Here is a 72,089-nt window from a genome sequence, read left to right as displayed (position 1 = left end):
TGTAGGCACTATGGTGTTGAACATTTACATTACATTTACGTCATTTAGCAGACGCTCTTATCCGCTGAGCTGTAGTCAATGAACAGCATTCTCACATAGGTGTTCCTTTTGTCCAGGTGGGAAAGGGCAGTGTGGAGTGCGATTGAGATTGCGTTATCTGTGGATCTGTTGGGGCGGTATGTGAATTGGAGTGGGTCTAGGGTTTCCGGGATGATGGTGTTGATGTGAGCCATGACCAGCCTTTCAATGCACTTCATGGCTACCGACGTGTTACGGGGCGGTAGTCATTAGGCAGGTTACCTTCGCTTTATTGGGCACAGGGACTATGGTGGTCTGCTTGAAACATGTACAGTAACAGTCAAAAGTTTGGACACACCTACTCATTCAAGGGTTTTTCTTTATTTTGACTATTTTCTACATTGTAGAATAATAGTGAAGACATCAAAACTATGAAATAACACATATGGAATCATGTCGTAACCAAATAAGTGTTAAACAAATCAAAATATATACCAACCAGATGGGATGGCGTATCGCTGCAGAATGCTGGTTAAGTGTGCCTTGAATTCTAAATAAATCACTGACAGTGTCACCAGAAAAGCACTCCCACACCATCACACCTCCGCCTCCATGCTTCATGGTGGGAACCACACATGCAGAGATCATCCATTCACCTACTCTGCGTCTCACAAAGACACGGCGGTTGGAACCAAAAATCTAACATTTAAACTCATCAGACCAAAGGACAGATTTCCACCGGTGTAATGTCCATTTGTCACGGTTTACTAAGCCAGAACCCAGAAGCAGACCAGGACAAGGTAAGTGGTGTCAAAGGTGAGTGTTTATTTAACTGATCCACGGGTGATGTTGAATAATCCAGGGAACAGAGCGGGCGGCGTGGATGAGTTGTAGAGGGTGCAGTGGTTGGTCCAATGATGGCTCGGCAGCCGCCGACCATCAGGCAGAGGTTGGGTGAAGGTTCCGGACGAGTGACTGTAGGGAGAACAAAACGGAGGTAAGCATACAACAAGCAAACAAGGTGCAAAACCACAAAACTAATGCTCTAAGCTCTAGGACTGATCCGCTGATAAACATACTGTTCATGGCTAACGATCCGGCAGGGAATGGATGTCAGGTCAGAGCTTATGAAGGTGATGATCAGGGCCAGGTGTGCAGATTGCTGATGGAATGCAGGTGTGGAAATCAGGAGAGCTCCCGCCTAGCAACGTAGCCCGGCAACCAGGCAGGAGCGTTCCAGAACCCTCGGGAAACTGGAGATCCCGAGCAGAAAAACTAATACACAGACAGGAACCGACTCAGACTGCCGGAATCGTTACAGTACCCCCCTCCGACCGAACGCCACCGGGCGGACTCCCCGGAGCGCCAGGATGGAGGCGGTAGAAGTCACGAATGAGGTCAGCATCTAGGATCTGTCGCCGCGGAATCCAACTCCTCTCTTCAGGACCATACCCCTCCCAGTCCACGAGATACTGGAAACCCCGGCCCCGCCGTCTGGAATCCATGATGCGTCGCACCGTGTAGGCAGGACCACCTCCGATCATCCGAGGAGGAGGAGGAGGAGGCGGAGGAGGCAACAGAGGACTGAGGAAAACAGGCTTGAGGCAGGAGACATGAAAGGTGGGATGGACTCTGAGCGTCCTCGGTAGTTTGAGTCGAACTGCCACCGGATTGATCACCTTCTCCACCACAAACGGACCAATGAACTTCGGTAACAACTTCCTAGACTCAGTCCGTAAAGGAAGATCCCGTGTGGCCAACCAGACCCTATCTCCGATGGTATAGGTGGGAGCGGGGATCCGGCGACGATTCGCCTGGAGCTGATACCGGTCCGAAACTCTAAGGAGTGCCTTTCTGGCCCGATGCCAGGTCCGGTGGCAACGACGAATATGGGCCTGAACAGAGGGCACTGAGAGCTCCTTCTCCTGAGAAGGGAACAAGGGAGGTTGGTAGCCATACAGGCACTGGAAGGGAGACATCCCAGTGGCAGATGTAGGGAGAGTATTGTGGGCATACTCAACCCAAGGCAACTGAGAGACCCAGGAGGTGGGGTTGGAAGAGACAAGGCAGCGTAGCGTGGATTCCATCTTCTGGTTGGCTCTCTCCGCCTGACCATTAGATTGGGGGGTGAAAACCAGATGTGAGACTGACTGTAGCTCCAATGGCCAAACAGAAGGACTTCCAGACAGCAGAGGTAAACTGAGGGCCACGGTCGGAAACGATATCACTGGGCAAACCGTGGACCCTGAAAACCTCCCTAACCAGGATCTCGGACGTCTCCGAGGCAGAGGGAAGCTTGGCAATTGGCACAAAGTGGGCGAACTTGCTGAATCTGTCCACGATAGTCAGAACGACCGTGTTCCCCTCAGAAGCGGGCAACCCAGTGACAAAGTCCAGGGCCAGATGCGACCATGGTCGCCGGGGAATAGGAAGGGGGTGAAGTAGTCCAGAGCTGGGCCGATTGGTACTCTTATTCTGCGCACACACTGGACAGGCAGCAACAAAACCCCGAGTATCCTCGGCCATGGCAGGCCACCAAAAACGTCTGCGAAGAAACGCCATCGTCCGAGCCACGCCAGGGTGACAAGCCATCTTGCTGGCGTGGGACCATTTGAGGACAGCAGGACGAACCGACTCAGGCACAAACAACCGACCGGGTGGACCGTTACCGGGACCGGGCTGCGTCCGAAGGGCCGCCATCACCTCCTCCTCAATCTTCCACATAACTGCTCCCACGACGCAGTTCCGGGGGAGAATTGTCTCGGTCTTGGACCCACTCTCTTCCGTCTTGGAGAACATCCGGGACAAGGCGTCCGCCTTGCCGTTCTTAGATCCAGGTCGGAACGTCAGGGAAAAAATTGAATCGTCCGAAAAACAACGCCCACCTGGCCTGACGGGAGTTGAGACGTCTAGCCGATTGCACGTAAGCAAGATTCTTGTGGTCAGTCCAGACAATAAACGGTTGCTCCGCCCCCTCCAACCAGTGGCGCCACTCCTCCAAGGCAAGTTTCACCGCGAGAAGCTCCCGGTTACCCACATCGTAATTCCTCTCCGCAGGCGAAAGGCGACGAGAGTAGTAGGCGCAGGGATGGAGTTTACTGTCCGTGGAGCATCGCTGCGACAGGATGGCGCCAACTCCCACATCAGACGCGTCCACTTCAACGACAACTGACGGGCCGTGTCCGGTTGAGAGAGAATCGGTGCGTTGGTGAATCGCCTCTTCAAATCCAGAAACGCTCGATCCGCCTCCGGATTCCACTTGAAGGTCCTGATACTGGAAGTCAAGGCAGTTAACGGAGCGGCCACACGGCTGTAATCCCGGATGAATCTGCGGTAGAAATTCGCAAACCCCAAAAATCTCTGGAGCTGCAATCTCGTACCGGGCTGGGCCCATTCCAGAACCGCTCTCACCTTCTCCTGGTCCATCCTAATCTCTCCCCTGGAGATGATGTACCCGAGAAAGGATGTCGTGTGGGCGTGAAACTCGCACTTCTCGGCCTTCACGAACAGGCGATTCTCCAACAATCGCTGCAGAACCTGCCGGACATGCTGGACGTGGTCGGAAGGTTCCTTCGAGAAGATCAGAATGTCATCCAGGTAAACAAACACAAAGAGACCGATCATATCTCTCAGGACGTCGTTCACCATACTCTGGAATACCGCTGGAGCATTGGTCAGTCCAAACGGCATCACCTGATACTCAAGTGACCCATCGGTGTATTGAAACCCGTCAACCACTCGTCCCCCTCTCTGATCCGGACCATGTGATACGCATTGCGTAGGTCTAGCTTGGTGAACACCGTAGCACCCTGTAAGGAGTCGAAGGCAGAACTCATCAAGGGCAGGGGATACTTGTTCTTGACCGTGATGTCATTCAACCCCCGATAATCAATACACGGTCGAAGAGAGCCATCCTTCTTACCCACAAAGAAGAATCCTGCCCCCAGGGGGGTGATGACGAGGGACGAACGAGACCAGCAGCTAGGGACTCCTTGATGTAGGTCTCCAAAGCCTCACGTTCAGGTCGGGAGATACTGTATAACCTTCCCTTGGGGTAGACAGCTCCAGGGAACAGGTTGATGGCACAATCATATGGTCGGTGGGGAGGGAGTGACAGAGCCTTCTGCTTACTGAACACTTCCCCCAAATCGTGATATGTCTCGGGAACCAGGGACAAATCTGGGGGTTTAGCCTCAATCACCTGACTGGGAACCGAATGGGGACAGGCAGTCTTGAGACAGTTAGCATGACAATCAAGGCTCCAACTCGTTACCTTGCCCGTCACCCAATCGAACGTGGGATTGTGTTCCTTCAGCCAGGGGTATCCAAGGACCAGAGGAACATGGGAAGACGGCAGAATGAAGAATGAAATCATCTCCGAATGATTCCCCGACAACAGCATCTTAACCGGTTCAGTCCTCATCGTGATACGTGCCAGACTACTGCCGTTCAGAGTGGTCGCTTCAATGGCTTCCGGCAATTGCTCCTTGGAAAGCCCCAGCTGTTCCACCAACTCGGCATCAAGAAAGCTTCCATCGGCACCTGAATCGATAAAAGCGTTAATCGCTAAGCTCTGATTCCTGTTCATAAGGGTAGCCGGGAAACGGGGTCTGACAGAGGTATTGAGAGGTCGAAACTGGCTCGCTAAAAGTCCTCCCAACTTTAGCGAGCCGAGCAGTTTGACGACCGCCGGGAACAAGTGGCGATGTAATGTCCCGAACTACCACAGTAGAGGCAACAGTTGGTCTTACGTCTATGTAGGCGCTCCTCCTTGGTTAACCCGTGCCGCCCCACTTGCATGGGTTCAGAATCGGGAGACAGGACCTCTCCACTCATCCTGTGTGGTGGACAATCATCGACGTATTCTGGTCCACTTCCCGACCCGACTGGGACCTGAGAAGCTGATCGATTGGACGACCCCCCATTGCTTCTCCCTCCTTCGCTCTCGAACTCGGTTATCCACCCGAATAGACAAGGCTACCAAGCTGTCCAGGTCACTAGGCTCTGGATAGGAGATCAACTCATCCTTGAGCTGCTCCGACAGGCCCTGGTAAAAAGCCGCTTGCAGAGACTCCTCATTCCACCCACTCTCCACAGCCAACGTCCTGAACTCGATCACGAAGTCGGCAACGCTGCGAGTTCCTTGGCGAAGCGAAAACAGGCGCCTAGCTGCGTCCATCCCTCGGACGGAATGGTCGAATAGCTTCCTCATCTCGGCCGTGAACCCCCTGGTATGAAGCCATGCAGGTGTCCTGTCGTTCCCAAACGGCTGAAGCCCACTCCAGCGCTCGACCATGCAGCAACTCAATAACAAAGGCTATCCTAGCCTTGTCTGTGGCATAAGAGTAGGGCTGTAGATCGAACACTAAACCACACTGCATAAGGAAAGAACGGCATCTTCCCAGCTCCCCTCATATTTATCCGGCGTCGGAACCTTCGGTCTCACGGAATGACACAGCTCCAGAAGCGGCAGGCGAGATGGGTGAAACCGGTAGTGGATTCTCCACCGGAAACTTGCGCTGGGTCTGGACCTCCGTCAGACTGGTAGAAAGGTTCCGAACTGACAACGCTATCTCCTGTAGTACCATGCTATGATGTCCCAACATCTTCTCCTGATGGGTAATGGCATGGCGAACAGAGTCCAGGTCCGCTGGGTTCATACTGGCCGGATCGTTCTGTCACGGTTTACTAAGCCAGAACCCAGAAGCAGACCAGGACAAGGTAAGTGGTGTCAAAGGTGAGTGTTTATTTAACTGATCCACGGGTGATGTTGAATAATCCAGGGAACAGAGCGGGCGGCGTGGATGAGTTGTAGAGGGTGCAGTGGTTGGTCCAATGATGGCTCGGCAGCCGCCGACCATCAGGCAGAGGTTGGGTGAAGGTTCCGGACGAGTGACTGTAGGGAGAACAAAACGGAGGTAAGCATACAACAAGCAAACAAGGTGCAAAACCACAAAACTATAAGCTCTAGGACTGATCCGCTGATAAACATACTGTTCATGGCTAACGATCCGGCAGGGAATGGATGTCAGGTCAGAGCTTATGAAGGTGATGATCAGGGCCAGGTGTGCAGATTGCTGATGGAATGCAGGTGTGGAAATCAGGAGAGCTCCCGCCTAGCAACGTAGCCCGGCAACCAGGCAGGGAGCGTTCCAGAACCCTCGGGAAACTGGAGATCCCGAGCAGAAAAACTAATACACAGACAGGAACCGACTCAGACTGCCGGAATCGTTACACCATTGCTCGTGTTTCTTGGCCCAAGCAAGTCTTTTCTTATTATTGGTGTCCTTTAGTAGTGGTTTCTTTGCAGCAATTCGACCATAAAGGCTTGATTCACGCGGTCTCCTCTGAACAGTTGATGTTGAGATGTGTCTGTTACTTGAACTCTGTGAAACATTTATTTGGGTTGCAATTTCTGAGGTGCAGTTATATCTAATGAACTTATCCTGTGCAGCAGAGGTAACTCTGGGTCTTCCTATCCTGTGGCGGTCCTCACGAGAGCCAGTTTCATCATAGCGCTTGATGCATTAAGAAGGAAATACATTCTATAAATTAACTATTAACAAGGCATACCTGTTAATTGAAATTCATTCCAGGAGACTACCTCATGAAGCTGGTTGAGAGAATACCAAAAGTGTGCAAAGCTGTCATCAAGGCAAAGGGTGGCTACTTTGAAGAATCTCAAATATTAAATATATTTAGATTTGTTTAACACTTTTATGGTTACTACATGATTCCATATGTGTTATTTAATAGTTTGGATGTCTGGAATTAGTAGGTGTGTCCAAACTTACTGTAGGTATTGTAGGTATTACAGACTCGGTCGGGGAGAGGTTGAAAATTACAGTGAAGACACTTGCTAGTTGGTCCGTGCATGCTCTGAGTACACGTCCTGGTAATCTGTCTGGCCACACAGCCTTGTGAATGTTGACCTGTTGAAAGGTCTTGCTCACATCGGCTACGGAGAACGTGATCACACAGTCGTCCGGAACAGCTGGTGCTCCCATGCATGCTTCAGTGTTGCTCGCCTCGAAGCGAGCATAAAAGGCATTTAGCTCATCTGGTAGGCTCGCGACACTGGGCAGCTCGCGGCTGGGTTTCCCTTTGTAGTCCGGAATAGTTTGCAAGCCCTGCCACATCCGACGAGCTTCAGAGCCGGTGTAGTAGGATTCAATCTTAGTCCTGTATTGACGCTTTGCCTGTTTGATGGTTCGTCTGAGGGCATAGCGGGATTTCTTATAAGCGTCCGGATTTGTGTCCCGCTCCTTGAAAGCGGCAGCTCTAGCCTTTAGCTCGTGGCGGATGTTGCCTGTAATCTATGGCTTCTGGTTGGGATATGTACGTATGATCACTTTGGGGACGACGTCGTCGATGCACTTATTGATGAAGCCGGTGACTGAGGTGGTATACTCCTCAATGCCATTGGATGAACCCCGGAACACATTCCAGTCTGTGCTAGCAAAACAGTCCTGTAGAGTAGCATCCGTGTCATCTGACCACTTCCGTATTGAGCGTGTCACTGGTACTTTCTGCTTTAGTTTTTGCTTGTAAGCAGGAATCAGGAGGATAGAATTATGGTCAGATTTTTGTATGCGTCTCTGTGTGTGGAGTAAAGGTGGTCTATCGTTTTTTTTTAAGAAAACATCTTCTTCCAGTTCGAGGTGAGTAATTGCTGTTCTGATATCCAAAAGCTATTTTTGGTCATAAGAGGCTGTAGCAGCAACATTATGTACAAAATCAGTTACAAACAATGAGAAAAAACACACAAACTAGCACAGTTGGTTAAGAGCCTGTAAAATGGCAGCCATCCCCTCCGGCGCCATTATCTAATCAGTAAGTTATATTCATAAAGGGGATATGTTGTGATTGTTAGCAAAAAATCTTAATGTACATTTCTACATAATGTAAATGGTGAACTTCACTTTCATATTCTTTTATTATTGTGTAATAATAATCAGGATAAACCAAGATTAATTATTGTGTCTGACAGTCATCTTCAAGTTCAGTGGGCGGATAGTCTCTCTATACAGAGTGAATTAGTAAGATTTCCAATGTATTAATTACACTTGGATCGGTAGAATGACTGACTCTTCCTGCCACTGTGTTGCTGCTGATGACAGGCCTCTGAGGGATCGGTGCATGTCAGGCCAGGGTATAAAGTGAGAATGGCCTTCTGAGACACCATAGAGTAGGTCACAGATGAGACAAAATGTCATCACAGGTCACAGCCCACCCAGGCTGGTACACACACACACACACACACACACACACACACACACACACACACACACACACACACACACACACACACACACACACACACACACACACACACACACACACACACACACACACACACACACACACACACACACACACACACACACACACACACACACACACACACACACACACACACACACACACACACGCACGCTCACACGCACACACACACACACACATGCACACTGTGACGCATACACATACACGCACAGACACATACACATACACACACACAGACACACACATGCACATGCACATGCACACTGTGATGCATACACACACGCTCACACGCATGCGCACACACATGCACACTGTGACGCATACGCACTCACACACACACACACCCTCTTAGTGGAGGGTCTTTAGCACAGTTTGGTTGAGTAGGCAGCAGAAGACAACATATTCAACCATGCAGAGCAGCTGACCTCCTTTTGATGTCCAATATGAAACATCACAACACTGCTATATCATTTAGGAAAGTAAACCTTGTACATAGTATTATGATAAGCTATAGTAGCAGCCACAGGGTCCATGGCTGTCAGGTGTGAAGATGTGTGCTTTAGCATGGTGATGTACATACTAGATAGCCTGTGTCTACATACGACATCAAACACTGAATTCAGTTGTAACAGGTTGATACGATGGAATTAATCAAGAGAATTTACAGTATTTACATATTAGATTATGACATCATAACAGGTTGATACGATGGAATTAATCAAGAGAATTTACAGTATTTACATATTAGATGATGACATCATAACAGGTTGGTACGATAGAATTAATCAAGAGAATTTACAGTATTTACATATTAGATGATGACATCATAACAGGTTGATACGATATAATTAATCAAGAGAATTTACATTATTTACATATTAGATGATGACATCATAACAGGTTGATACAATAGAATTAATCAAGAGAATTTACAGTAGTTACATATTAGATGATGACATCATAACAGGTTGGTACGATAGAATTAATCAAGAGAATTTACAGACAGACAGTGCTGCAGGACAGAGGTTTATAACATGTTTAGGACAGACAGTGCTGCAGGACAGGGGTTTCCCTTGACACCATGTATAACTCATACCCCATAGAGTCCCTGTTCACTTTTGGTCCTTCTGAAAAGATTCCACACTGAAAAGGTTCACCAGGCTTGGCTGACATTACACGGGTCATTCTGTGCTTTGTTCTAGTGTCCATCACGTTTATGTATCCTGTGGATTCTTCTCAACAACTTTGTAATGGTTGGTCAGTCACATTGTGTTGTTTGAATCCAACCCAGTTAACCATGGTATCCTCAGCAATTAATCCAACCCAGTTAACCATGGTATCCTCAGGAATGAATCCAACCCAGTTAACCATGGTATCCTCAGGAATAAATCCAACCCAGTTAACCATGGTTTCCTCAGGAATGTTGGATTGTAATGATGCACTCTAGGAACCAACGAAGAAGTCATCATTTATTATTATTATCATTTATTATCATCTGCATTTTCTTAATTTTTCTTTCCCTCTCTCTCTCTCTCTCTCTCTCTGTCTCTCTCTCTCTCTCTCTGTCTCTCTCTCTCTCTCTCTCTCTCTCTTCTTTTTTTCTCTTTTCACATTATCCTGTCTTTGTGTCTATGTTTTTATGCTGTTTAAATATATAAATGTAAAAAAAAATATGTTGAATAGAAATGTTTTTAGAGCAACATCAATTTGACCTTTTACTTATGTATGCTCAGAGGAATTGAGTGTGTCTGTGTACAGTCAGATGAAAGAAGGACAATCACAGGCTAAACAATCTAATATCGCTGGCATTAATCCAGAGACCATTCAAGTAAGGACACTGAAATCTCCTTGCTTGTCTTACATAATGTTGAAATGTTGAGCACACCGACACAGACAGAAATGGCAAACAACGCAAGTTAAAGGGTGTATTTTCAACACCAGCTAACAGCTGCAGCAGTTTGTGACAGTGAACCTCTGCACAGTCAGGGCAAGAGTAGGTCACTCTCTCAACACACTGTCTTGATGGGTTGATAAATCCTTCAGGTTTCACAGCAAATAACACAGTAATCATGTCTAACTGCTCTTCTTTATCTGTGTTCTGTGTCCAGAAACGGCACATAACTCTTACAACCCCTGCCAATCTATTTTTATGTAAACCTAGTTTATGTTCAGACTTTATGTAGGCATTCATCTCTGGGGCTGTTCTCGAAGGATTTATTTATTTGGTAAATGAATGCGTGTCACTGGGAGTTTTTCCACTGGGGAAAGGGAATATTTTGTCACACACAATCATCAATTAAAGTTCATAAAGCTATTCAACTTGTGGTGATAAATCTTGCTAGTGGAAAGAGATGTAGAGAAACCATGTGAGGTCTGTAGGGCCCTAGTGGAATCTGAACCCATTATAACAGACTTCAAAGAGCCAGACAATAGAATATTTATTGTTGCTCCTAAATAGTTATCCCACAAGAGGACAGTGATTATGTGGAACTGATTTAGGTTTGTTTAAAACAGTATAATAAATTACAAATATGTGTCACGTTCGATGAAGGACGGGTCAGACCAAGGCGCAGCGTGAAATGCGTACATGTTTATTACACTGATAAACACACGACAAAACAAACCAAACCAAACGTGAAGTCCTAAGGCTGAAACACAAAACAAGCCTATACACGGAACAAGATCCCACAACTAACGAGTGCCAATAGGCTGCCTAAGTATGATCCCCAATCAGAGACAACGAGCGACAGCTGTCTCTGATTGGGAATCACACCCGGCCAAACACAGAACTACAACCCCTAGAATGCAACATAGAAATACTAACATAGAATATTCACATCCTGACTCAACATATAAGAGTCCCCTGAGTCAGGGCGTGACAGTACCGTCCCCCCCCAAAGACTCCGACCGCACAACCTTTACCTAACAGGGGCGGATCCGGCTCCGGGCGTGACGACCACATACTCTCCGCCTCCCTGTTGCGCCCCTGGTCTGGTCTGGACCTCAGCGCGCTGCTTCCCCTCTCCTTCCTCCCACGATACTCCAAGCCCTGTCTGGACCCTGGTGTGGGAGACCCCGAACCTGGAGAGGGGCTGACGTCTGGGTCTGGACTGGAGCCGCTGACCGGAGCTGGACTGGGCACCGGTGGAGCGGACTGCTCTGGCTCCGGAGTGGAGCCGCTGACCGGAGCTGGACTGGGCACCGGTGGAGCGGACTGCTCTGGCTCTGGAGTGGAGCAGCTGACCGGAGCTGGACTTAACCCCGGTGGAGCGGACTGCTCTGGCTCCGGAGTGGAGCCGCTGACCGGAGCTGGACTAGGCACCGGTGGAGCGGACTGCTCTGGCTCCGGAGTGGAGCCGCTGACCGGAGCTGGACTGGACCAGGGTGGAGCGGACTGCTCTGGCTCCGGAGTGGAGCAGCTGACCGGAGCTGGATCAGGCACCGGTGGAGCGGACTGCTCTGGCTCCGGAGTGGAGCAGCTGACCGGTGCCGGACCAGGCACCTGTGGAACGGGCACGGGCCGTGCCGGACTGGACACACGCACCACTGGCTTGGTGTGAGGAGCAGGAACAGGCCGGGCTGGACTGGGAACATGCTCCACTGGCTTGGTGCGAGGAGCAGGAACGGGCCGGGCCGGACTGGCGACACGCACCACTGGCTTGGTGCGAGGAGCAGGAACGGGCCGGGCCGGACTGGCGACACGCACCACTGGCTTGGTGCGAGGAGCAGGAACGGGCTGGGCCAGACTGGCGACACGAACCACTGTCTTGGTGCGAGGAGCAGGAACGGGCCGGGCTGGACTGTGGAGGCGGACTGGAGGTTTGGAGCGGAGAGCTGGCACAACCCGTCCTGGCTGGATGCCTACTTCCGCACAGTATGTGTGTGGCATTAGCACAGGACGCACTGGGCTGTGCACGCGCACTGGCGATACAGTACGTAGAGCCGGCGCAGGATATGCAGGACCGAGGAGGCGTACTGGAGACCAGGAGCGTTGAGCCGGCACACCCCGTCCTGGCTGGATGCCCATTTTCGCATGGCACATGCGTGGTGCTAGCACAGGACGTACAGGACTGTGCCAGCGCACTGGCGACACAGTACGTAGTTCCGCATAACACAGAGCCTGCCCAGTCACACGCTTCCTGGCGTGAGTACGGGGAGTTGGCTCTGCTCTGAAACTAGGCTCCGCCAACCACCCCGTGTGCCCCCCAAAAATTTTTTATCTTGGGGCTGCTTCTCGGGCTTCCTCCTCGACCGGCGTCCTCTGTGTTGCCGTTGCTCCTCTCCTGACTGGGCATCTACCTTCGCCCATGGTCCTTTCCCCGCAAATATCTCCTCCCACGACCACATCTTCCCCACCTGTGTCCAGGGTATTCGGTCCTCCTGGGCACGCTGCTTGGTCCGTGTTTGGTGGGATCTTCTGTCACGTTCGTTGAAGGACGGGTCAGACCAAGGCGCAGCGTGAAATGCGTACATGTTTATTACACTGATAAACACACGACAAAACAAACCAAACCAAACGTGAAGTCCTAAGGCTGAAACACGGAACAAGATCTCACAACTAACGAGTGCCAATAGGCTGCCTAAGTATGATCCCCAATCAGAGACAACGAGCGACAGCTGTCTCTGATTGGGAATCACACCCGGCCAAACACAGAACTACAACCCCTAGAATGCAACATAGAAATACTAACATAGAATATTCACACCCTGACTCAACATATAAGAGTCCCCTGAGTCAGGGCGTGACAATATGTTTCCATTCTAGCCTCTTAATTTTATTGGAGTGATTTTATAATATGTGTAACAGTTAAATAATAACAAATAGCATAATAAAAAAATTCAATAACCATTTTAGATCTTAAAAGTCAAAATATTGATGTATAAAAAATATTTTCATTTGTCATGTCTTGACAATATTCCATGTACCATATGTGTAGATTAATACAATGGATATGGGATGAATAATGTGAAGACCCCCATCTCCACAATATCCCCTGCATCTCTCTTTCAGGGATGTTCCAATGGTTACGCATAATACACGCCTACAAAAACTCCCGAAACTGCAAGAGGACGACAAGAGAGGCATTCATTCTCGGTGGTATGTCGATTCTATCCGGCTACACATCAATTGCTGATCCCGAATGTAGTGGTTATCTAGAATAAGAAGTGGAATATACTTCAGTTGATTTATGCACGAAATTCGGGAGGAGTTTTATTTGGGTAAGTGTTGTTTTCAGAGATCGCGGTGCAGTTTTTTGTAACGTTTTTTTAGGTTTCAACACTGTGCATAATGAGATGAGATATGAGACATGAAAACAACTGTGATCCACAAAAACAACTATTCTTATCTGCATACTTCTTACCCATGTATATTTCCAATAGACAAATCAGTGCGCGTTTTAGTTGACGACTAGTCAAATGTGAGTTGTTTGTTTTCCCTTGTGTATGGAAACTTTGTACGTTTTACTTGCAGTGGTCCCTGTACTATATAAAATACAATCAGCTTTCTATCTCGTTTTAAACAATTTGAAATAGAGTTTACTCAAGTTCAGCAGATTACGAATTGTGAGCATTCCATTATTTTAAGTGATCCCCATTCAAAGGGGATGAGATTGCAAAGCTGTCAGACTGATTTAGGGAATACTTAAAGTAGTAGCAGGTGCATGGCACAGGTTTAGGAACTGCAATGCCAGTGCAGTGCTGCCATATGTGCCTTGCCCATAAATAATCCACAGAGTGTAAACCTACTTATAGCTGCCTCAGCACAATGAAAGACAATCCCCGACACACTGAGAGAGCAGGAAAAATGATTTCAGATGTAACAGTTGGACATATTGTTGTATTTTATTGTATTGTGGCTGAATCAGTTGTGCTAGTGCTAACATCGGTCAGATATGTGGAAGTGCTGGACCGGGATGGGAAACACTCTTCTACAGCTATGTCATAGGCCTACAGTACACAAGACTCATGAGGTACACTACAGTGTTAAGTGGTGTTATTGTGGCTATAGGAATGACAGGGCTTCAGACACAGCAGGCTGCCCTGAGGCTTCTACCATCAGCTGGTTCACTACAACCATACTGTAGAATTACTACTGTCCAGGTGTGCAGAGAGAGGCCTTCTTATTCTAACATCACTGTACACATATGTTCATGCAGCCTACTGTCTGATGTATTTGACATTTTCTCTGGAAGTCTGGCTGGCCTCTTCTAGAAATACATCTGCATTTGTTCTCAATTTAGCTTCAATTCCAGTCAGTAACTACTTAAAAAGATGCATCATGCGTCATGCTATAACTTTTAAAATAATTAGGTATTGGGAAGCATTCTAAACAAGTTGTTTGCCGGAATTCCTTTTCAACTCACTCAAGTAAAAACATGTCTATTTGTGGTCTGGCCTGGCCATCACAGAGGCAGTCTGTCTGTGTGTGAGAGTGTGCAACGGGGTGGGAGTGTGGCTGTTGTGAGTCTTGTCATTTACAGATTTAGCCTCCTTTCCTTAATATGCAGAAGTCAGTGGTCTCTTCTCTCCCTCTCTCTCCCTCTCTCTCCCTCTCTCTCGCTCTCCCTTTTCACGTAAAAACCATGCAACAGAAATGCCAGTTGTATAGCACCCTAACTAGGGAGGGACAGCCTCTGGCCCCTGGAGTCCAAAATGGGCCTCTCTCTTACAAATCACCTAATTAGAGATGGAAGTAGTGGAGTCACAGGGGCAGGAAGGAGAGATGGGGAGAAGTAGATAATCAGAGTCTGTGACTCCAGGCAGACAGAGGTCCAGAGGTCCAGAGGTCTAGAGGTCCAGAGCCTGCTGTGTGTCAATCCGTCCGCTGGTCCATTCATTACTCCATATCCTCACACCACCTGTCTGCCTGTCTACACCAATCTCAGCACCCAGAATTAAGGCCTAGGTTATCATAAAGGACTGTTCTAGGTCATCATAAAGGAATGTTCTAGGTCATCATAAAGGACTGTTCTATGTAATCATAAAGGAATGTTCTATGTCATCATAAAGGAATGTTCTAGGTCATTAAAAAGGACTGTTCTATGTCATCATAAAGGACTGCTCTAGGTCATCATAAAGGACTGTTCTATGTCATCATAAAGGACTGCTCTAGGTCATCATAAAGGACTGTTCTATGTCATCATAAAGGACTGCTCTAGGTCATCATAAAGGAATGTTCTACGTCATCATAAAGGACTGCTCTAGGTCATCATAAAGGACTGCTCTAGGTCATCATAAAGGAATGTTCTACGTCATCATAAAGGACTGTTCTATGTCATCATAAAGGACTGCTCTAGGTCATCGTAAAGGAATGTTCTAGGTCATCATAAAGGAATGTTCTATGTCATCATAAAGGAATGTTCTAGGTCATCATAAAGGAATGTTCTAGGTCATCATAAAGGAATGTTCTAGGTCATCATAAAGGGCTGGATGGTACAGTAATAGAACCAACAGGATGTCCGGAGCTCTTGGAGAGTAGACCATATCTCAACAACTACCTCCATATCACCAGCAGCCTCCCAGACAGCCGCTTGACGTTCCACAGTGACACTGAAGGGCACAACGCCTCCGCCATACCTTTCTCTGTGCCAGTACTACTTCTTCTCTAGCGGTCAGTCCCAGAGACCAGGCATGTAGAGGTAGAGTATGGGCTTCAGTCCATTGAAACATAGAGTACACTCTTAGAAAAAAGGGTTCCAAAGGGGTTATTCTGCTGTCCCCATAGGATAACCCTTTTTGGTTCCAGGTAGACCCTGTTCTACCTGGAACTAAAAGGGTTCTACCTGCAACCAAAAAGGGTTTATTCAAAGGGTTCTCCTATGGGACAGCCGAAAGAACCCTTTAAGGTTCTAGATAGCTCCTTTTTTTCTAAGAGTGTACTGTACAGTGAGTGACGGATTTACTCAGGACTTCCTGTACAATTGACAGCAGGAGGTTCTTAACCCAGCCTGCCCTCTGTATAACCACTAACTAACTATACATTAATCTACTCCCACAATATGGCCATGTATATGGAGTTACCCGAGGATTAAGATACCTTGCAGTTGACTTACAGCACCTCAAAGTGGTCCAACAATCTGTGCTCTACGCACGAGTTGATCTTGAATTTCAATGGAATGGATATTGATTTAAAGCTTTATTGCGACCAGTCTTTCTTTGGAATCCAAAACCGAGGATTTTGTTACATGAGACATATGCTATGTGACTTGAGGAAAATGATTTTTTACCAGGTTTTTATCATCTTCTGATCGAACTACACGTAGACTGAGTTGCTGTCTCTTCAGGGCCAATAGTTTAGCTGTTGTCATTTACGATTAAATTATAACGTTTTAATTAACCCTAGCCTCTTTTAGTAATGAAGATACATAGAGGCCCATACACTGTAGAAACCTCTGTTAGCTGACTACAGTGGTTCAGAAGTCTCTTAGCTTCTTACTCAGTGCTGTAGTATCCCACAGCGATAAATCATGTCATAGAGAGTATCTTAATGGTTGCTTTCCAGACTACTACACCAACATTTGGTCTGACTAGTTCTTATGGATCTCTGAAGACAACAGAAGGTTTTAGCGTCTCTCTCTCTGCCTCTGTACTGTAGTGAAGGGAGGAACCCCAGTCATTCACATAGGATTGTTGTTCCCTGTTTGACCTGGAATATCACGTTGCCTTTATCAGGATCACCTTTCCCACCTGGCCGTAATACAGGAGGACGGGAGTCCTGATTCAGGGAACTTTGTTGAGGAAGTCAGAAAAAATTCATTTTGCCACTCTACTTTTGAAAGAAAATAAAACCTTCACACTGCACTGTGCTTGCCAGTAAGATGAATACATGTTTGTTCATCTGCCTCTCGGCCTTCATCAGTTTCAGTTCTGTCTGTCTTGTTCAGGTTTGTCTTTCCAGTGCAGTGTGTGTGTGTGTGTGTGTGTGTGTGTATGGGAGCGGTGAGACACCTGTTCCAAGATGGCGAAGTAGTGCAGTTGTGTTTTTATCGTCTGTCTGTAAATAGCCTGTAAATACCCTATTTTCGTACATTTTTCGTACATATTTCCCTATCAGACTTTTCATCCTTCTACAAGATATACTTTCCTGCAACCCGCCTCACTCAATGTGGAACGGATTCTATTATTGACTTACCTTTATCTAGAATCTAGAATCTCCAGTTGAAACTAGCTAGCCAGCTAACTAGCTACTTGCTATTTGCTATTAGCCACAGCTAGCGGTGTTTTCACCCAGAACATTGGATTTTTTTCCGCGGGATTAATTTTAATCATTGGACATTGATCACCGGATATTCGGCCAGTCTGCACAGCGCGTTATCGACCCAGAACATATCAGTTTTTCCGCGGAATCACTGATTCACTGGACCTTTAACTCCGGATTAATCGCTACCAGCTGGCTACAACAAATCGGACGCTGTGGTCTGGCTAATCAACCTGAGCTAGGCCCATCTCCCGGCTATCTACCTCTCTATCAACCGGACGGGACCACATAGTATTGACACGGAGCCCCGCCGATCCTACACGACTGGTCTGCCGACGAAATCGTCTGATGTGGTTACGACGTAACCACGAAGATTCCATCCATCTGCTAGCCCTGGCCCGTTAGCACACGCTTACTCACTAAACTGAACTAGCTACTGGACTAGCTACTTGCTATTAGCCACAGCTAGCAGTGTTTCACCCAGAACATTTGATTTTTTTCCGCGGGATTAATTTTAATCACTGGTCTTTGATCACCGGATATTCGCCAGTCAGCACTGCGGTTATCGACCCAGAACATATCAGTTTTTCCGCCGGAATCACTGGACCTTTAACTCCGGATTCTTCGCTACCAGCTGGCTACAACAAAACGGACGTAGCACACGCTAGCCGTGGCCTCTTACTCACTAGCACTTCACCACCGGACCTTATGATAACTCAGCTATACAGCTGATATCTGCTGGACTGTTCCTTTTTTACGGTACTACATCCTGTTTATGTTTAGCCTCAGCCCAAACATGGTTAGTTTATTGTTGTTTCGGTTATTTCTAATTGTACTATATCACTGTAGACCCCCAGCCTAGCTAAACCTGCCTTAGTTAGCTCTTTGTCCCTCCACCCATACACTCAGAGACCGACTCAATTGATGCCTCTAGAGATACTATCTCTTTCAGTGTTACCCAACGCTTAGGTTTACCTCCACTTTACTCATATCCTTCCATATCCTTGTCTGTACATAATGCCCTGAATCTTTTCTATAACACCCGGAAATCTGCCCCCTTTATTCTATGTACCCAACGCACTAGAAGACCAGTTCTTAAAGCCTTTAGCCGTATCCTTATTCTAGTCCTCCTCTGTTCCTCTGGTGATGTAGAGGCTAACCCAGGCCCTGTAGCCCCCAGTATCACTCCTACTCCCCAGGAGCTATCATTTGTTGACTTCTGTAATCGCAAAAGTCTTGGTTTCTTGCACATAAATATCAGAAGTCTACTTCCTAAGTTTGAGTTATTCACTGCGTTAGCACACTCTGCCAACCCTGATGTTCTAGCAGTGTCTGAATCCTGGCTCAGGAAGGCCACCAAAAATTCTGAAATTTCCATCCCCAACTATAACATTTTCCGTCTAGATAGAACTGCCAAAGGGGGTGGAGTTGCAATCTACTGTAGAGATAGCCTGCAGAGCTCTATCATACTATCCAGGTCTGTGCCCAAACAGTTTGAGCTTCTACTTCTAAAAATCCACCTTTCCAGAAATAAGTCTCTCACTGTTGCCGCTTGCTACAGACCCCCCTCAGCCCCCAGCTGTGCCCTGGACACCATATGTGAATTGATTGCCCCCCATTTATCCTCTGAGTTTGTACTGCTTGGTGACCTAAATTGGGATATGCTTAATACCCCAGCCATCCTACAATCCAAGCTAGATGCCCTCAACCTCACGCAAATTATCAACGAACCTACCAGGTACAACCCTAAATCCTTAAACATGGGTACCCTCATAGATATCATCCTGACTAACATACCCTCTAAATACACCTCAGCTGTCTTTAACCAGGATCTCAGCGATCACTGCCTTATTGCCTGCGTCCGTAACGGGTCCGCGGTCAAACAACCACCCCTCATCACTGTCAAACGCTCCCTAAAACACTTTAGCGAGGAGGCCTTCCTAATTGACCTGGCCCAGGTATCCTGGATGGATATAGATCTCATTCCGTCAGTAGAGGATGCCTGGTTGTTCCTTAAAAGTAATTTCCTCTCAATCTTAAATAAACATGCCCCATTCAAAAAATACAGAACTAAGAACCGATATAGCCCCTGGTTCTCCTCAGACTTGACTGCCCTTGACCAGCACAAAAACATCCTGTGGCGTACAGCATTAGCATCAAAAAGCCCCCGCGATATGCAACTTTTCAGGGAAGTTAGGAACCAATATACACAAGCAGTCAGGAAAGCAAAGGCTAACTTTTTCAAACAGAAATTTGCATCCTGTAGCACTAACTCCAAAAAGTTTTGGGACACTGTAAAGTCCATGGAGAATAAGAGCACTTCCTCCCAGCTGCCCACTGCACTGAGGCTAGGAAACACTATCTCCACCGATAAATCTACAATAATCGAGAATTTCAACAAGCATTTTGCTACAGCTGGCCATGCTTTCCATCTGGCTACCACTAACCCGGCCACCAACTCTGCACCCTCTGCTGCAACTTGCCCATGCCCCCCGCTTCTCCTTCACACAAATTCAGACAGCTGATGTTTTGAAAGCGCTGCAAAATCTGGACCCCTACAAATCAGCTGGGCTAGACAATCTGGACCCTTTCTTCCTAAAACTAGCCGCCGAAATTGTCGCAACCCCTATTACTAGTCTGTTCAACCTCTCTTTCATAACGTCTGAGATCCCCAGAGATTGAAAGCTGCCGCGGTCATCCCCCTCTTCAAAGGGGGTGACACTCTAGATCCAAACTGCTACAGACCTATATCCATCCTGCCCTGCCTTTCGAAAGTATTCGAAAGCCAAGTTAATAAACAGATCATCGACCATTTCGAATACCACCGTACCTTCTCCGCTATGCAATCCGGTTTCCGAGCTGGTCACGGGTGCACTTCAGCCACGCTCAAGGTCCTAAACGATATTATAACCGCGATTGATAATAGACAGTACTGTGCAGCCGTCTTCATCGACCTGGCCAAGGCTTTCGACTCTGTCAACCACCGCATTCTTATTGGCAGACTAAATAGCCTTGGTTTCTCAAATGACTGCCTCGCCTGGTTCACCAACTACTTCTCAGATAGAGTTCAGTGTGTCAAATCGGAGGGCCTGTTGTCTGGACCTATGGCAGTCTCTATGGGGGTGCCACAGGGTTCAATTCTTGGGCCGACACTTTTCTCCGTGTATATGAATGATGTCGCTCTTGCTGCTGGTGACTCTCAGATCCACCTCTACGCAGACGACACCATTTTGTATACATCTGGCCCTTCATTGGACACTGTGTTAACAAACCTCCAAACGAGCTTCAATGCCATACAACAATCCTTCAGTAGCCTTCAACTGCTCTTAAACACTAGTAAAACTAAATGCATGCTTTTCTTACCTGGTTAAATAAAGGTGAAATAAAAAAAATAAAAAAACTGTCACAGCCATCAGACTGGTTATGCTACTCTGTGGCACAATCACTGTAGATGGCTGCATCTCTCTCTCTCTCTCTCTCTCTCTCTCTCTCTCTCTCTCTCTCTCTCTCTCTCTCTCTCTCTCTCTGTCTCTGTCTCTGTCTCTGTCTCTCTCTCTCTCATTGCCTGCCCTACCTTCCACCTGGGTAAGTGATTACTGGCAGGTGGCCAGTGGAATGCAAAGAGAGAGAGATGGAGATGGAGAAATAGAGATAAAATGATGAGAGAGAATGCATGTGGTTTCTATGCAAGTCTCATCTTAGAGGAAGGCGTGCTGGTGCCCACACCCAGTCATTACTTGAAGCCATTTCCTGCCATCAATCAACTGTAAATCTGCCCTTGAATATACCAAATAAAATACAATATTACTTTATATGCTAAAACACTACCGCAACAAGCATGCACAGGAGGTTGGTGGCACCTTAATTGGGGAGGACGGGCTCATGGTAACGACTGGAGCGGAATGGGTGGAATGGCAACAAATACATCAAACACATAGTTCCATTGACTCCGTTCCAGCCATTATTATGAGCCGTCCTCCCCTCAGCAGCCTCCATTGGCATGCAGGTAATAAAGTGTTGATGACAGATCTGTTTATTGCTCTAGCTCTGGCAGAAGGGTTGAGAGGAAAGAGAAATGATTGAAGTTCCCGTCTCAATGTATTATAGTTGACATGCTTTGAAAATAAATACTTGAATGGAAACTACATCATGTGCTTAGAATGATATGTGTATCAATCTGATTCTAATAAATATATAATACTTATCTTTTAGTTTGGATTAGATTGTCTGCTGTGTATCTCATGAAGATTGCACATACATATAATTATACATAATTAGAGCATTATTAAAGTACAAATTAAAACAGTATTAAATCATATCTCTATAGACCACAGACATCTTATATTAAAGCATTTATAAGCAAAACAACCGTACGGTCGTCATGAAGAGCCACAGGCAAAAATACAACCGCCAATTGAAGTTGAATTAAGGGAATCCAGAATCTAAGCCATCTGATCTCCTATAAATCCAGCTCCTCATCTCACTTCATGTTCAAGCCAAGGCTGGCTAGACCTGGTAATCCTCTAGCTTTTTCGCTAGTGTGCTTTATTCAAGCTACTTTATTGCATAATGATGCAAGCCAAGGCTTCTTATTAGAGATTGGGGAGTTTGTTTGAAGTTCAATCAATGAATATTGATCCTCTTTCTGATATGGGATAAGACTACTTAGCAAAGTAAATTGTGTGAAAAAATTAATGATTTAAAAACGGCTCACACATTACCAGGCTTTAAATGGGGGTAAAGGAGGGCTTTGCTATAGTGCTAAAAAAACGTTTCCGTTTTAGGCAGAAAGTGGATTAATATCTTATCTCTGCAAGGTGTCAAATTCCAACCTTATCTGTATTGCTCTCTACCAGGGACTGAATCATTCAACCCCTGCCATTGGCCCATATATATTGTAGAACCAAGTTGAGTCTGTCTATCCAGAGTCATGGAGGAGGAGAGGAGGCTGATCATCTGTCCCTGGTCTGAGCCCATAGAGAGCCCACCATCGGGGGCTTTGTCATGGGCAGTGGTCCCATTTACCAGGCTCACTGGTATGGAAGTAAAGATGGTCTTTAGTGGGGCAGCCACCAGTCTCCCTCCAGGCAGACCATTGTCCTCTGGCCTGGGCTGGCATAGTCAGGCTGTATAACACAGGAAAATGGAACGGATATTCCCTCTCTGTCTACTTTGTCCTTTTTCAGTCCAGCTCCTCTTGTTGTTTTACGGAGTCAGGGATAACAAAATGGACACCAGCTAATCTGACTTTGGTTATTTAGCTGTAGAGCTTTGGCTTACTTAACATGACTTCCCCATGAGTGAGTCATCCTCTCTGGACCACTGGGTGACTGGTGGGACCCAGGACTAGTGCTAGAGCTCTCTAACTGGCATAGCCATTGGTTCAGTTACAATGCATTGTGTTTTCTATGGGAGGGGTATAGGGATAGTTAGTAGCTATATAGACAATAATAGACGAATTAGTAACAGATTAGTAATACAGCTTTAATAACATGTAATAGATATATAGACAATAATAGATGATTAGTAACAGATTAGTAATACAGCTTTAATAACATGCAATAAATATAATATGTCAGTCCTCAAAGTAATCCTATTCAAGCGCCCTGAAAAAAGCCTTCATCAATCCACTTACGGTAGACTGTGATCCTAGCTTTTATAGGGTTCAATATAGGGTTAATTTCTGGATGCCATCTGTGTTGGGGTCTGGATGACATTTAGCTAATGAAGCAAAGCACAGCACACACAACAGCATGTCTGAGATACTCCGGATGTACTGATCGATCTCTCTCAATCCATCTCTTTTTTTCTCTCTGTCTCTGTCTCTCTCCACCTCTGAGGATGTTTACGTTTCATATTTTATTCACTGATTGATTTCCCTCAACAGTGTCCTGGACGTTTTTCATCTAAGGGGGTGTTGACCAATCAGACAGCTGCATGTGGAAGGTCTCAGCCAATGATGGAGGCCTGGCCAGCAGCCTGGGTCCTACTTTTAATGCTAATCGCTGATTGGCTGGAAGCGGCTCAATCACGGGACTTCACAGTGAAGGACATCATCCTCCTCCATGCATCAAGTATGAATATACATCCATTGGAAATTTATTTTTGTATCAAATTGTAGTAGATGGAGTAGATACCTACCTTTCTTTTCTTCTGGTTGAGTCTGCTGGCAACGTCTCTGAGTTACCTTTGAGATGAGTAACACTGTGATGTGACCATTATAACAGCCAAGAGAAAGGCCATCCATCCATCCATCCAGAGTTCTTATGGGGGCACACAGGGGCACGTTCCCCTCAGATTTGTCCTGTAAAAAAAATGTATACACTACCAGTCAAAAGTTTGGACACACCTACTCATTCAAGGGTTTTTCTTTATTTTTACATTGTAGAATAATAGTGAAGACATCAAAACTATGAAATAGCACATATGGAATCATGTAGTAACCAAAAAAAGTGTTAAACAAATCCAAATATATTTTATATTTGAGATTCTTCAAATAGCCACCCTTTGCCTTGATGACAGCTTTGCACACTCTTGGCATTCTCTCAACCAGCTTCACCTGGAATGTTTTTATATATTCACTATTATTCTACAATGTAAAAAATAGTAAAAAATAAAGAAAAACCCTTGAATGAGTAGGTGTGTCCAAACTTTTGACTGGTACTGTACTGGTACTGGTAGTGCCTTCGGAAAGTATTCAGACCCCTTGACTTCTTCCATATTGTGTTAGGTTACAGCCATTACTCTAAAATGGATTCAATCGTTTTTTTCCCCTCATCAATCTACAGACAATACCCCATAATGGCAAAGCAAAAACTGGTTTTTAGAATGTTTTGCTAATTTATAAAAAATAAAATAAAAAAACCCGGAAATATCACATTTACATTCTCTGGCTTACTACATCTGTGGTGTTGGGTATTAGTGAGACGTGTGTGAGTTTCCAGACGTGATTTCCTGTTTTCAACACTTTCTCTCTGTGAAACTGAGACCCATTCTGTCCCTCAGCCTTCAGTTCCTCAGACTATAGTACAATATACTGGTCCACATTGAGAACTGGGCTCACCGCCGCATGAGAGGATGGAAATGTCCAGTCGCTCTAAGAGGCAGGCATATACGAGGTCAGACCCCTAATGGTCCCCCTCTCCCTCCTCTACTCCCCTCCCTCCATTTCCCTGCAGTCAAACACTGAAATCTCTTCTAAGATCTTTTACCTCAGCTCTCTTGGCACAATCTGCCTTCAACATCTAATAAACCCAAGAGCTCCTATATCAGGTTTACGCTTGTTCATTTCATAGGGATATCGGAGCTGAATTCCCCAAGAAATGCGTGTCTGTTTGGACCCGGCTTGTACAGGGGGATAGGATGACCTTGACCAGCACAGGGGGCTTGGGTATGGAGGGTGGATTAGAGGGAGTAAGTGTGTGTGTGTGTGTGTGTGTGTGTGTGTGTGTGTGTGTGTGTGTGAGACTGACAGGCAGGCAGGCAGACTTTTGTTCGCTGAGTGAAGTTTGGATGACCCTGAGACCTGTAGCTGTCTTAGGATGTATCCCAAATGGTATGTCATTCCCTTTATAGTGCACTACTACCCTATGGGCCATGATCAAAAGTAGTGCACTATATAGGGAATAGGGTGACCTTTGGGATGCACAATATCCAATGGGAGGCCTGATTCCCAGTGTTCTTAGTATTAATGTAATGGTTGCCAATTGGACAAACCAAACAAGCCTACTGTTTGATCACGGCAGATGGTCTCCATGCAAAGTTTCACGACCATTCTATTCTAGAATCTAGACAGTTGAACTGATGGTTAATTAATTCAATTCTAACTGTATTGTCCCCTCATAATATAACACTTAACAAAGACACACAGTGTGTGTGTAGTTAAATGTGCTTTATGTACTGTAGTTAAATGTATGTAGTTAATTGAAAGTCTGTCTCTGTCTGTTTGTAGCAGCAACATCATTCCTTTGTTTGCTGTAGCGCAGAGGCCTACATGAACTCACAATTAGAAGTCAATTGTACAATTAGCATTTCTTCTATAGCTCATTGAGTAATGACAATGTATTGATTCATGGAAGTTTCTTACATTTGGGAGAGGTCAGTTGTCCCATTGGTGTAGTTTTTAAGGACATGTTAGTAAATCTCGATGGTGAATAATAGACTAGTGTTTGTCTACTCTCCTATCCACAGCCACACCTTATCCTGGAGGGTTCAAGTGCTTCACATGTAAAGATGCACCAGACAACTACCAATGCAATCGATGGGCTCCGGACTTATACTGCCCACGAGGTAATACAGTGAGGCCTTTCTGGTATTTACAGTCTGCTCTGTATCTGTCATCAAATCCTGTTTTTAAGACCCTCTCGGCTCCATCCAGAGCAGAAATATAAATCAGAGGAAAATACCAGGCTGTAAAATGAAAGGTTACCAACGTTTGCTTCGCTGGTTTCTGTATCTTAAACATAATGTATTTCACTTAAACTGGACATGTTTAGTTAAGAAACAGAATTGGCAGGTTGTATAATTCCACTGCCTCTTTTCTTTTATATAGATTTATGGTTGTCTACTAATGTCTGAAGTTATTTGTTGCCTTAAAGATTTGATCTTAAAAGCATATTCTTTGAGTTATAAACAAATGATAAATAGTAGTATATCACAAGAAACTTGAGGATTGGTTTAAATCACTGGAATACATTTAAACCCTCAGTCTCTTTCAGTGTTACTGTTCACTTCAGTAAGAAGTAGATTGTTAACACATGATATTCATGGTAATTAATTACATTGCTGTTGACAACTAAGCTACATTAGCGATAATGTGAAAGTAGTGTTTTCTTCATCGTTCAACTTCCTCATTCGCCCGCTATTTCTCAGGATCCCATAGTGTCTGAACGTTAGATAAAGTTTGACAATATATAAAGCTAAACGGCAGCCCTGACATGTAGCGCTGGAGAAATGTATCCACTCTCGGCTGTAAATATTGCAGATTGCCACCTTTAACGATAGTGTCTGTGTGTCTGATAGACAGCAGGTACTGCTACACCCGCCACATGATGGACGTCCAGGGGAACACCGTGTCTGTGACCAAACGCTGTGCGGCCCTGGACCACTGTCTGTCTACAGGCTGCACCCAGGACAACCACGAAGGATACAAGGTCATTAAAGAAGCGTCTTTCCTTTGAATAACATTACATTTCTGAAGCGGCTGCTGAAGCAACTCTTAAATGCGCAAGTGCATTTAATTTACAAGGTGAGGGACTGACCAGGGGGCAGTTATCAACGGGTACACACATACAGCATGTATGGAAAGAAAGATCATATTTTAACTTTTATTAGTAATATTTGCAGCTCAAAATGTGCCTCTCTGCTCTGTGGTGTCTGATATGATTTATCACACTGTCATGGTAATCCCCAGGTCCCTGTTTAGAATGATCTCACTTGGATAAGAATCTGTTCTCTTCTCAGCAGTTGTTATTTGAATCTCTTTCTGTAAATTCCTCTGTCTGTAGTCTGTCTGTGTTCTGTCTGTAGTCTGTCTGTATATTTAGTGTTTTTTGCTGGAAGCACCATTTCACCTATTCAAATTCCGTGTGTGTGTTAATGTACTCGGTGAATAAAGGTGATTCTGATTCTCTCTCTATTCCTGATTCTAGGTCTGCACTGCTTGCTGTGAAGGAAACATCTGTAACATGCAGTTGCCAAGAAACAAGACTGACACCATCTTTTCCACCACCTCTCCCCTCCACAGCAGTAACGGTCAACTCACTTACAACTGGCTGCTCACTGGCTGTCTGAGCTCTACCGTCATCAGAGTCATGCTATCCAACAGCCTGTGACATCTAACACTCCTACCGTCATCAGAGTCATGCTATCCAACAGTCTGTGACATCTAACACTCCTACCGTCATCAGCATAATGCTATCCAACAGTCTGTGACATCTAACACTCCTACCGTCATCAGCATAATGCTATCCAACAGTCTGTGACATCTAACACTCCTACCGTCATCAGGGTCATGCTATCCAACAGTCTGTGACATCTAACACTCCTACCGTCATCAGGGTCATGCTATCCAACAGTCTGTGACATCTAACACTCCTACCGTCATCAGCATAATGCTATCCAACAGTCTGTGACATCTAACACTCCTACAGTCATCAGGGTCATGCTATCCAACAGTCTGTGACATCTAACACTCCTACAGTCATCAGGGTCATGCTATCCAACAGTCTGTGACATCTAACACTCCTACAGTCATCAGGGTCATGCTATCCAACAGTCTGTGACATCTAACACTCCTACAGTCATCAGGGTCATGCTATCCAACAGTCTGTGACATCTAACACTCCTACAGTCATCAGGGTCATGCTATCCAACAGTCTGTGACATCTAACACTCCTACAGTCATCAGGGTCATGCTATCCAACAGTCTGTGACATCTAACACTCCTTATGCATGGTAGAAGTAGATCTGAGTTTGGTCACCAGAGATGTTTTTGCGTTATAATTTTATATAGTTGCTCTTCTTTTGTTTAATTTATTTCTTTATTTCTCTTTTTTTTTACCGAGACAGTATTGATGTACTCTTCTAGATTTTGGCTTATTGTAAGAAGTTCTCCTGTATTATATTTCCTGGATTTGTATTCTATGTGCAGTATGTGATATATGTACATAGTATTTATTTTTATAATACATTTAACAATTCTTAAATACCTGTCGTTAACATTAGATTCAGGTAGAAAGAAAAGTGAACTAGGTTGCAGTGCAGTGTTTTTGTTCCTGGAGTCTTGTGGTTGGTTGGTTGGTTGATTTAGGCTGTGTGCCCAGCATGCCCATGAGACTGATGACAGATCATTTCCTCTCAACCCATTGTCTATCTGGCGCTAGCTGTGGAAGATATGATGTCAACCATAACACTACAATGTTGCAATATGTTTCTGTATTTCTTACAGTTCTGTCCAATAAAAAGGTTGGCACTTATTGATTGGCATGTCTTTAGGAAGACGGTCTAAACATCTTGTACAGATCCCATATACCAGGTTTGGTATACATCATGTTCATCATTAAATGTATTATACCAGGTTTGGTATACATTGTGTTCATCATTAAATGTATTGTACCAGGTTTGGTATACATTGTGTTCATCATTAAATGTATTGTTTGCCTGAAAATGTTGTTCCTACAGTATAAACAGTATCCATAACCAGATACTGTAGTTTGTGGAATGCAATATATTTTAGTTGCCGCACGAGGTGTGTGGAGTCGGACTGCGGTAAAGTTTCACAGTTAAGCCTACATTTGGCAGAAATACAACAAAAGGTTTGGCGCTTCGAGCTGCAGAAAAAAATGACAATTCTAACACCCCTCTCTTTCTCTCTGCTTTTTTCTCCAGGAAGTTAAAAGGTAACGTCTTTCTCAGACCCTCTGCGTCCAGGAGGTGTAGTTTAAAAGCCTTGCGAAGGAGATTATTTCTGTTAAGCTGCTGGGGCGGGGGGTTCATTTTAAAGGACTTTCTTTATCTGATTCTGGCCAACAGACAGAATGGTCACAGCTCCAAACCAAACCCATCAGTCCTCCTCAGATCAGATTCCAAGGTTTAGCCTAAAGTTGTACCCCCTTGAGAAGTTACTAGAGGTGTGAAAGGAGATGTTTCTGTTTCCCAAACAACATACTCCTTGTCCTGGGAACACTTTAAAAGAGAAGGTCTAGAAGTTATACATTACCTCAAGGCCAGGCATATTCATTTCAATTTCTCCTAGTGTTTGTGTTCCCTAATTAGCTCTAGGAAATTAGCAAAGACATTGTGGGAATTGCATCGTCTACCTTTCTAGTCGTATGTAAAGAGGATGGAGGATCAACTGAAAATCTCTTTTGGATTAGCTAATCATTAAATATTTTTTTGTATTGTGTGTTGCTTCACAAGCCGCTACTTTCTGATTGAATAATTAAATGACTGAATGATGTGTACACTACCGGACATATAGATATATTAATTGGTTAAGGTACAACAGACTCCTCTAAGACGCCATATTTCTATTCCCATTGTGCAAGTGAAGGAAAACACTGTACAGCAGCAATCATCTCTAGACTAGTCTGAAAGTGTTAACTACAGACTATACGAGGTCTAGATTAAATCCGTATTGAGGAATTTGTGCGTTATCGTGTGGTTGAAATGTAAAGGTTATTTCCGATTGAGCCGAAAATATGCTACGTGAATGCGGTCTCTGCGAACGCAGGAACATCGCAATATAGTTAAATTGCGCCGTAGCGCAGATCTTCAGCGCTACAGCTAGAATCGAGCCCTTAGTCAAAAGGTAGCTAGGTGGTTTATTGGGTGTTTCACAGCTGTTAAACATAGCTGCCAAAGGGATCTTCCTCAGTCAAGTATTCATGATATCATCAGAGTCAGCAGTACTGTACGCAATCTACCCGTCTACTTCCAAATACGTAGTTACATAGCCTGGTCCCAGATCTGTTTGTGTCCTCACGACAACTTTGGCAAAACAGCACAAACAGATCTGGGAGTGTGTGTGAAGACAACATTTGGACAACAAACCATAAGAACTTTCTCTCCATGCTGGTGTGGTGAAGACAACGTCATTATGGGTAAGGGTTTTCCTCCCAAACTATCCAAAGTGGACAAAGAGATGACCGTGCACAAACAGTCTTTTGGATAGTGAGATACATCATCATCACATTGTGATAATTAAATATTAAAAAACTAGCCCCCGTCTTCAGATGCACTTGAATGTCCTTGAAGTCTTTCCATGACATGACTATTGGCAGGGGCGGTAGTAAAAACAGTTCCAACAAACGTAGGTGTTCCCCTCAAGACGTGACGGATAACTGTGCAGGATCCAGAGGCCTCGATATGGAAACCTTGATGCCTCCACTCCTCTTTGAGTAGTGGGTTGTTGGAGTGAGCTCCAAAGAACTGTGGGACAAGACAAAGGAATGGAAATGATGGGATTGCCTTGAAGACTACATACGTCTCCTGGAAACTATCTCAGATTGATGAAGTACAGTAAACAGAACATGCATATTGCATTATATATGTATTATACATTATATTGATATTGTGATATAAACAATTAACAACAAACAAAACAGATTGGAGAACAACTCACAGCTGATCCTGATGAGGGGTCAATGAAGTCAGCCCAGAAGCCAGCGGTCCACAGAGCAAAGCAGATTTCCTTAGCACCACTAACAAACTGGGGAATAACAGAAAACATCCAGTATCTGTCAGTACTCTAACTAAAGTAACTGAAAACATCCAGTATCTGTCAGTACTCTAACTAAAGTAACTGAAAACATCCAGTATCTGTCAGTACTCTAACTAAAGTAACTGAAAACATCCAGTATCTGTCAATATTGAACCTAACTAAAATAACTGAAAAACATCCAGTATCTGTCAGTATTCAACCTAAAATAACTGAAAAACATCCAGTATCTGTCAGTACTCAAACTGATATAACTGAAAACATCCAGTATCTGTCAGTATTCAAACTAACTGACATAACTGAAAACATCCAGTATCTGTCAGTATTCAAACTAACTGAAATAACAGAAAACATCCAGTATCTGTCAGTATTCAAACTAACGGAAAACATCCAGTATCTGTCAGTACTCAAACTAACGGAAAACATCCAGTATCTGTCAGTACTCAAACTAACTGATATAACTGGAAACATCCAGTATCTGTCAGTTCTCAAACTGATATACAGTGGGGGAAAAAAGTATTTAGTCAGCCACCAATTGTGCAAGTTCTCCCACTTAAAAAGATGAGAGAGGCCTGTAATTTTCATCATAGGTACACGTCAACTATGACAGACAAAATGAGAATTTAATTATCCAGAAAATCACATTGTAGGATTTTTTATGAATTTATTTGCAAATGATGGTGGAAAATAAGTATTTGGTCACCTACAAACAAGCAAGATTTCTGGCTCTCACAGACCTGTAACTTCTTTTTGAGAGGCTCCTCTGTCCTCCACTCGTTACCTGTATTAATGGCACCTGTTTGAACTTGTTATCAGTATAAAAGACACGTGTCCACAACCTCAAACAGTCACACTCCAAACTCCACTATGGCCAAGACCAAAGAGCTGTCAAAGGACAACAGAAACAAAACTGTAGACCTGCACCAGGATGGGAAGACTGAATCTGCAATAGGTAAGCAGCTTGGTTTGAAGAAATCAACCGTGGGAGCAATTATTAGGAAATGGAAGACATACAAGACCACTGATAATCTCCCTCGATCTGGGGCTCCACGCAAGATCTCACCCCGTGGGGTCAAAATTGATGACCTGCAGAGAGCTGGGACCAAAGTAACACACTATGCCGCCAGGGACTCAAATCCTGCAGTGCCAGACGTGTCCCCCTGCTTAAGCCAGTACATGTCCAGGCCCGTCTGAAGTTTGCTAGAGTGCATTTGGATGATCCAGAAGAGGATTGGGAGAATGTCATATGGTCAGATGAAACCAAAATATAACTTTTTGGTAAAAACTCAACTCGTCGTGTTTGGAGGACAAAGAATGCTGAGTTGCATCCAAAGAACACCATACCTACTGTGAAGCATGGGGGTGGAAACATCATGCTTTGGGGCTGTTTTTCTGCAAAGGGACCAGGACGACTGATCCGTGTAAAGGAAAGAATGAATGGGGCCATGTATCGTGAGATTTTTGAGTGAAAACCTCCTTCCATCAGCAAGGGCATTGAAGATGAAACGTGGCTGGGTCTTTCAGCATGACAATGATCCCAAACACACCGCCCGGGCAACGAAGGAGTGGCTTCGTAAGAAGCATTTCAAGGTCCTGGAGTGGCCTAGCCAGTCTCCAGATCTCAACCCCATAGAAAATCTTTGGAGGGAGTTGAAAGTCTGTGTTGCCCAGCGACAGCCCCAAAACATCACTGCTCTAGAGGAGATCTGCATGGAGGAATGGGACAAAATACCAGCAACAGTGTGTGAAAACCTTGTGAAGACGTTTGACCTGTGTCATTGCCAACAAAGGGTATATAACAAAGTATTGAGAAACTTTTGTTATTGACCAAATACTTATTTTCCACCATAATTTGCAAATAAATTCATTAAAAATTCTACAATGTGATTTTCTGGAATTTTATTTCTCATTTTGTCTGTCATAGTTGACGTGTACCTATGATGAAAATTACAGGCCTCTCATCTTTTTAAGTGGGAGAACTTGCACAATTGGTGGCTGACTAAATACTTTTTTCCCCCACTGTAACTGAAAAACATCCAGTATCTGTCAGTATTCAAACTAACTGAAATAACAGAAAACATCCAGTATCTGTCAGTATTCAAACTAACTGACAAGAAAACAGTTCCCCAATAAAGGGGAGGTACAGAGTAAGACCTTCAATAAGTACGCAGGCCTACAACTCCAAAAAGTTATGCCAGAATAACTTACTGCAATCAGTTTCACTGAATCCATATCAATGGGAAACAACCAGTGGACTTGGGAGTTCTAACTCACTTTATGAAGTAGCTGTTCTCGGTCTTTGTCGATCACCTCACATCTCGTGTGTTTCACCGTGACAACAGTGATGGCGCTGTCTGGGGCCGTTGGGAAATAGGATTCCAACTCTAACAGATATAAAGAGAAAGTTGTTACAGTCAACTGCTAGCCAACCAATAGGCCTACAGAAAAGTCTGCTATCACCCTCTTGGACAAAGTTAGTGTCATCACCAATGAAGTCACTTCCCCCTAGTGGACATACTTTATATTGCATACAGCCATCTGATGTGTGTGGATTGCGGTTGATAAAATAATATGTATAGTTATTGTTATGATAAGTATGACTACACATTCCTAATAAAAAACTATACCTTTCTTCAGCAGCTCAGGACAGGTCTGTATAGAACAGTCCACATTGGGGTGATCAAAGTAGTGCTCTGCCTTGCGGATGCTCCTCGATAACATGTGACCACTTTTGCCCTACAAAGAAAAAACACCTATCTGTAAGTACTCATCATATAACTAACTGTACTAGTATGAAACATAAAATAAATGTTTTTATTAAATATATAAATATATTTTTTTAAATGTTTCAAATGTTTAAGAATATGTCCATGTTTATTTACAATTGAATAAGGGCACGTCTTTAGTTAAAGAGTTATTGTGAGTGACGTATTTACCTGAAACTCGCCAACAAACTGGGTCAGTACAAACTCATGTCTCTCGTTGCTAGTAGCAACAGTCAGAACGTCAGGTACCGTCCTGTGGACTGGGCCTTTAAACCTCTGGTCTGCCATGCCTTCCAGGTGAAAGTCAAAGCCTGAGTTACCTGGCAACTGGAACCGCTGGTCCTGGGGGCCGAATGGTCCCATGTTCTCATCAGGCCACACTGTCCTAGGGCCTGGTAGGGAGAGAGAGAGGTGTAGTACAGCAATGTTAAATTTGACAATGTATTTTCTCCCTAACAGTAGCTATATTTATGTAAAGTGTGAGATCATTTTCTCATACAATTCTAACTCAAAAACGCACAGGCCAACATACCAAAATATGGTCACAGTTAGTGTAAAAATAACAAATGAACCAGTGTTACCTGTGTTGTGGTTGATATAGCAGTAGCCTACCTGAGTCTGAGTCCCCCCGTGACACGACAAAATAAGGCTCATCAGAACCAGCAGCTGAGAAGGTTCGTATCCAACCCACCCTGAGCGCAGCTAGGGCCTGACGCCCTGACGACTGGGATATCACCAGCCGGGCTCGCCCACACAGCACCTACAGGTATTCATCAAATCAATCAACCAATCAATCAATTAGAGGAACAGCACCCAAACTACCGTATTACTAGTATACCACAGTACCATTCCATTACTGTCTATTATATTATGTAAATGTTTAGTACGTACACTAGTCATCCTGGTGGCCTTCTATCTGTAGTTTTAGACCTGAAGATGTGGAAAGACGACAAGGATGAATACTACTTGTGTGACATTACATTACAGGTCAGCTGATAAACCATGCAGCACAGACAGAATACAGCGGACAGGAGGAAATATAATTGAATTGATCTAACTGGAACTTGATATTGCAAGTTAGCTTGTACGGTTATATTCTATGTGTTGCCTGAGCGATTGCTTCATATTGTTGCTTACTGCTATGTTTTTTTTAAACTATCTAGCAAGCTAAAAGGGACAAAAACACGATGATACAGCTAGCAAGTGTTGTTGACAACTGACAATGACAGATAGCCTAGTTACGCTAATTAGCTAGGTAGCTAAAGAGCTGACACAAGCCCAGTCTTGTTTGTTTTGATCGGCTGCACTCTCACTTCTCGTTCGCGACACTGACGTAAGTTTGAGATGACAATTTCTTATTTTTCAAAATTACATTTCAATGTCAACATACACCATTACAACACGATGATCTGCTTTAAGTTCCTGACATATTCGTGTAAATGTGTGCTGTTACGAAAAGGTACATTATGTTCTTACCTAATCAGATGACTCTGTAAATAGTTCACGCTGCTGCACGTCCGCACGTATGCGCGTTCACATGATTTGAGAATAGTATACGACGAGGGACAAACCGAGCATTTTGATTGCATGTGTTATCACAGGTTGTCCGTCAGATGGCAGCATATCTACACGAATGAGGAAAATTCATTTTAAAAAATGTATTATGGAAAAAGTCCACCCAGCTCGACTGCTGTTCTATAAAATAAACCTTGTTGAAATTGTGATAGCTATAATCACAAAAAAAGTAGTCTACTGATTACTAGACCTCTGCACAGTAAGTAATAAACTACTTGACAACCAAGGCATATATATTAGGGTATTGGAAATAATTATAATCAGTGACTCCATTCACCATCCATCCGTCTCCCACTGAGCTATAGTCTTGACCTCCTTTAGGGATGTATTATTGCAGCCTCCCTCATTATAATGCGTTATTATAATCTCAGAGCTCATACAATCAGGAGGTATTTTTCCTTTGCTGCCAAAACCATACAGCCTCCTCTATTGTTCACTGACCTTCCACCACCAGTAGACAGAGAGAAGCTGGATGTGAAGAGTGAATGTATTTTCCCCTGAGCAGACTCTTTCATCCAAACTGACTCAAAGTACTGTGAGTGTATACTGTACATTTATAATGTGTATGTGATCCCTGTGGGAATTGAACACACAACCTTGCCATTGCTAGCGCCACACTCTTACCAACTGAGCCCTGAGTTCTGAATCTGATGACCACGACAGAGCTGAGAGCTAGCTAAGGTCGGTTGGAACAAGGGCGAACATTCGACGAGGGTATAAACAAGGTCTTTCAGAGAGCCTGTCACTGTCAGGTCCCCTGTGGCCGGGAGGGTTGACACGCTGAGTGACACTTTCACAGAGCTGAGAGGAAGTGGAGTGGGGAGTTCTGGGACTTTTGCTCCAGGGCTTTGGTGCTGGAGGAGGTTTCTCGCTTTCTCTCTCTATCTCTTCTACCTGTCTCTCTCTCTCTCTCTCTCTCTCTCTCTCTCTCTCTCTCTCTCTCTCTCTCTCTCTCTCTCTCTCTCTCTCTCTCTCTCTCTCTCTCTCTCTGTCTCTGTCCCTGTCTCTCTCTCTCTCTCTCTCTCCCTGTCCCTGTCTCTCTCTCTCCTTCTCTCACTCTCACTCTCTCTCTCTCTCTCTCTCTCTCTCTCTCTCTCTCTCTCTCTCTCAATATGTGCAGATGCAGTGCAATGGTTATGGAGGGAGGCATCTGGAGGACTCAGCTTGCCTGTCAGAGTTTTTCACTGGGGTACATAAAGACTTGTTCAGCACCACTCTCAGCATCACTCCAAACACTACACTATATTGGCATGGCATGCACTCTGGAGTCTGGAGGGGGTGGGGGGCTGCTCTCTCACAAACAAACAAGCAGAACACCTACTGAATAACTTATATACACGTTTTTCAGGGGGAGGGGGTAAAATCACATTTTGATATTCCAAAAATTATGCAATATACGCAATTGCACATATTCACTGTGACTCCAGGAAAATTAAATCAAGGTTTGATTCTCTGCTATTTATTATTTTTAAAAGCAATTTTTACATCAGCACAAAGTGCTTTCACAGTGGCCTTAGCAATGAGGTGGCCTTGAGAATCCTATGCAGACAAAGTTATGAGTCAGGACGAAGCTTTATTGCTGTGCTGTCAAGCTGTCTGATAGGCCGTGCCAAGAATCAGCAATTTTCATTCTATTACCCATTTCATCCTCCTTGTGTGTTGTCAGTAAACATTCCATCTCACACTGGGGCATTCTATTCTGCTCATTCTATCTGCTTCAGGCTAATAACTCAACTGATTTAGTTCCAGGGCTGAGAAATAGAATTAGAACGGGCATAGCCCCTCCACAGAAATTTGACAGTACACTCATGGGTACACTCAATATGGCCAAAATGGTGGAAATGCTGTGGAACATTATAGACCTCTGGAACGTGTTGTGTTCTAAACTCCATCTGTCTTTGGAAACACGCAGAAACGTGGATGATGATCAACCTTTTTCACAGCACCACAGACAAGAAGCAACTTGAGTGCTTTTACCCGTCCCTTTTACCCAGCCTGCTCTCTCTCTCTCTCTCTCTCTCTCTCTCTCTCTCTCTCTCTCTCTCTCTCTCTCTCTCTCTCTGCTGTGTCGTGTGGCAGCTAGCTACAGCTGGCTGACTCAAACCACAATGTGTAATGTCTCGCCATCTGTTCCCTAACTCGCCCACTACCATCTCTCAATCCTGAGCTTTGCTTTCTCAGCTGGATGTGCCTGCTTCAGATGGAATGTTAAAATCTCAGGGTTTTAAGGTGTAGTGTTTAGGATGTGGCTGTAAGGTTTAGGTGTGCCAACTCCTATAGTTATTACCTAGCCTGGTCCCAGATCAGTTTGTGCTGTCTTGCCAACTCCTATAGTCATTACCTAGCCTGGTCCCAGATCAGTTTGTGCTGTCTTGCCAACTCCTATAGTCATTACCTAGCCTGGTCCCAGATCAGTTTGTGCTGTTTTGCCAACTCCTATAGTCATTACCTAGCCTGGTCCCAGATCAGTTTGTGCTGTCTTGCCAACTCCTATAGTCATTACCTAGCCTGGTCCCAGATCAGTTTGTGCTGTTTTGCCAACTCCTATAGTCATTGTCGCACCAAACAGTCAGGATGCTGACTTCAAAGTTGAGTTAACAAACTGAGCATAATCGACATGAATTGAAGTCTTACGAAGCCCACAAAGTACATAGCCTATTATCTATGGATATACCGGTAAGCTAATAAACTAAGCTTTTGTCTTAATCAGTGCATACAATGAATACACACTTACAGAGACCACCAACAGAAACATTAGGCTGGATAGTACATGCATCACAATGGAGGTTATCTGAGTTCTGTTCTGCCCACTACCTGATGTCAAAGGAAGAGATAATAAAACAGACTGTATCTCATGTCCTTAGTAGGCCTGTGAACAAACCAGCTGTATCTCATATCCTTAGTAGGCCTGTGAATAAACCAAATATATTAATATAAACTCTTAGTAGTAAGGTACAGTATATACTGCCTTTGTAGTTTGGGATTTCTTTTCAACAAAACACTGCTGTCAGTATATATAAATGTAGTGAGCCAGCTAGCTATGGGCCAGGGTGCACACTGTCATTTCAGCAGTTTCCCCAGCAACCCCTAGTCCTCTTAGCTCCTGATTGGCCCTTGGCCCTGAGATACAGGAAGCAGCCTTCGACAGAACATCTCCCAACTCTTTGTTCTACTTCTTTGATTTCTAAAGCTCTTCGTTGCATAGTCACCTGGAGGAGAGTGGATTCCATCTGATGCGGGCCAACTTGTCATTATGTCAAAACAGTAAGAGCTCCTGCATCTAATTCACCTAAAATATGCTCCTGAAATATGTTTGAGAGGATAACATCCTGGATGTCCTTGCTGATGGATACTGGCTTCAACATGCAGGTAACTCTCTACCCAGGAGATTGGGATCTCCTAGAAAACAATCAGCTAACACACACACACACACACACACACACACACACACACACACACACAGACACTGCCACACACCTGACATCGACACAATGGGAGCCTGGCCAAGTGGATGAGTCATGGGGTTAAATATTTGTGTTGACCAGCCTTAGGTTGTCAAAGCTAAAGTATCGGGGTAGATAGAGGGTCAGCTAGAGAGATTGTCACAGCTGAGGTTTCTGGGTAGACAGAGGGTCAGCTAGAGAGGACAACACATATCTGGGTCTGGAGAGGCCATGCAAAGGACAAGGACAGCGGACGTAAAATATATACACTACTGAACAAAAGGTTTAGAACACCTACTCATTCAAGGGTTTTTCTTTATTTTTACTGTTTTCTACATTGTAGAATAATAGTGAAGACATCAAAACTATGAAATAACACATATGGAATGATGTGGTAAAAAGTGTTAAACAAATCAAAATATATTTTATATTTGAGATCCTTCAAATAGCCACCCTTTGCCTTGATGACAGCTTTGCACACTCTTGGCATTCTCTCAACCAGCTTCATGAGGTAGTCATCTGGAATGGATTTCAATAAACAGGTGTGCCTTCTTAAAAGTTAATTTGTGAAATTTATTTCCTTCTTAATGCGTTTGAGCCAATCAGTTGTGTTGTGACAAGGTAGGGGGGGTATACAGAAGGTAGCCCTATTTGGTAAAAGACCATGTCCAAGTTATGGCAAGAACAGCTCAAATAAGCAAAGAGAAACGACAGTCCATCATTAATTTCAAGAACTTTGAAAGTTTCTTCAAGTGCAGTTGCAAAAACCATCAAGTGCTACGATGAAACTGGCTCTCATGAGGACCGCCACAGGAATGGAAGACCCAGAGTTACCTCTGCTGCAGAGGATAAGTTCATTAGAGTTATCAGCATCAGAAATTGCAGCCCAAATAAATGCTTCACAGAGTTCAAGTAACAGACACATCTCAACATCAACTGTTCAGAGGAGACTGTGTGAATCAGGCCTTCATGGTTGAATTGCTGCTAAGAAACCACTACTAAAGGACACCAATAAGAAGAAGAGACTTGCTTGGGCCAAGAAACATGAGCAATGGACATTAGACTGGTGGAAATGTGTTATTTGGTCTGGAGTCCAAATTAGAGACTTTTGGTTCCAACCGCCGTTTCTTTGTGAGACGCGATGTGGGTGAACGGATGATCTCCGCATGTGTATTTCCCACCGTAAAGCATGGAGGAGGACGTGTTATGGTTTGGGGGTGCTTAGCTGGTGACACTGTCATTCTGCAGCGGTACACCATCCCATCTGGTTTGGGCTTAGTGGGACTATCATTTGTTTTTCAACAGGACAATGACCCAACACACCTCCAGGCTGTGCAAGGGCTATTTTACCAAGAAGGAGAGTGATGGAGTGCTGCATCAGATGACCTGGCCTCCACAATCCCCCGACCTCAACCAAATTGAGATGGTTTGGGATGAGTCGGACCACAGAGTGAAGGAAAAGCAGCCAACAAGTGCTCAGCATATGTGGGTGTCTTGTTTTGTACGCTTTGTACAAAATAATAAAATGCAGGACGACAGGATATTTATAAACGTACCTCTTTATTAACTAGCTATAACGTGCATGTCCATGTGTCTCTGGCCATGATCATCTTAGAATGACCTCACCACCTGGGTGGTCTTAACCAATCATTGCACAGTATGATGCATCCAATTACAATTCAGTATGGTGACACATATGAATATTACATCCCCCTTCTTTTAAAAAAAAGAAAAAATATGTGGAACAATAAAGCGTTTCTTTTGAATATATGCTCTGTAGTTTGAACTCGAGGTAAGTAACCATTTAAACTGCACCAACTGCATCAACATAACAGACAAACAATGATTCAGCATATTGTTATTTTTAGAACAAATATTTCTCAGCAACTCAGCTTTTCACTGTAGCAATGACATCTCAACATATCAAACAAATACAATACCAAAGCATTTCAAGTTAACTTTCAATAACAAGTTTACAGTCTGGAAACTCTTTTAGGGCAGCGATCCGCCTACACCCTTTGACATTTCACAGGTCTAGGACAGCTCTAGGCTTGACCTCTCTTCCTGACCTTGTGTGATATGAAGCTGAGCATGCTTCTGTGTCAGTCAACAGTTCTTGTGGTGTTGCAGGTAAGTATGGTGTATGTTGTGTTGTGTCTGTGTTTAGTCCATCCCGTTCTCTTTCAGGGGAACAGTTCATCTCGTCAGTGTGTTGTTCTTTTGTGTTCAGTAGGTGACGACGATTGCGGCGGTACACCGCTCCTTCTGCGGTGCGAACGTGATATGAACGTTCAGTGTCAGCTGGTTGGATGACGACTGCTGGCTTCCAGTAGCCATGCTCCTGGATTCTAACTGACTCTCCGTCGTTCAGTGGTGGCAGTGGTCTGGCTGACCTGTCGTAGTATCGCTTTTGCTGTTGCTGTCTCTGTGCACGTTTGCATGCACTTCCTTGTAGCTGACGACCTCAGGTTGCAGCTGCTGGTTGGTGCTGGGGAGGATTGAGCGAAGTCTGCGGCTCATCAACAGCTGGGCTGGTGATTTGAAGTTGTCAACTGGAGTGTTGCGGTATTCAAGGAGACTGAGGTAGGGGTCTCTCTTGTCTGCTTTTGCTTTGTCCATGAGTGATTTAGCGATCTGCACAGATTTTTCAGCAAGGCCATTACTTTGAGGGTAATGTGGGCTTGTGGTGACGTGTGTGAACTCCCATGCTTTTGTGAAGGATTCAAACTCATTTGATTTGTAACAGGGCCCATTGTCAGATATTAAAGTCTCTACAATGCCATGCCTGGCAAAGGCTGCTTTCAGCTTGTGTATCACAGCTGCAGATGTGGTGCTGTGAAGCTTGTCGAGTTCAAAGTATCTGCTGTAGTAGTCCACTGTTATAATGTAGTCCTCGTTGTTCCACGTGAACAGATCGGTTGCCACGACCTGCCAGGGTCGGTCTGGGATACGGTGAGGTAACATTGGCTCTTTGGTGTTCGAGGGGCGTCGTTCAAGACACGTGGGGCATTTACCAACCATGTCCTCTATTTGTTTGCACATTCCGGGCCAAAACAAAATGTCCCGTGCTCTCTGTTTGCACTTTTCCATGCCCATGTGTCCAGCATGGATCTTTGTCAAAATCTCTTCTCTGAGACTGGTAGGAATGATGATTTTCTCTCCTTTGAAAATGATTCCGTTGATCTGTGATAGTTCGTCACGATGGTTCCAGAACTCTGAGACGCTCTGAGGGCATTTTCTCCTCTCCTCAGGCCATCCTGACTGTATGACTTTCCTCAGCTGTGTGAGTTGTGTGTCTTTTTCTGTTTCTGCTCGGATCTCCTTCAGTTTTGTGTCACTAACTGGTAAGTTGCTGTACACAGTGTGCACCTGCATGTCCATGCCTTCACTGAGGCTGCTGTCCTTGTAGGTAAGAAACTTCCTGGAGAGTGTGTCTGCGACAGGGATGTCTTTGCCTGGACGGTGAGTGATTGTGAAGTCGTATTTTTGTAGTTGAAGGATCATTCTCTGTAGCCTTGGCGGGGCTGCGGCTAACGGTTTCCTCATGATTGACTCGAGGGGCTTGTGGTCTGATTCCACAATGACTTGTCGTCCATAGACATACTGATGGAAACGCTTACATCCGAACAGAATGGCGTACAGCTCCTTTTCGATTTGAGCGTAGTTGATTTCACAGTCTGTGAGAGATTTGGAAGCGTAGCCGATGGGTTTTCCTTCTTGCAGTAGCACTGCCCCTAGTCCATACTTTGACGCGTCCACCTGGAGTCTGAGCTCTTTGTTGGGGTCGTAGTAGGCAAGGATTGGTCCTGGTTCTCTCGTGATCAAGTCTTTCACTTTCTGGAAAGCGATGTCGTGTTGGTTGTCCCAGAGGAACTCACTGGACTGCTTTAGCAGCTGACGCAGGGGTGCATTAGCATTGGAGAGGCTGGGTGCGAACTTGGCTAAGTAGTTGACCATGCCAAGCACTGTTTCCAGCTCTGCGCGGTTCTTTGGTGGCTCCATTTCCTTTATGGCTGAGATCTTCTGCGGATCTGGCTTGATTCCATTCGCTGTGAGAAGATGCCCGAAGTAGCTGACCTCTGTAGCGCCGACTGTGCTCTTCTCGGGGTTGAGCCGGACTCCTCTCTCGCGGGACCTTTGCAGCATCGCGCTGAGGTTTCTGTCGTGTTCCTCTTTGGTTCGACCATAGACAAGGATGTCGTCCACACTGCCACGACTCCGTCGAGGCCTTCGTACACCTCGTCGATCTTTCGCTGAAACTCGTCTTGGGCTGAGATAATCCCAAAAGGCAGGCGACGGAACCTGTAGCGTCCAAACGGTGTGTTGAACGTTGTGAGCTTAGATGACTCTTCTGTGAGCTTGATAGCCCAGTAGCCTGATCTGGCGTCCATGACACTGAAGTAGCGTGCGCCCGCTAGCTTGTGTGTGATGCCATCTAGCGTCGGTAAGGGGTAATGGGGGCGTTTGATAGCCTTGTTCAAGTCTCTTGGGTCGAGACATACTCTGAGCTTGCCTGTCCGTGGTTTCTCCACCACCACTAACGCGCGTGACCCAATCCGTCGGTTCTGTAACCTTGGTGACGATGTCAGATTGCTCCATGCTCTCCAACTCTTTCTTCAGACGGGCGCGGAGAGCAAGTGGAATCTTTCTCGGTGGGTAGATCACAGGGGTTGCGTCTGGGTTAAGGTGAATGGTACATTCTCCTGGGAATAGTCCTATTCCTGTAAAAACATCAGCAAACTCCTCCATGACATTCTCTATCTCTACTGGTGCTGTCACTGATAAAACTAGCTTGATAAGGTCCATGTCTAAACATGCTTTAAGACCTAGCACTGCAGGTGCTCGAGTGTCAACAACGTAAAAGTCCAACATCATGTCCCTTTCCTTGTATTTGCATTTGAGAGTGCATGTGCCTTTTACTGGGAGCTGTTCACCACCATAACCAGTCAGTCTGCGCGTGGTGGGCTGTAGCTCACACTCAGATGTCAAGCTTCTGTACTTACTCAGAGGAATAATGTTTACTTGTGCACCAGTGTCTAGTTTGAATTTTAGCTCTGTGCCTTGTCTTCCTATCTCAATGTCAGCAAAGGCTTGTTCTGTCTCTGATATCTGACTTTTCTGTGTCACTGAATCAATAAACAGTTCATCAGCATTTGACTCTTTGATTGACATTTCATCTTCACTCACTGTATGTACTGTTTTTCCACGGTAAACTCTGCACACTTTTGCAAAGTGATTCCATTTTCCACATTTAGTACACTGTTTGCCTTTAGCTGGGCAATTCCCCTGTTCGCCATGCACTTTGTATCCACAATATCCACATGTTTTGGGGCGTTTGGAGTCTGTGTCGCTCTGTTTTGGAGTTCTGTCTGTCTCCGTTCTGAAACATGCTCTCTGGGCACTGGAGGTGTGCTTTGATGTCTGCCTGACTGCGTGCACTGCTTGTTCACGTGATGCGCTCATGCTGCCGCCTGAAATGGTTTTCATCTGAACCTGTGCTAGCTCGTGAGATCTGGCTATGTCGATAGCTTTGTCCAGCGTTAACTCTGATCCAACATTCAAAAGTTTCTCTCTCACTCGCGGTGATTGTATTCCAAATACAATACGGTCCCTGACCATCTCATCCTTGTTTGCATAATCACAGTCTTTCACAAGCAGACGCAGCTCAGTGACAAACTGTTCAAACGATTCACTAGCGCCTTGTACTTTCTCATGGAATTTGTACCTAGCGAAAATTGTATTGGTCTTTGGCAAAACATATGCTTCAAAACGATCGTAGTATGTTTTCAGTACCTTTGATTCAGCCTCGGTAAGTGTCCATGTGTTGTAAATGTCTCTCCCTTTTTCACCGATCCAGAGGAGCAGGTAGCTGCACTTTTCCTCTTCTCCTCTTTCCTTCAGAGGACCCGTGAACATCAGCTCCACATGCTGTTTGAACTTACGCCATGCATCGGGTAGATTTGTAGACCCCCAATCCATTCGAGGTGAAGGAACTCCAGCAAAATCCATCTTTTAGTCCTTTTACTCTGACACCATGTCTTGTTTTGTACGCTTTGTACAAGATAATAAAATGCAGGACGACAGGATATTTATAAACGTACCTCTTTATTAACTAGCTATAACGTGCATGTCCATGTGTCTCTGGCCATGATCATCTTAGAATGACCTCACCACCTGGGTGGTCTTAACCAATCATTGCACAGTATGATGCATCCAATTACAATTCAGTATGGTGACACATATGAATATTACAGTGGGAACTCCTTCAAGACTGTTGGAAAAGCATTCCAGGTGAAGCTGGTTGAGAGAATACCAAGAGTTTGCAAAGCTGTCATCAAGGCAACGGGTGGCTATTTGAAGAATCTCAAATATAAAATATATTTTGATTTGGTTAACATATTTTTGGTTACTACCATATGTGTTATTTCATAGTTGTGATGTCTTCACTAGTATTCAACAACGTAGAAAATAGTAAAAATAAAGAAAAACCCTTGAATGAGTAGGTGTGTCCAAACTTTTGACTGGTACTGTACATGTTTCAAGCAGACCACCATAGTCCCTGTGCCCAAGAAAGCAAAGGTAACGTCGGTAGCCATGAAGTGCATTGAAAGGCTGGTCATGGCTCACATCAACACCATCATCCCGGAAACCCTAGACCCACTCCAATTCGCAGACCGCCCCAATAGATCCACAGATAAAGCAATCTCAATCGCACTCCAGAATGCCCTTTCCCACCTAGACAAAAGGAAAATAGTACAAATAAAGAAAATGAGTAGGTGTTCTAAAACTTTTGACCGGTAGTGTACATCATAAATTAATAATACTATGGTTGGGTGATATACCATTTATACCGTATACCGGGGTGTTTTGAAATACCGATGGTATGATTTTCAATACCGGGGCTGTGTGCTACGCCACGGCTTATATCTTATAAGTTAAGTAGAACTATATAATACCAATATTAAAATAAACGACATGCTTCTCTATGTGCAGAATTCCCATCAACTAGGATAAACTGTTTATATATAATTTTCCTTTCTTTTTATGAAGAAAATAAAAATGTGTTATTAACAATATTAGGTTAACTCCTATCCCCCTATCTTCTAACAATGCAGAATGGCAATACGATAGCTGTAAGAGGAGTGAAACTCTAATGTAATGTAATGTTCCTCTGGGCTGAATGGCAGGGGAGAGCATCATTATGACTTCAGCATGCACAGAGGGCTTCCCTGGTGTCATGACTCTCATATCCCCTCTAACCTGTACACTCATATCACATTACACACTATACTGGCTTATGGGCTTTGGCATATCTGCTACAGGAGAGAGAGGGAGGCAGTGCCATATCCATGTACAAGAGGTGAAAAGGTGGTCCCATCACTGTAATATGTTGTGATTGGGGTGAGGTGGTCCCATAACTGTAATATGTTGTGATTGGGGTGAGGTGGTCCCAAAACTGTAATATGTTGTGATTGGGGTGAGGTGTAATATGTTGTTATTGGGGTGAGGTGGTCTCATAACTGTAATATGTTGTGATTGGGGTGAGGTGGTCTCATAACTGTAATATGTTGTGATTGGAGTGAGGTGGTCTCATAACTGTAATATGTTGTGATTGGGGTGAGGTGTAATATGTTGTGATTGGGGTGAGGTGGTCTCATAACTGTAATATGTTGTGATTGGGGTGAGGTGGTCTCATAACTGTAATATGTTGTGATTGGGGCGAGGGAGTGAGAGGGAGGGGGTGTGAGAACAATTTTCACACCCAGTGCCCAAGGGTCTTTGGTCTTCCCACCAAACTTGTGAAAAATATCTGTCACTGTTATTCCAACAAGAACAGCTAAAACAAATCAAGCGGTGTGGCCTATATGGATTGCACACAATATACAATAGATCAAATATAAATGTTAGGGTTATAAAATAATTACTAATACGATCCATTTATCAAAGCATGCTTTGATAGTGTGCAGATAAGATAGTGTAACTAATAGCTGTATGATTCTGGACAGTGGATCAGTATAGACCAACTACTGTATATGAGAGGTTATACTGATCCACTGATCCCAACAGGTATTGATGTGTGATGTAGTCTGTCTCTTTGGTTGTAGCCACATGCTCTGATGATCAGCATCCTGCTTGAAAGCTTCTTACACGGACCACAGGGGGCTGTGGAACGACGGTAAGGAGGTCTGATACAGCCAGATAACACACAGCATGCCACATCCCAACACCAAGCCATGGTAACGTCACATGAGGTTTCCAGATAACTGTAATAATCGTAATTAGGACCAGATAACTGTAATAATCGTAATTAGGACCAGATAACTGTAATAATGGTCATTAGGACCAGATAACCGTAATAATCGTTATTAGGACCAGATAACTGTAATAATCGTGATTAGGACCAGATAACTGTAATAATCGTCATTATGACCAGATAACTGTAATAATCGCCATTAGGACCAGATAACTGTAATAATCGCCATTAGGACCAGATAACTGTAATAATCGTGATTAGGACCAGATAACTGTAATAATCGCCATTAGGACCAGATAACTGTAATAATTGTCATTAGGACCAGATAACTGTAATAATCGCCATTAGGACCAGATAACTGTAATAATCGCCATTAGGACCAGATAACTGTAATAATCGCCATTAGGACCAGATAACTGTAATAATCGTGATTAGGACCAGATAACTGTAATAATCGCCATTAGGACCAGATAACTGTAATAATCGTCATTAGGACCAGATAACTGTAATAATCGTCATTAGGACCAGATAGCTGTAATAATGGTCATTAGGACCAGATAACTGTAATAATCGCCATTAGGACCAAATAACTGTAATAATCGTGATTAGGACCAGATAACTGTAATAATCGCCATTAGGACCAGATAACTGTAATAATTGTCATTAGGACCAGATAACTGTAATAATCGCCATTAGGACCAAATAACTGTAATAATCGTGATTAGGACCAGATAACTGTAATAATCGCCATTAGGACCAGATAACTGTAATAATCGCCATTAGGACCAGATAACTGTAATAATCGCCATTAGGACCAGATAACTGTAATAATCGCCATTAGGACCAGATAACTGTAATAATCGCCATTAGGACCAGATAACTGTAATAATCGCCATTAGGACCAGATAACTGTAATAATCGTGATTAGGACCAGATAACTGTAATAATGGTCATTAGGACCAGATAACTGTAATAATCGTGATTAGGACCAGATAACTGTAATAATCGTGATTAGGACCAGATAACTGTAATAATCGTCATTAGGACCAGATAACTGTAATAATGGTCATTAGGACCAGATAACCGTAATAATCGTCATTATGATGAATGAAAAAAAAACTCAGGCCTGTAACAACATAGCTGGGTGGTTTACAGTACACTTACAGGAGACCTATAGGAGGAGCTGGATGGTTTACAGTAAACTAACAGGAGACCTATAGGAGGAGCATGATGGTTTACAGTAAACTAACAGGAGCTGGATGGTTTACAGTAAACTAACAGGAGCTGGATGGTTTACAGTAAACTAACAGGAGACCTATAGGAGGAGCTGAATGGTTTACAGTAAACTAACAGAAGACCTATAGGAGGAGCTTGATGGTTTAAGTCCCGAGTGGCGCAGTGGTCTAAGGCACTGCATCGCAGTGCTAGCTGTGCCACTAGAGATCCTGGTTCGAATCCAGGCTCTGCTGTAGCCGGCCGCAACCGGGAGACCAATGGGGCGGCGCACAATTGGCCCAGGGTAGGGGAGGGAATGGCCGGCAGGGAGGTAGCTCAGTTGGTAGAGCATGGCGTTTGCAACGCCAGGGTTGTGGGTTCGATTCCCACGGGGGGCCAGTATGAAAATAAAAAAGAATAATGTATGCACTAACTGAAAGTCGCTCTGGATAAGAGCGTCTGCTAAATGACGTAAATGTAAATGTAAATGTTTACAGTAAACTAACAGAAGACCTATAGGAGGAGCTGAATGGTTTACAGTAAACTAACAGGAGACGTGTAGGAGGAGCGTCAGCGGAGCACCAAACTAAACCACTTATCTCCTGTCTCCTATTAGTAGATTCTCTGTCATTTTGAATATATGCCCCATCAGCCTAGCTCTCCTCATCAGACATACACTCCCTGTATCCTGCTGGCTGCCACTGCTCAGTACTCACCGCTCATCAGTCTCATATTTACATAATGTTAGTGTCATCTCACATCAGTGCTCTGTTACTGAACTGTTACTGTACTGTCATCAACTCTGATTGGGATGACAACGTTTGGCCACAGGGCAGACAGATCAGAGAGTTTAGTTCATTAACGAGCTATGGGACTCTATGGGTCAGGTTCTGAAGGATGGAGGGAAGGAGAGAGGCTGGGAGGGAGGGAGGGAGGCTAGGAGGGGGGAGGCTGGGAGGCTGGGAGGCTGGGAGGGAGGGAGGCTGGGAGGGAGAGAGGGAGGGAGGCTGGGAGGGAGAGAGGGAGGGAGGCTGGGAGGGAGGGAGGCTGGGAGGGAGGGAGGGAGGCTGGGAGGGAGGGAGGCTGGGAGGGAGGGAAGGAGGGAGGGAGGGAGCAGAAAGTATAATTTTTGTACTGTAGTCAGTTATCTAACCTACTGACAAGACCATAATGCTAAGCCTGTTTGATCCAGTACTGTCTCAACCCCAAGTTAATATACTGTCCCTTCCAGGTCAATTTCTACACATTACCCCAGTGTACTCTGACCCCATGAAGCCATGTGCTGGAGACACATCTCCTGTTATGAACAGAGCAAACATTGAAGACATGGTCAGAGCCTGCAGTGCTTCCAGGTTAAAGGTTAAGTAGGATGCTGTGTTACAGAGAACTGTTGGTCATACCTTTGAAGACTGTGTCATATGGTATGATGCTGAATGATCTCCTCCCTGCCTGTGCCATTAAACCCCTTCAACTTATCCAGAACACTGCAGCCTGTCTGGTGTTCAACCTTCCCAAGTTCTCTCGTGTCACCCCGCTCCTCCGCACACTCCACTGGCTTCCAGTTGAGGCTCACATCTACTACAAGACCATGGTGCTTGCCTACGGAGCTGTGAGGGGAATGGCACCTCCTTACCTTCAGGCTCTGATCAGACCCTACACCCAAACGAGGGCACTACGTTCATCCACCTCTGGCCTGCTAGCCCCCCTACCTCTACGGAAGCACAGTTCCTGCTCAGCCCAGTCAAAGCTATTCGCTGCTCTGGCACCCTAATGGTGGAACAAGCTCCCCCACGACGCCAGGACAGCGGAGTCACTGACCACCTTCCAGAGACACTTGAAACCCTACCTCTTTAAGGAATACCTGGAATAGTATAAAGTAATCCTTCTTCCCCCACCCCCCATTAAAAAAATAAAAAAAGTGGTTGTCCCACTGGCTATCATAAGTTGAATGCACCAATTTGTAAGTCGCTCTGGATAAGAGTGTCTGCTAAATGATGTAAATGTAAATGTAAATGTGACCGCTAGTCTGTGTTTAGATGCATGGCGGTTGGTTGGTTCATCCTCTGCCTTTAACTACAATAATTAGAAGGCTGTATGTTTGTTGGCATCCATGAGTTCTCTTCATTTGAGATACTCTCTTTTGGGTTCCCGTTTGGCATATGTTGCATTTTTGTGTCTTTAGAACACATTCCAAGCATTCAAGATTGATATCACAATTAAACTGCTCTGTGGTCCAGATTTTGAATTCTGTTACCGAGATATAATCTGCGAACTGACGTTGAAAGAGCTTTCAGTCAAGGATGGTTTGGACTGGAGGGATATTTAACTTGAAGTTATGTCCATGGACAGTTACAGCACCTCTGGTGTCCCCTGAGTTTCCCACCCAGCCACCCAGCCAGGCAGGCAGGCAGGCAGGCAGGCTGGCAGGCTGGCACCCATGGCAAGCAGGAGTTTCAACAGTGCTGCTATGGAGGGCACCACGTCCCCTGACTCACTGATCGGGCTCAGTAGGACAGAGGTCCTGTCTATCTTTGGCAAGGTCACCAACTACGCCTGTAGCTATTTGGATGAGTCTCTACAGTTCTACTGCAATTAGAAAAACGTATTCTTGACAGTTCACACCAAAATGTCAACAGCATATCTGTAAAACAAAAAAAGCACCCAAATAATCTAATGAGAAAGCTATTTTTCATATCAAGAGACCTAACATTGGCAAAAACAGATCGTGATCAAGTGTTTACAAGAAAATCCACCAAACAGGCTGATGATGATATTATTGGTCTGTATCACTCTTTCCTGTTATTAACACATACAGTAAAACTAGTTGAACATACAGTAAAACTAGTTGAACGTACGGTAAAACTAGTTGAACATACGGTAAAACTAGTTTACAAAGTCAATTCTAAAAGCCATTTTCTTATAATGTCAGTTTGAAAGGAAGGCCATCTCACAGGGATGCGAGTGAAGCCCAGTGCTCCTGAGAGCAATATGGCTGTTGTTGTTGCTGTTGTTGTTGTTTCGTTTGGCCCCAAAGGTCCAACTCTGCTGACTGTTGGGCTTTCTGTTGTAATGGACCTCACTCTCCTGCCACTGCCAATCTAGCTCCACTCTGATAGCTTTCTCCCCCTGTTCTCTCTCTCTCTCTTTCTCCCCATGTTCTCTCTCTCTCTTTCTCCCCCTGCTCTCTCTCTCTCTCTCCCTATTATCTCTCTCTTTCTCCCCCTGCTCTCTCTCTCTCTCTGTTCTCTCTCTCTCTTTCTCTCCCCCTGTTCTCTCTCTTTCTCCCCCTGCCCTCTCTCTCTCTCTCTCTTCTCCCCCTGTTCTCTCTCTCTCTCTCCCCCTGTTCTCTCTCTCTCTTCTCCCCCTATTCTCTCTCTCTCTCACCCTGTTCTCTCTCTTTCTTTCTCCCCCTGCTCTCTCTCTCTCTCCCCTTGTTCTCTCTCTTTCTTTCTCCCCCTGTTCTCTCTCTCTCTCTCCCCTTGTTCTCTCTCTTTCTTTCTCCCCCTGTTCTCTCTCTCTCTCTCCCCCTGTTCTCTCTTTCTTTCTCCCCCTGCTCTCTCTCTCCCCTTGTTCTCTCTCTTTCTTTCTCCCCCTGTTCTCTCTCTCTTTCTCTCCCCTTGTTCTCTCTCTCTCTCCCCCCACTCTCTCTCTCTCTTTCTCCCCCTACTCTCTCTCTCTCTTTCTCTCCCCTTGTTCTCTCTCTCTCTCCCCCACTCTCTCTCTCTCTTTCTCCCCCTGTTCTCTCTCTCTCTCTCCCCCTGTTCTCTCTCTTTCTTTCTCCCCCTGCTCTCTCTCTCCCCTTGTTCTCTCTCTTTCTTTCTCCCCCTGTTCTCTCTCTCTCTCTCTCTCTCTCTCTCTCTCTCTCTCTCTCTCTCTCTCTCTCTCTCTCTCTCTCTCTCTCTCTCTCTCCCCCTGCTCTCTCTCTCTCTCTCCCCCATTCTCTCTCTCTCTCTCTCTCTCTCTCTCTCTCTCTCTCTCTCTCTCTCTCTCTCTCTCTCTCTCTCTCTCTCTCTGTCTCTGTCTCTGTCTCTGTCTCTGTCTCTGTCTCTGTCTCTCTCTCTGTCTCTGTCTCTGTCTCTGTCTCTGTCTCTCTCTCTCTCTCTCTCTCCCCTTGTTCTCTCTCTCTTTCTCTCCCCCAGTTCTCTCTCTCGTTCTCCCCCTGCTCTCTCTCTCTCTCCCCCTGTTCTCTCTCTCTCTTTCTACCCCTGTTCTCTCTCTCTTTCTCTCCCCTTGTTCTCTCTCTCTCTTTCTCCCCCTACTCTCTCTCTCTCTTCTCCCCCTGTTCTCTCTCTCTCTCTCGCTCTCTCTCTCTCTGTCTCTCTCTCTCTCTCTCTCTCTCCCCTTGTTCTCTCTCTCTTTCTCTCCCCCAGTTCTCTCTCTCTTTCTCCCCCTGCTCTCTCTCTCTCTCCCCCTGTTCTCTCTCTCTCCTCCTGCTCTCTCTCTTTCTCCCCCTGCTCTCTCTTTCTTTCTCCCCCTGTTCTCTCTCTCTCTCTCTCTCTCTCTCTCTCTCTCTCTCTCTCTCTCTCTCTCTCTCTCTCTCCCCTGCTCTCTCTCTCTTTCTCCCCCTGCTCTCTCTCTCTTTCTCCCCCTGTTCTCTCTCTCTCTTTCCACCTGCTCTCTCTCTCTTTCTTTCTCCCCCTGTTCTCTCTCTCTCTTTCTCAACGCTCTGCTTTCTTGTAGCCCATCAGCTTTCAACAATGCTCACCATCTATCTATCTCTACAGCCACCATGTCCTTGACCTACATCTTCTGCTGTCTTCACTCTGTCTCCTACAGTATTGTACTACAACCAGCCTGAGCAGAAGAAGAGCAAAGTCTCTCTTTCTCTCTCTCTCTCTCTCTCTCTCTCTCTCCTACAGTATTGTACTCTAACCAACCAGTCTGAGCAGAATGTAGAGAGGTAGTCTCGCTCCGCTGTGTAGGCAGGGCAGGGTGGGTGTCCTTGATAGTGTTACGTGATTCAATGGTATTGTAAAGGAGGCACAATCTGCCATTAGAGAAATGATTTCGCAGTAGAGCCTATATTTGCTGTAACAGTACATGTCACAGTGTGATGGGTGATTGGAAGGAGTCAGGCACAGGAGGGTAAATCACAGAACACAGAGTTTATTCTGGAAAACAGAGTTACGCAGGAATGCGTCAAACAGTCCAGTGCGCAAAACAGGCGCACTGGAGCAAAAACAGGCACACAGGGAAAATGTACCCCGGCAATACAAAATACACGTAGTTCAAACGAGCAACTCTCTCCTCACATAGAACAATCACCCACAAGGACAAGGGGGCAGAGGGAACACTTATACAAGTACTAATGAGGGGATATGAACCAGGTGTGTGTAAATGACAAGACAAAACAAATGGAATGATGATATGAGATGCGGCAGTGGCTAGAAGGCCGGTGACAACGAACGCCGAAGCCTGCCCGAACAAGGAGAGGAGGCAGCTTCGGAGGAAGTCGTGACAGTACACCCCCACCCTTGACGCGCAGCTCCAGCAGCGCGCCGACACTGGCCTCGGGGACAGCCAGGAGGATGCAGAGCAGGGCGAGCCGGAGGGCGACGGTGGAAATCCCGCAACAGGGATGGATCGAGGATATCCCTCACCGGGACCCAGCACCGTTCCTCCGGACCGTACCCCTCCCACTCCACGAGGTACTGAAGGCCCCCCACCCAACGCCTCGAATCCTGGATGGAACGGACGGAGTATGCCGGGGCCCCCTCGATGTCCAGAGGACTCCTGGAGCGGACCAGCCACCACCAGCCTGAGGAGAGACACATGAAACGAGGAGTTAATACGATAATCATGGGGAAGTAATAACCTATAAGTAACCTCGTTGATCCTCCTCAGGACTTTGAACGGCCCCACAAACCGCGGGCTCAGCTTCCGGCAGGGCAGGCGGAGGGGTAGATTCCGGGTCGAGAGCCAGACCCTATCACCCGGTACGAAGATCGGGGCCTCACTGCGGTGGCGGTCAGCGTTGGCCTTCTGACGACGCACGGCGCATTGGAGGTGGACGTGAGCAGCGTTCCATGTCTCCTCCATGTGCCGAAACCAGTCATCCACCGCAGGAGCCTCGGTCTGGCTCTGGTGCCATGGTGCCAGAACCGGTTAATTAACTAAAACACATTGGAATGGCGTTAGGTTAGTGGAGGAGTGACGGAGAGAGTTCTGGGCATATTCGGCCCATGGCAAGCACACCGACCACTCCCCCGGCCGGTCCTGGCAGTTGGACCACAGGAACCTACCCACATCCTGATTCACCTGTTCCACCTGCCCATTACTCTCGGGTGGAAACCAGAGGTCAGACTGACGAGACCCCCAGATGTTCCATGAACGCCTTCCAGACCTTGGATGTGAACTGGGGACCCCGGTCAGACACTATGTCCTCTGGTACCCCGTAGTGCCGGAAGACGTGTGTAAACAGGGCCTCCGCAGTCTGCAGGGCTGTGGGGAGACTGGGCAGAGGAAGGAGGCGGCAGGCCTTGGAAAAGCGGTCCACAACGACCAGGATGGTGGTGTTACCTTGAGAGAGAGGCAGATCAGTCAGGAAATCAATACTTAGGTGAGACCATGGTCGTTGTGGAACTGGTAAAGTCTGTAACTTACCCACTGGGAGGTGCCTAGGTGCCTTACTCTGGGTGCACACCGAGCAGGAGGAGACATACACACTCACGTCCTTAGCCAAGGTAGGCCACCAGTACTTTCCGGTCAGGCAGCGCACTGTACGACCGATACCTGGGTGACCAGAGGAGGGGGACGTGTGTGCCCAGTAGATCAGACGGTCACGGACAAGAGCAGGCACGTACTGCAGCCCAGCTGGACACTGAGGTGGAGATGGCTCTGTGCGTAACGCCTGCTCTATATCCACGTCCATCGCCCATACTACCGGCGCCACTATGCAGGAGGCCGGGAGTATGGGGGTGTTGTCTCTGGGCCTCTCCTCTGTGTCGTACAGCCGTGACAGTGCATCTGCCTTCACGTTCTTCGTACCCGTGATGTATGATCAATCAAACCGGGTGAAGAATAGGGCCCACCTGGCCTGGCGAGGGTTCAGCCTCCTCGTTGCCCGGATGTACTCCAGGTTACGGTGGTCCGTCCAGACGAGAAAAGGGTGTTTCGCCCCTTCGAGCCAATGCCTCCACACGGTCAGGGCTCGGACAACAGCCAACAGCTCCCAATCACCAACGTCGTAGTTTTGCTCCGCCGGGCTGAGCTTCTTGGAGAAGAAGGCACAGGGGCGGAGCTTGGGTGGCGTGCCCGAGTGTTGAGATAGGACAGCGCCTATCCCTACATTGGACACATCCACCTCCATTACGAACGGTAGTGATGGATCGGGGTGGGCCAGTACCGGGGCTGAGGTGAACAGACCCCTCAGGTTACTGAAGGCCCTGTCAGCCTCAGCAGACCAGTGGAGCCGGGACGGCCCACCCTTCAACAGAGATGTAATGGGAGCTGCGACCTTGCCAAAGCCCTGGATAAACCTCTGATAGTAGTTGGCAAAGCCAATAAAGCGCTGCACCTCCTTAACCGTGGTTGGAGTCGGCCAATTACGCACGGCTGAAATGTGATCTGCCTCCATCTCCACACCTGAGGTGGTAATGCGGTATCCAAGGAAGGAGACGGACTGCTGGAAAAACAGACACTTTTCTGCCTTGGCATACAGGTCATTTTCCAACAGTTGGGCCAGCACTTTGCGAAACAGGGACACGCTCAGCGCACATAGTGGAATACACCAAAATGTCATCGATGTAGACCACTACACCGCGACCAAGCATGTCCCAAAACACCTCATTCACAAAGGACTGGAAGACGGATGGAGCGTTCATCAAACCGTAGGGCATCACCAGGTGTTCGTAATGCCCCGTGGTTGTGCTGAATGCTGTCTTCCACTCGTCCCCCTCTCGGACATGCACCAGGTTGTACGCACTCCAGAGATCTAATTTGGTGAAGAAGCGCGCCCGATGCATTGACTCGATCACCGAAGGAATGAGGGGGAGAGGATAACTAAATCGTATCGTCTCCTTGTTCAGTGATCGATAATCAATGCAAGGGCGTAGACCTCCGTCTTTCTTCTTCACAAAAAAGAAACTTGAGGAGGCGGGCGAAGTGGAGGGACGTATAAACCCCTGGCTCAGGGACTCGGTGACGTATGTTTCCATAGCCTCCGTTTCAGCCTGTGACAGGGGATACACTTGACTCCTGGGAGGCACAGCGTCTACCCGGAGGTTTATCGTGCAATCCCCCGCCCGATGAGGTGGTAACTTGGTCGCCTGCGTTTTGGAAAACGTGTGCGCCAAATCGAGGTATTCGGGAGGAATGCGCACGGTGGATGAACTGTCTGGACTTTCCACCGTGGTTGCACAAACGAAAACACAGAGACACCTACCCTGACACTCTCGCGACCACCCCGTGAGAACCCTCTGCGGCCATGAAAAGGTGGGGTTGTGGAGTGCTAACCAGGGAATACCTAATACAACAGGGAAAGCAGGATACTCAATAATTTAAAAAAAAGTGACTTGCTCGCGATGAGTCTCGTGGGTAACCATAATGACTGGTGCTGTAACTTCCCTAACAAACCCGGACCCTAATGGTCAACTGTCAAGTGCTCTGATGGGGAGTGGAATGGATAGGGGAACCAATGAAATGCCTAGACTGTGCGAAAATCTACTAGTGCCTTACACTGGGGAACTACACTGTAATCAGGAAAGTAGATGGGTAGGGTACAGTGCGCAGCAGAGGGCTCTGAACGAGTGTGGGTGTTCGATACCTGGGTTGACTCGAGAGTGCCCTGCCTGCCGCCTCCAGACCCAAAAGAACGCTGACCACGAATGTCCTCTCGTGCCAACAGAGTGACACTGGCGCCGTCGTCCTCCGCTCTCTCGGGTCGCCGCTCCACACAGCTCCATCAGTTCGTGATCCGAGTCGGGCAGGGTTGGAACGGGCAGACCCCCTCCAGGACGTCCTCTGGCCGCCAGAAGGTTGTCCAAGCTGACCAGTTGCGTACATTATTCCGGAAAACAGAGTTACGCAGGAATGCGTCAAACAGTCCAGTGCGCAAAACAGGCGCACTGGAGCAAAAACAGGCACACGGGGAAAATATACCCCGGCAATACAAAATACACGTAGCTCAACCGAGCTACTCTCTCCTCACATAGAACAATCACCCACAAGGACAAGGGGGCAGAGGGAACACTTATACAAGTACTAATGAGGGGATATGAACCAGGAGTGTGTAAATTACAAGACAAAACAATTGGAATGATGATATGAGATGCGGCAGTGGCTAGAAGGCCGGTGGCGACGAACGCCGAAGCCTGCCCGAACAAGGAGAGGAGGCAGCTTTGGAGGAAGTCGTGACACACAGGTTGCCTTTATGTTCTCATTGGGATTATTGTTGCTGATGTCACCTACAGATTCACAGAACATTCCTGAACACATTCTACTTCATCTTTATCACCTTTCAAATATAAACTGCTAACATGAAAATAATGGATGAGTGTACTGTGTTTCATACGGTATGTTTGTGTGTCCTTCAGTCTTCCCTACAACACATTATGTTGCCACCCGTCACCTTCCAATTTGTCAGCATACAGCCCAGCCGTGAGGGAGCGTAAAGCAGCCTGTCAGAACCTATTTACCTCTCACATCTGGCCTGCCACTCTGAGATCCCTGCTCCAGGGGAGGACAGGTGGATGAGAGGGGGAGAGTGGGATGAGAGAGAGAGGAGAGATTGGGGGGGTGAGGAGGAGGAAAGGGCCACTGGCCCAGCTCTCCCATGTGTCATATCTCCAGACTGTTTGTGTGGTGCAGGCGTCTGTTCCTCTCTAACTCTCATAGCTCTGATAGCACCAGTACTGCAGACGGGAAACAAACAGATAAGCATTTACACATTTCTGAACATGTTTAAGGAAATATTTATGATGAAATAAGTAGAAAATAATTATTTGACTCTCATTTTCTTTGAGCAGTTGAAGACTCTCACTTTGTGACCTTCCAAAGTCCGAGAGGGTCGGACAATCTTTCTTTCCTTCCTATAAGTCATGATTGGATTGGATCTTCTGTACGGTAAAGCAGGTATCCATATCAGGTACAAACCTGGTCCACAACTATCCATCCATGAGAGGATATTGGACTGTGGGATTTGTGGATTAGTTTGTTGTACCATTCCAGCCTGCAGGAGAGGAGATCATAGTCATGTCAGTCACCTGTTTTCATTACAACACTGATCTCCCCTGGCTTCCTCCCCAGACAGATTGGAGTTGGAATTTGATTGGAGCGGTGTGCGTTTGTGTGTGTATGTGTGTGTGTGTTTGTGTGTGAGTGTGTCCAGACTGTTTTGGATTGGAGCGCTGCTACGGTATGGGTTTCTCTCCAGGACGTCTGCTGGGTTTGATGCACGCCACTCAGACTGAGGTCCTTATCAATAATGGCCAGTGGGTTAACACGTTGATCAGGGGCTGGGGGAAGATAAACTATGTATTGACTGGGCCAGAAGCCAATTCCTGACCCCAAGGTGCACTGGGGGGGCCAATCAATATGATTCTTCCAGTTGAGAAAATTATTCAAGCAATCTGATCTCCCCCCAAAATGGGTTGAAATATTGCCTAAGCAGTGCAGTATTGGTGAAACATCTGCCTCTGTTTTCTCAGTCATGTTTCTGCAAAGCAGGAGGTTATGTTGAATCTGCTCAAAGTTAACTTCTTGTTTTCTCTGTAAGTGAGAAAACCTAAATTTAATCTTTTCAATTATCTTTTTTGTGTAAAGCTTCCAGAGCGAATGACCTCACATTTATTTTACTCCCTCTTTAAATCCAAACAAATATTGCTCCTAGACACACATTCAATTCTTATTTTTCGTCTGTGTGAAGTAACAATTATTCAGCGAGGCGAGAGTGTTGGTTATAACAGATTGGTGTGACCTTGTGTAGTCCCCAGTTAATCAATAACACCAGTTCCACAGTATGGGGATACATTTCACCTTCTGACTCCCTGTCGTCTGCAGACGTACCAGCCCAGGGACTGCTTTAGTCTCAGCACCAGCTGAGCCATAAAAAAGAAACCATTTCATTCTGTTTCTAACGCCTACATTTGTTTTCTATACAGGTTCATTTATTTGTTGCTGTTTTTTAATCTAAATGCATATTATGCTGAATGGGATCAACACAAATACAGAGTCAACATTTTCCAATATGCCCAGAAGGTTGGTGAAGCCCATGAACATGAAAACTGCTTCAGGAGATGATTAGATATTCCCTTTATTGTGTTGCCTCCAGCAGGAAGACATAACATGTAAACTAGACTGCTTAAGTTTTCATGTTTAAAGTGATATTCCTAGATAGGTTGCCTAAATACTTTAGTATGTGACATCGAACAGAACAATATTGAGGAAAACAGATTATAGATATGTTTGTCTGTAATTAACCACATTTACAATATCACCTTTTCTACACGGTAGTGGGTCCAATAGAACAGCTCTTTAAAAGCCTCTAGAAGTCCTCAATAGAGAGGATTATTTATAGTATAGGTCAGCATCATCTGCCCTTTCAATTCTCTTTCATCTCAGCTTCATCAGAATAATCAAAGGGCATATACATAATTGATATTTGTCTGTTTGGCAGTGCATGCCAAGTGCAGGTTGTGCAGTTATCACTCCTCTGTCTCTCTCTCCACAGTCTTTGTGATGGTCAGACGGGGGAAGTGTCCACTTTTACACCCAATTTCCTGAAATTCTACCCATTTTGCCATGGGGTGGAGAGACATTTTTGCATTTTTAAAGCTAATTTCCTACAAAATCATTGGGGGCCCCCTGGAGGTCAGGGCCCCTGGGCACGTGCCTTGTGTGCCCGGTCGGTATTGGGCCATGATTACTACAAGTTTACACAGCTGGCTAGACTAACTACCAATCTAAAAATGGACATGGCTAATTGTCAGCTAATTGAGTGACATAACAAGAGAAAAACTGCTGATGCACAACCAAATTTCGAAATTGGACCTGGTGTATTCTCACCCTAGCAGCCAGGGGCCCTAAGTGACTGCTTATGTCACTTATGCCTGGAGCCGGCCCTGGATGATGCTCACACCCCCTGTCCTTCCCTTGATAATAAACCTAAGACTCTTTGTGTGTTCACCAGCTTATAATAGTACAGTAGTCTACACTTAGCAACCTCCACTGCCTTTTCCTACAAACTACTTGCAGCATCCTATCATTGATTGTTCCCCAGTAGTAGTGGCCACCTGCTGCGAATGCTGCAGAGCACAAAGGGAGGTGGGCTCCATGCTCTGTGAAAGTGCGTGGCCATGCCATGCTCTGTGAATCCATGCAGCTACCTGATGGTAATAGGACCAGATCTGAGACACCAGTCAAATTAGGTCACTGATCATCAGATCACTTCCCCCGTCTGACCAGGGAAAGGTCAGTGGTCTCACCTTCTGAAACACTAAAACGTTACCCTGGTAACCCAAAACCCATTTAATTGTTCTTAATGGACCTGCCGAGTCAAATAAAGGTAATATAAAATGAAGTATAGCCTAACACAACCCCTCCATGACCAGGTAATGGTCACCAGGGTCTGGGGGGCCGCTGACCCACTAGACAGCTAGCTCACTAACCCACTCCTGTACCATACTATAAGAGTCACCTGGTAACCCACTCCTGTACCATACTATAACAGTCACCTGGTAACCCACTCCTGTACCATACTATAACAGTCACCTGGTAACCCATTCCTGTACCATACTATAACAGTCACCTGGTAACCCACTCCTGTACCATACTATAACAGTCTAACCCACTCCTGTACCATACTATAAGAGTCACCTGGTAACCCACTCCTGTACCATACTATAAGAGTCACATGGTCACCCACTCCTGCACCAAACTAAAGCTAACACGACCCCCTTCTTGACCTGCTAAAGGAATCCAGAGGGGTAGCTACTGGGCACGTCTGACAAACACACACTGACCTATTTCCAGAGAGTTACTGTATAGTGGGCATGAGGTGGGTAGCTCTGTTTCAAATATATCTGTTTCATTCATTTCTTTCAAGTGCTCTATTTCCGATGCTTCAGTAGGTCAGTGTAACAGGAAATTGGCATCAGAACTAGTAAAATGTGAGTTATGTTTTTAATACTCTATTCTGAATGAACGGTCAGCGGGGGCTCTGTCTGATCCCGCCATAAGATTAGCCCACGCTGTAAGAAAAAAGAGACCAATTAAACACACAAGTAAACTCCACCATAAGGCCTGTCAACCTGTGGTCTAGACCCAGTAACCCAGGGTACTGCTGCCTGGTGACCAAACAGAGAACTAGACCTGGGGTCTAGACCCAGTAACCCAGGGTACTACTGCCTGGTGACCAAACAGAGAACTAGACCTGGGGTCTAGACCCAGTAACCCAGGGTACTGCTGCCTGGTGACAAAACAGAGAACTAGACCTGGGGTCTAGACCCAGTAACCCAGGGTACTACTGCCTGGTGACCAAACAGTTAACTAGACCTGGGGTCTAGACCCAGTAACCCAGGGTACTGCTGCCTGGTGACCAAACAGAGAACTAGACCTGGGGTCTAGACCCAGTAACCCAGGGTACTACTGCCTGGTGACCAAACAGTTAACTAGACCTGGGGTCTAGACCCAGTAACCCAGGGTACTGCTGCCTGGTGACCAAACAGAGAACTAGACCTGTGAGGCGTAATATGTGAAGACTGAAGCAGGTTAGTGTGTCTGTCACAGGAGGTTGGTGGCACCTTAATTGGGGAGGACGGGCTCGTGTTAATGACTGGAGCTGAATCAGTGGAATGGTATCAAATTCATCCAACACATGGTCTCCAGGTGTTTGATGCCGTTCCATTCGCTCCGTTCCGGCCATTATTATGAGCCGTGCTCCCCTCAGCAGCCTCCTGTGTTATCTGTGTCTGGGGGTCAGTCTGGTGTGTCTGGGGGTCAGTCTGGTGTGTCTGGGGGTCAGTCTGGTGTGTCTGGGGGTCAGTCTGCGCGAGTGGTCGGTCATCTGCTGTGGCTGGGGGTCAGCGCGGTGGGGTCAGTCTGCTGTGGCTGGGATTTTGCGTCTGCTGTGGCTGGGGGTCAGTCTGCTGTGGCTGGGGACCGTCTGAACATACGTTTCACATCAGCAACTATGAACAAATCAGATTGATCTCAAGGTTTGGCTTTGTATCTAGTATGCCTACAAATGTTTTACGTACTATATTCTAAACTATTGACTTGTGACCCGCAAATCAATCGGCAGCATGGGAATTATTCTTACTGCAGCACTAGTCCTATAAAATATTTTAAAAAAGCTGAAATACTTTATGCAAGGCAGCACTGCAGAAGCAAGCAACATTAAAACGAATTCATTTATGAAATGTGGCTTATCACCATTTCTCAGGTTCTAGAACACATCAGCTCATTGAGATATCATTCTCAGCTCTCTGCAGGGAATTTGTCACTGTTCGTTGTAATCTCACGCTGCCTGTGACATTCTCCTCAAAGCTCTGGAAACAAACGAAAGAAGAAGAGAGAAGAAGAGAGAAGAAGGGAGATGAAGAGAGATGAAGAGAGAGGAAGAGAGAAGAAGAGAGAAGAAGAGAGAAGAGATGAAGAAGAGGGAGAAAGAGAGAGGAAGAGAGAAGAAGAGAGAAGAGAGGAAGAGAGAAGAAGAGAGATGAAGAGAGAAGAAGAGAGAAGAAGAGAGAAGAAAGGAAGAGAGAAGAAGAGAGATGAAGAGAGAAGAAGAGAGAAGAGAGGAAGAGAGAAGAGAGAAGAGAGAGAAGAGAGAAGAGAGAAGAAGAGACAGGAAGAGAGAGGAAGAGAGAAGAAGAGAGAGGAAGAGAGAAGAAGAGAGAAGAAGAGAGAAGAGAGAAGAGAGGAAGAGAGAACAAGAGAGAAGAGAGGAAGAGAGAGGAAGAGCGATGAAGAGAGAAGAAGAGGGAGGAAGAGAGAAGCGAGGAAGAGAGATGAAGAGAGAAGAAGAGAGAGGAAGAGAGATGAAGAGAGAAGAAGAGAGAGGAAGAGAGATGAAGAGAGAAGAAGAGAGAGGAAGAGAGATGAAGAAGAGAGATGAAGAAGAGAGAGGAAGAGTGAAGAAGAGAGAGGAAGAGAGAGAGAGAAAAGAGAGAAGAAGAGAGGAAGAGAGAAGAGAGAAGAGAGAAGAAGAGAGAATAAGAGAGAAGACGAGAGAAGAAGAGAGAGGAAGAGAAGACAACACTCTGGTTTCAGCAGATCCGGTTTGAAACACAGAACGATCAAAACCTAACACCACTTCCCCATTTCCTGTTTCTTCAGTGTACTGCTTGCTCTCCTAGGTTTGTGTGTGTGTGTGTGTATTTACAATGCACTACTCAGGAGCCCAATATGGAAGCATGAGTCTTTGTCAGACCCAAACCTATAATTATTCATTTACACCAGTTCCCCCTAATGTTTTTTTATTTTTTTAACTAAGCAAGTCAGTTAAGAACAAATTCTTATTTACAATGACGGCCTACACCGGCCAAACCCGGAAGACGCTGGGCCAATTGTGCGCCGCCCTATGGGACTCCCAATCACGGCCGGTTGTGATACAGCCTGGAATCGAACCAGGGGGTCTGTAGTGACGCCTCAAGCACTGAGATGCAGTGCCTTAGACCGCTGCGCCACTCGGTAGCCCAAATGTGTGGAGGTGTGTAAACAGGTCTGGTAAACAGAGAGCTGTCAGCCTGTTATTGATCAGGGAGACATGTCAATAAGGACGGGCCTGGTGGACCCTGATGGCCAAGTCCTCCTTTCTCATGTAGATGGCCTTTCTTTGAGGGTCATTTCAATCTGTCATTGGCATTAAGGTGTGAAAACAGAACACAAAACAGAAAAGCTAAATCACAATTGAAAACCAAAATGTGTCAATTGAATTAAAAAAACGATGTAGTGCACATGGCCTGTTTTTACCCAAAAGGGAAACCAGGCTGGTGTGAGTCTTTACAGAAACAGATGAAGCATCAGATAGAACTGTAGTATAGAACACGACAGAGACACTCCAGAACACTCCAGGTCATTCTATGTTCCGCAGGCAGCAACATTCTGTCCCCTCACATTTACCACACAGCACCACGCTGCAGCAGGTCAGCAGTTTACGGTTTAGCACCTTCCCACGGTCAACTAAATCCAACATGGCAAGACCAGCTCCCAGCCTGCACCTCCTCTCTCACACAGTCACATTAGATATATGGGTCTGGGTCTGATGGCATAGGTTGGTCTGGTGGTTGGAGGTAAATAACTGCCACAGTTAAAGTGAGGAGTTTGTGAGAGGGAAAGAAAAGGTCAGTGTGAATGTTATTTATCATTTGTTTTTATGTGTATTTGTGCCAATGTGCTTCACAAACATGTGATAACTATGTATGTTAAAGTACATTAGACCCAGTGTGAACAAGGGACCCATAAGGTTGAGGTTGTTCATGGAGCTATTGTCTTCCTTCTCATTTAAACACATGATATTCAGTAATCCTATATTCCCAAACCTGGGTGGCAAAAGCAACAAGCGCTCACAGCCGAATCAGACGTTTGTCCATAAACGTCAACTTTCGAAGGTTAAGTTTAGGCATTCGTTCCAAATGGTTGAGTTATGGGTTAAGATTTGGGATAGGGGTTAAAGCAGAAACAACTCCACTGTTAAGTTAAGGCATTAATTCCAGAGCTCCCATCTGCCACCCCTGTCCACAACACACTAACAAAACACAAGCCTTCTTGATGGTAATAGCGCTCACCATTGCCCCTAGTGGCAGTTTCTTTGTCATCTCCTGACATCCCGCTTACATGGCCGGATGTCTAATTTCACAGTGGATCTTGAGCTACCCGGCTGTGCAATAGACCGTGGAGACAAAGTCCTCCTCTTCCTTTGACAGTTCTACAAGTAGCCACATTAGCAGGGCCCATTTCTGCTTCAGCAAATATCATCCATGGTGAGGTAGCAGGGATCCAGTGAGTTATGGTCACGGCAGCAGGAGGACCCTATTATTATCTCAGTGTCTGCTTTTGTCTCTGATGCGTCGATGGAGAAAATTGGCTACCGATGGGCACGTACTAAGAAACAGGCTTTGAAAGAGGAATACATCTGGTCAAAATGGAATTGAATTACAGACACTGTATCGAAGCGTCGTAATTCCCTTATTTGTGTGTATTTCCTAGTAGGGCCTACATTCAGATTCAGACCTGGAGACACAACATCAATCACACTCTGCTACATGATGTCTTAGTACATTGCCATTTGAGTCGTTTATATCCAGAGTGACTGACTGAATGAAAATAACTTAATGAATTAATGAATAAATAAAATAAATCGTGTCAAATCGCCAATTGGCAACCCATCCCTTATGGGATTAATTGACACATAAACAAACATTACAATAATTCACTGTGGTAATTAAATGATCATTCTTCTTCTGGTGTTCTCTGCATTGCACATCGCATAAAGACTGAAAACATGGAAGGTAGAAATCAATACATAATAGTAAATAAGGTTATCCAAACAATAATTATATCCCTAGAGCAGTAAAATAATATATACACATACATACATAACATATACGGATAAATAAATACAGAAAAATTAAATTAAATAAAAATACAGTTAGTGCATTCATCTTAACATAGCTGGGTGAGACAACCACATATCACAGTTGTAGCAAGTATATTTTCCCTCAATAAAGTAGTCAGTAGCCTAAGATGTGAGCAGATAACAAGTGGATCTTGTCCCAGCCACAAGGAAGACTCCTAAGAAACACAATTATATTTCTTGGAATCGGTTGTCACAAAAACTTTCTGACTGTAGCTAAAAATCCAATCGTCAAATTGCTTTTTCAGCCCTCCAGAAAAACGCGAGGAGAAGAAAGGAGAGCTGCATTAGGAAGAGAGGAGAGAGAGAGAGAGTGAGAGAGAGAGAGAGAGAGAGAAAGAGAGAGAGCGAGGAGTGTGTCCCTCTGCGGCGGGGAGGATGAGTGTACCCTTAGGCTATGCTGGCTAACAGGAAGAGAGAGTCTCTCTGACAGTTCCTCTGACACCGCAGAATCATCGTTACAGCTGCTTTTCAGTTGTCCATCTAAGAGTGTGTGCACGCACATACACACACACACATGCATGCACACACACACACCCACACACACAGGTTTGTGTACAGTGGGGAAAAAAGTATTTAGTCAGCCACCAATTGTGCAAGTTCTCCCACTTAAAAAGATGAGAGAGGCCTGTAATTTTCATCATAGGTACACGTCAACTATGACAGACAAATTTAGGAAAAAAAATCCAGAAAATCACATTGTAGGATTTGTAATGAATTTATTTGCAAATTATGGTGGAAAATAAGTATTTGGTCACCTACAAACAAGAAAGATTTCTGGAATCTCACAGACCTGTAACTTCTTCTTTAAGAGGCTCCTCTGTCCTCCACTCGTTACCTGTATTAATGGCACCTGTTTGAACTTGTTATCAGTATAAAAGACACCTGTCCACAACCTCAAACAGTCACACTCCAAACTCCACTATGGCCAAGACCAAAGAGCTGTCAAAGGACACCAGAAACAAAATTGTAGACCTGCACCAGGCTGGGAAGACTGAATCTGCAATAGGTAAGCAGCTTGGTTTGAAGAAATCAACTGTGGGAGCAATTATTAGGAAATGGAAGACATACAAGACCACTGATAATCTCCCTTGATCTGGGGCTCCACGCAAGATCTCACCCCGTGGGGTCAAAATGATCACAAGAACGGTGAGCAAAAATCCCAGAACCACACGGGGGGACCTAGTGAATGACCTGCAGAGAGCTGGGACCAAAGTAACAAAGCCTACCATCAGTAACACACTACGCCGCCAGGGACTCAAATCCTGCAGTGCTAGACGTGTCCCCCTGCTTAAGCCAGTACATGTCCAGGCCCGTCTGAAGTTTGCTAGAGTGCATTTGGATGATCCAGAAGAGGATTGGGAGAATGTCATATGGTCAGATGAAACCAAAATAGAACTTTTTGGTAAAAACTCAACTCGTCGTGTTTGGAGGACAAAGAATGCTGAGTTGCATCCAAAGAACACCATACCTACTGTGAAGCATGGGGGTGGAAACATCATGCTTTGGGGCGGTTTTTCTGCAAAGGGACCAGGACGACTGATCCGTGTAAAGGAAAGAATGAATGGGGCCATGTATCGTGAGATTTTGAGTGAAAACCTCCTTCCATCAGCAAGGGCATTGAAGATGAAACGTGGCTGGGTCTTTCAGCATGACAATGATCCCAAACACACCGCCCGGGCAACGAAGGAGTGGCTTCGTAAGAAGCATTTCAAGGTCCTGGAGTGGCCTAGCCAGTCTCCAGATCTCAACCCCATAGAAAATCTTTGGAGGGAGTTGAAAGTCCGTGTTGCCCAGCGACAGCCCCAAAACATCACTGCTCTAGAGGAGATCTGCATGGAGGAATGGGCCAAAATACCAGCAACAGTGTGTGAAAACCTTGTGAAGACTTACAGAAAACGTTTTACCTGTGTCATTGCCAACAAAGGGTATATAACAAAGTATTGAGAAACTTTTGTTATTGACCAAATACTTATTTTCCACCATAATTTGCAAATAAATTCATAAAAAATCCTACAATGTGATTTTCTGGATTTTTTTTTCTCATTTTGTCTGTCATAGTTGACGTGTACCTATGATGAACATTACAGGCCTCTCTCATATTTTTAAGTGGGAGAACTTGCACAATTGGTGGCTGACTAAATACTTTTTTCCCCCACTGTATACAGTATTTTTCCATCGAATCATAATGGATTATTTTCTTCATTACTTCATTTTCCTCATGTCCAATCACAGCTCTCGGATTCTGATGCAAACTACTTCCTGTCATCATCAGGGGAAAGGAGAGCAGCTCTGGTGTTTACACAGAACCAGCACCAAAGCAACACCGCAATTTATAGAGACAAATTAGACAGGGCATTGAATCTTTAACCTCCACATCAGGCCTCTACCCCATGGGAGACTATGTACCATGTACGGGCTAGAAGACAATATCAAATGATATTTTTACCAATTTTAAAATTATGTTTTACTCATTAAAAAAATATATAATTGCAATAATGATAATCGCTAATAGTAATATCCTCGATTCATCCCCTTCCACCCATGTTTAAGTCACAGGGGTAAACATACATTTAAAAAAACTGGATATTAAACGAACCATATCCTATGAGCATGGAGACACTATTTCTACCACTGTGTATTGGAGCAAGAGCAACAACTAGACCAGTGTCTAACTGTGCTGTGTCTCAGCTACCATTGATTACAGTGAGGGGTAATGTCATGATGAAGCCATAGCCACAGAGATAGGAGGTTGTTAGTGTTCTACAGACACTTTGTTTAGTGCCAAATGGAACAAATGGAACAAATGGAATGAATCTGCTCAGTGTTACTGTGGAGGAGTGTGTGATGATCCCTGCTACCTAGCAACAACCTCCACCTGCCTACAATACTGTAGGATACTGGTTGAAACTAATGCTGTACTTCTGTAACAGAGCTGAAGGCATATAACCTTAGGTTATTGTTGTTCTGAGGATAATTGAGACATCAATTCATGGATAAAAACTATTAATAGATTAACATTTGGCATTTAGCCTGTGATCAATCTGCAGACCATGTTTATCTATTTAACCTGGTGGATGTTGTGACCGTTAGTTGAAGATAAATGAATGACAATGAAAGAAAATGGGTTTTGATGCCAATTACATTAAATAGTGGAATATTTCCATTCAATCTTTAATCACTAGCTTTATTTTTAGTCAGCCACTACATTATGAGTTTGAGAACACTGGTGAACAGTATACAGAGGTAGTTTATGTGTTTTTCCTTCCAGAATGAGGATCACAAATTTAATCCGGATTGGATTTCCCTCCTCTGTAAATAGAGAATATCAGAGAGGCAAGCAGCTCTGGGAACTCGTCAGGTACAGTTGAAGTCGGAAGTTTACATACACTTAGGTTGGAGTCATTAAAACTTGTTTTTCAACCACTCTACAACTTTCTTGTTAACAAACAATAGTTTTGGCAAGTCGGTTAGGACATCTACTTTGTGCATGACACAAGTAATAATTCCAACTATTGTTTATAGACAGATTATTTCACTTATAATTCACTGTATCACAATTCCAGTGGGTCAGAAGTTTACATACACTAAGTTGACGGTGCCTTTAAACAACTTGGAAAATTCCAGAAAATGATGTCATGGCTTTAGAAGCTTCTAATAGGCTAATTGACATCATTTGAATCAATTGGAGGTGTACCTGTGGATTTATTTCAAGGCCTACCTTCAAACTCAGTGCCTCTTTGCTTGACATCATGGGAAAATCAAAAGAAATCAGCCAAGACCTCAGAAAAAAAATTGTAGACCTCCACAAGTCTGGTTCATCCTTGGGAGCAATTTCCAAACGCCTGAAGGTACCACGTTCATCTGTACAAACAATAGTACGTAAGTATAAACACCATGGGACCACGCAGCCGTCATACCGCTCAGGAAGGAGACGCGTTCTGTCTCCTAGAGATGAACGTACCTTGGTGCGAAAAGTGCAAATCAATCCCAGAACAACAGCAAAGGACCTTGTGAAGATGCTGGAGGAAACAGGTACAAAAGTATCTATATCCACAGTAAAACGTGTCCTATATCGACATAACCTGAAAGGCTGCTCAACAAGGAAGAAGCCACTGCTCCAAAACCGCCATAAAAAAGCCAGACTACAGTTTGCAACTGCACATGGGGACGAAGATCTTACTTTTTGGAGAAATGTCCTCTGGTCTGATGAAACAAAAATAGAACTGTTTGGCCATAATGACCATCGTTATGTTTGGAGGAAAAAGGGGGTAGCTTGCAAGACGAAGAACACCATCCCAACCGTGAAGCACGGGGGTGGCAGCATAATGCTGTGGGGGTGCTTTGCTGCAGGAGGGACTGGTGCACTTCACAAAATAGATGACATCATGAGGAAGGAAAATGAGTCTTCCAAATGGACAATGACCCCAAGCACACTTCCAAAGTTGTGGCAAAATGGCTTAAGGACACCAAAGTCAAGGTATTGGAGTGGCCATCACAAAGCCCTGACCTCAATCCTATAGAACATTTGTGGCAGAACTGAAAAAGCGTGTGCGAGCAAGGAGGCCTACAAACCTGACTCAGTTACACCAGCTCTGTCAGGAGGAATGGGCCAAAATTCACCCAACTTATTGTGGGAAGCTTGTGGAAGGCTACACAAAACGTTTGACCCAAGTTAAACGATTTAAAGGCAATGCTACCAAATACTAATTCAGTGTATGTAAACTTCTGACCCACTGGGAATGTGATGAAATAAATAAAAGCTGAAATAAATCATTCTCTCTACTATTATTCTGACATTTCAAGTTCTTAAAATAAAGTGGGGATCCTAACTGACCTAAAACAGGGAATTTTTACTAGGATTAAATGTCAGGAATTGTGAAGAACTGAGTTTAAATGTATTTGGCTAAGGTGTATGTAAACTTCCGACTTCAACTGTATAAACTGTGTGAGATAGCTAGCCTGCAAATCTGGGAACTCTTCAGGTATAAGCTATGTGAGATAGCTAGCCTGTGACTCTGGGAACTCTTCAGTTATATGCTGTTGTTTGATACACTGCTCAAAAAAATAAAGGGAACACTTAAACAACACAATGTAACTCCAAGTCAATCACACTTCTGTGAAATCAAACTGTCCACTTAGGAAGCAACACTGATTGACAATACATTTCACATGTTGTTGTGCAAATGGAATAGACAACAGGTGGAAATTATAGGCAATTAGCAAGACACCCCCAATAAAGAAGTGGTTCTGCAGTTGGTGACCACAGACCACTTCTCAGTTCCTATGCTTCCTGGCTGATGTTTTGGTCACTTTTGAATGCTGGCGGTGCTTTCACTCTAGTGGTAGCATGAGACGGAGTCTACAACCCACACAAGTCGCTCAGGTAGTGCAGCTCATCCAGGATGGCACATCAATGCGAGCTGTGGCAAGAAGGTTTGCTGTGTCTGTCAGCGTAGTGTCCAGAGCATGGAGGCGCTACCAGGAGACAGGCCAGTACATCAGGAGACGTGGAGGAGGCCGTAGGAGGGCAACAACCCAGCAGCAGGACCGCTACCTCCGCCTTTGTGCAAGGAGGAGCAGGAGGAGCACTGCCAGAGCCCTGCAAAATGACCTCCAGCAGGCCACAAATGTGCATGTGTCTGCTCAAACGGTCAAAAACAGACTCCATGAGGGTGGTATGAGGGCCCGACATCCACAGGTGGGGGTTGTGCTTACAGCCCAACACCGTGCAGGACGTTTGGCATTTGCCAGAGAACACCAAGATTGGCAAATTCGCCACTGGCGCCCTGTGCTCTTCACAGATGAAAGCAGGTTCACACTGAGCACATGTGACAGACGTGACAGAGTCTGGAGACGCCGTGGAGAACGTTCTGCTGCCTGCAACAACCTCCAGCATGACCGGTTTGGCGGTGGGTCAGTCATGGTGGGGGGTGGCATTTCTTTGGGGGGCTGCACAGCCCTCCATGTGCTCGCCAGAGGTAGCCTGACTGCCATTAGGTACTGAGATGAGATCCTCAGACCCCTTGTGAGACCATATGCTGGTGCGGTTGGCCCTGGGTTCCTCCTAATGCAAGACAATGCTAGACCTCATGTGGCTGGAGTGTGTCAGCAGTTCCTGCAAGAGGAAGGCATTGATGCTATGGACTGGCCCGCCCGTTCCTCAGACCTGAATCCAATTGAGCACATCTGGGACATCATGTCTCGCTCCATCCACCAACGCCACGTTGCACCACAGACTGTCCAGGAGTTGGCGGATGCTTTAGTCCAGGTCTGGGAGGAGATCCCTCAGGAGACCATCCGCCACCTCATCAGGAGCATGCCCAGGCGTTGTAGGGAAGTCATACAGGCACGTGGAGGCCACGCACACTACTGAGCCTCATTTTGACTTGTTTTAAGGACATTACATCAAAGTTGGATCAGCCTGTAGTGTGGTTTTCCACTTTAATTTTGAGGGTGACTCCAAATCCAGACCTCCATGGGTTGATACATTTGATTTCCATTGATAATATGTGTGTGATTTTGTTGTTAGCACATTCAACT

General features: G+C 45.4%; 2 protein-coding genes across 3 annotated transcripts; one reads left to right on the top strand and one right to left on the bottom strand.

Annotated features, from left to right (window-relative positions):
• Positions 1-13,311: 13,311 nt before the first annotated feature.
• Positions 13,312-28,620, top strand: LOC121572309 (ly6/PLAUR domain-containing protein 6-like). Its single transcript, XM_041884356.2, has 5 exons — positions 13,312-13,521; positions 23,388-23,574; positions 25,691-25,789; positions 26,522-26,652; positions 27,151-28,620. Exons 2-5 carry the CDS (start codon positions 23,457-23,459, stop codon positions 27,331-27,333), a joined length of 531 nt encoding a protein of 176 aa, XP_041740290.1. The 5' UTR covers positions 13,312-13,521; positions 23,388-23,456; the 3' UTR covers positions 27,334-28,620.
• A 1,189-nt stretch (positions 28,621-29,809) lies between these two features.
• mmadhca (metabolism of cobalamin associated Da) lies at positions 29,810-35,031 on the bottom strand. 2 transcript variants are annotated; one of them, XM_041884354.2, is made up of 8 exons: positions 34,961-35,031; positions 34,376-34,414; positions 34,097-34,244; positions 33,656-33,876; positions 33,347-33,455; positions 32,994-33,103; positions 30,624-30,710; positions 29,810-30,430 (listed from the first exon to the last, which is right to left on the bottom strand). In XM_041884354.2, exons 2-8 carry the CDS (start codon positions 34,382-34,384, stop codon positions 30,218-30,220), a joined length of 897 nt encoding a protein of 298 aa, XP_041740288.2. In that variant the 5' UTR covers positions 34,385-34,414; positions 34,961-35,031; the 3' UTR covers positions 29,810-30,217. The 2 variants fall into 2 exon arrangements, with proteins under 2 accessions (XP_041740288.2, XP_041740289.2); XM_041884355.2 differs by lacking the exon at positions 34,961-35,031 and adding an exon at positions 34,875-34,908.
• Between the last annotated feature and the right edge of the window lie 37,058 nt (positions 35,032-72,089).

The sequence above is a fragment of the Coregonus clupeaformis genome, chromosome 30 (assembly GCF_020615455.1).
Source record: "Coregonus clupeaformis isolate EN_2021a chromosome 30, ASM2061545v1, whole genome shotgun sequence".
Classification (NCBI taxonomy): domain Eukaryota; kingdom Metazoa; phylum Chordata; class Actinopteri; order Salmoniformes; family Salmonidae; genus Coregonus; species Coregonus clupeaformis.
Note: the sequence above shows the minus strand (reverse complement) of the source record. Positions and strands in the feature narration are given on the sequence as shown.

What these genes read in the sequence shown, in the direction of transcription:
- LOC121572309 (XM_041884356.2), top strand. Translation starts at nt 23,457, where the DNA reads ATGATGGAGGCCTGGCCAGCAGCCTGGGTCCTACTTTTAATGCTAATC. An exon ending in CATCCTCCTCCATGCATCAA is followed by an intron (nt 23,575 to 25,690) that starts GTATGAATATAC and finishes TCCTATCCACAG; the next exon opens with CCACACCTTATCCTGGAGGG. An exon ending in ACAACCACGAAGGATACAAG is followed by an intron (nt 26,653 to 27,150) that starts GTCATTAAAGAA and finishes TCCTGATTCTAG; the next exon opens with GTCTGCACTGCTTGCTGTGA.
- mmadhca (XM_041884354.2), bottom strand. An exon ending in ACGGGGGGACTCAGACTCAG is followed by an intron (nt 33,877 to 34,096) that starts GTAGGCTACTGC and finishes TCTCCCTACCAG; the next exon opens with GCCCTAGGACAGTGTGGCCT. An exon ending in GAGAACAGCTACTTCATAAA is followed by an intron (nt 30,711 to 32,993) that starts GTGAGTTAGAAC and finishes GTTATTCCCCAG; the next exon opens with TTTGTTAGTGGTGCTAAGGA.